Source organism: Lactuca virosa, chromosome 9, assembly GCF_052849685.1.
Source record: "Lactuca virosa cultivar CGN04683 chromosome 9, Lactuca_virosa_CGN04683_v6, whole genome shotgun sequence".
NCBI classification, from domain to species: domain Eukaryota; kingdom Viridiplantae; phylum Streptophyta; class Magnoliopsida; order Asterales; family Asteraceae; genus Lactuca; species Lactuca virosa.
The window spans coordinates 109,013,430-109,085,518 of record NC_136434.1 but is presented as its reverse complement, the minus strand read 5'-3'; the positions used below and the strand labels follow the sequence as shown (position 1 = coordinate 109,085,518).

The window sequence follows — 72,089 nt, the reverse complement described above, 5'->3', positions numbered from 1 at the left end:
TGGGTCAGGCTTGGGAGCCTGGTGAGCACATACGGTTTTCAACCCACAATAATTAAGTTTATTAATTTCATCGAATTAAACAACCTGATTCCCCTTCTCGTTATCCTCACTTTCTGTCCCTAGAGCATCTAAAGTATGGGATCCACCCTAAGGATTTTCATCGGGATGGAAACTACTGCTAAGGGGGTTCCTCAACCATATATGTCTGTTAGGCAACCATGAGGGGGATGGAGTACACCGGTGAACAAATCGTTCACAAACACCTACAGGTTTTGAGCCTGCCAGCATTCCACTAGACTGTCTAGAAAAGTTTGTGGTCGTCATCTATACTACGCTAGATGACTGGATCATCATCAACATTGAGGCCTCTCATCATTTTATTTCATCAAAGCCCAACTATTTCATCTACCCATGTTTTATCCCAACATATTAGTAGATATAAAATACATATACAGTTTAAATCATTTAAAACATGTATAAAACGTGCATCCAACATAGATATCAGGTAAACAGATAATATGAACACATAGCACATAATTTATATAAAATACTTCATATCTATGTGTAACATGACAGTAACTATGCACTCACTTTCTTAGCGTGATTTGATAGAATCTAACTCGTGATCATCGAGCTCGGAACGCGGAACTGTTGAAAAACTAAAAGTGACCCTCTTAAACTTAAAAGAAGATCTGAAGTTACTTCAGGAACGGTAATCAATCTCTCTCCGTAGTCATATCAGCAACCGCAGTCATCGTCATCAGTTCTTAGATTCAGTCTTATATCTGTCCTTTGTATAAGTACTTTCTTTTATCCAAAGTGCCCTACGTGGCAACTCTTAAACAGATTAGACTGTATGTAATCTTCGAGACTCTATAAATAGAGTTCTCCCCTTCTCAATGAAAATACCTCTCTTACGCATCTTGAATCTTATCACTCATCTTTTCACTATTATCTTATCATCTAAATATAATCGTAACTCCTTGTAATCTCTCTTCGGAGCAAGTCTTTCTAGACTTAATCACTAAGTTTGATCTCACTTACTAACTTCGCCTGATTGCATTCCTTGTTAAGAATCAACTTAAGTGTATACTTGATATATATATTTTCTTATATTTCCGCAACTAATCATCTAACTATCTAACTCTAACTTATATTATTGTTGAGCTTTATGATCCTTTGAGATTAACTTTAATTTCCGCAATATAAACTTGTTCTAATGTTTGTTCAAGTGTGTTTCTCAAGTTTTTCTCTCAACAACTGGTATCAGAGTCAAAGTGGTTGCTTTTTGAAGCAACCACTCCGATTTTCAAAAGGCCTTCTATACCACTAAAGCTCATTTCTTATTAAAAAAACTATTTTCAAAACAAGGAAATATGGCACAAGCATTATCTCTCAATGTTTCCAACAGTGTTGGTGGTTCTAATAGAGCCCTAATATTGGTGGCAAATGAATATCATCACTGGTCTCAGTGAATGGAAAGATACTTAAGGAGACTTGGTATAGATGTATGGTGATCTGTAGAAGAAGGACCACATGTCCCTGTTCTTACACCAGTTCAACTGACGGCGCCACAACTAGACTAGGAGGAGGTCAACCAGTCATGAATCTTCCCACCAAAGACGATCTCAATAAAATGGAAAATGATGATGTTGCCTTTTATGAAATCTCTTGTGGAGTTGCTCCTGACAACTTCGACATTATCATAAACTGCAAATCAGCAAAAGAGATATGGGATGTTCTCAAAAACTTGTATGAGGGTTCAGAACAAGCTCAAGATAAGAAGCTCACAACCGCACTCAATGAGTTCAACAATTTCAAAGCTCATACTGGCGAAAGTTTGGAAGAGTCCTTCAAAAGGTTCAACCTGATAGTCACTATGTTATCTAATGCTGGCACCATCCGCAGTAACCATGAAACAAATCTTCAGTTTCTCAATGGTTTGGGAAGACACTGGACTACTGCTAAGATGATAGTCCAAGGAGATAGAAAGATTCACTCTTTATCTCTCTACAAGCTCTACGGGGAACTGCAAGCACAAGAATCCACTGTACTCAAAGATTGTGCTGGCTTCGGAGGACCACTTGCTCTTATAGCACAAGCTCCACATACTCAATCTTACTCTCCCTCGTATGACAATCCTCCGCAGTCATACGAAGCTGGCTCAGAGTATGATGATGAAGAAGAATTTCAAAATGCTATTGCTCTTGTTAGCCAACAGTTCAACCAGCTACCACCTTCTTCTTTTCGTAAGAATCAGCAGTTCAACAAACCTCCATTCAACCGCAACTTCAACCCTCATAATAATCACTCTCGATATCCCAAAAGTTCTCACCCACCACCGCAACCTCAGACTACTCAACCCAAAGAGGCACCAAAGCCCATCAACCCAACTGACTCTGGTACCTCTTCAGAAGATAAAAGTGATGTTGTAATTTGTCACAAGTGCAACAAGGAGAATCATTTTGCAAAAGACTGCAAGGCTAACATAGTGAAAGATAGAGCATTCTACCTTAGAATGGCTCAAGAATTGGAGGAAAAGGAAAAGGCAAGGGCATACGTAGCCCATGTAAAAAGAGACCATCAAGTTTGGTCATCCGGAGATGAAGATGAAGACATCAGCAACATCAAAGGAAAAGGCAAGATTTGCATGATTGCAACTGCGGATGACGATGGGTCTACAAAGCTGGAAAAGAACTACTGCTACATGGCAAAGGATAAAACTCTAAGCATCGTCGAACAGGTAAAACTCATCATTCAAACTCTAAACTATAGCATGCATGACTGTCAACCCTTCATAGACAATATTAATGACACATGTGCTGCCGTCCTTACAGACTATAACAAAGCTCTAGATGAGAAGAACATAGCGTCCCAAGAGATGTTTCATGTAAGAGGACGAGTGGATAACAAAAGACTCAAAGTAGCTATGTTAGAAAAGGACTTAGAGTTAGAGAAATATGCAAGAATGTTGAGTGAAACACAACTAGAGATAGCTTTGAACCAAAGAGATTTAGCTCAGAGTGAGATTGTACGATTAAATCTATTAATAGAAAAACTGTTCAATGAAAGTGAGGCTATTGAAAATTTGGTGAACAATGGAACTGTAGATAATACCTATAATTGGGGTTGGTCCAATGGATATCCTACCGCACAGGATTCCTCACCCCTGTTTAACAAAGATCGAATTTATGTCCCTCCTGACTGAGAGTTCCATTTCCCAGTCAATGACAAAACCTTTCCCGAAGACATCAGAACTCACTTCGGTAGACTTCATAATCTAAGTAACAACTGTGTCATTGAGGAATTCTGCCTGAATTTTCGGGTCACTCAAGTGATCAAATTCCCAATTCTCAGACTTCATCAGTGGTTGATGAGGAAATTGTCATAGAAAGTCCCGAAGTCTCAATGGACTTTCCATCTCTGCCCTCAGACCGCAGTGTCCCTCACTACAGTCATGGACCGCAGAAGTCCCACAGAAATCCCACAGAAGTCCCAACTCAATCTTATTCTACGGTAGTCAAATCATCCTTACCGCAGTCCTCAGTCAAAAGCTCTATGACTCTTTAGTGAATTCATCATGAATTACCCATAGAAAACTTTGAAGTGGGTCAATGCTCTCAAAATCTTGAATCTTCTAGTTCGGATGAATCTAGCCCTCGTTTTCAAAAACTTTCAAAGGTTTCCAGGAAACCGCAGCTGAACACCAACGACTGCGGTTCTCCAAAAACCATAGCCAAAAAGGCTTTCAAAGAGGAAATTCGATCCAGAGGCAAAAATCGGGAAATCTTTTCAAAAAACAAAAAACATGTCAGATTTCCAAAATCTAAGAGTCCAGAAAAGTTTGTTTTCTCACATTATTTTTCAAAAAACTCTCCAATCAAGAAAACATACAAAAAGGAATGTACAGTTTCAACAGCCATTTCAAAAACATCTGGCACAACCCAAAAGAGAGTACAGTCTTTTTGAAGCAATGGTTTTCAAATCTATTCCTTAGATGACCCAAAATGGAAGGGGATTTTACCAACTCTAACACTTTTAATATCACATCAAAGTTTTCACAAATCACTCTCCAAGAAATCCTTTCGTGCTCTCACTTCTGCAAAACGTACTTTTTCAAGTACCAACACCACTACTGTCAGATCTCACCACTCTCAGACTGGTCACAAGCCTACCTCGTCATTTAGACCGCTGACCAAACAAAGTGTCAGGGTAAATGACAAAAGTTCTGCATGTTAGTGTAATTGTCAAAAAGGCTTATCTCATGTCAAATCTGGTTCTTTTCAAAAACCTCGTAACTTTTCTAAATCTCGCAACACTCCAAAAACTCACAAACACCCGGGACTAGGTCTAAAAGTTGACACGAAACCTGTCCCTGCAACCTCGGTTCATGAATCAATCAGAAATTCATCCTTTATCCTAGGCTCCAAACTAGTTTGGATGCCTAAACTAACCGTGTAATTCTCAGGCTATGTGCAAGGAGGAACAAGAAGAAGAATGGTTAATCGACAGTGCCTGCTCCTTGCACATGACCGGAAGGTTAGAATACCTTCGAGATTTCAGGCCAATTTGCAACGGTGGAAACGTCACATTCGGCAACAATGCAAATGGGATAATCTGAGGTTATGGTGTTCTCACTATGGGAAACTTCTCTATTCAAAAGGTTGCTTATGTAGAAAGCCTTAAACACAATCTCATCAGTGTAGGCCAACTATGTAAAGCATGCCACATGGTTGAATTTGACAATGAGTACTGCTATGTAATGACCAGCGATAGAAGCACTTGTTTCATAAAATCCAAGTCCGAAGGAACCATGTATCCTCAGGACGTCTCTCTGATCATTGGGAAACCACAGCTATGCTTTCTATCCAAAGCAGTATCTGAACTCAGCTGGCTATGGCACCGGAAGCTAGCTCATCTTAACTTCAGATACATCAACAATCTGGTCACCGGAGAACTCGTATGAGGTCTCCCAATTCTCAAGTTTAGCAATGATACACTCTGTCCTGCATGTGAATGTGGCAAGCAATCAAAACCAAGTCACCCAATGGTAATTGATTCCTCAATTTCTGAACCACTGGAACTCCTGCACATTGATCTCTGTTGTCCATCTACCATAGCCAGTCTTCATCACAAGAAATACATACTGGTTATAGTTGATGACTTCACTCGTTTCACCTGGGTCTTCTTCCTAAGACTAAAATCTAAAACTCAGCAGATACTGATCAATTTTATCAAAGAAATTGCACTTCATATCAAGTTACCTGTACGCCGCATCCGAAGTTATAATGGAACCGAGTTTACCAACCATCTATTAAACAGTTTCTTGGTTTCAAAGGTATCACTCACAATTTCTTAGCTCCCTACACACCGCAACAAAATGGAGTAGTAGAGCGAAGAAACCGAACTCTGGTAGAAGCGGCCAGATCTATGCTTAACTTCGCACATCTTCCTCTCTACTTCTGGGCCGAAGCAGTGGCCACAGCTTGCTTTATTCAAAACCGAAGCATCATCTGCAAGAGTCTCAGTAAAACTCCTTATGAGGGCCTTAACAACTGCAAACCAAATGTCCGATTCTTCCATATCTTTGGGTGTAGATGTTTTGTGATCAACAACAGAGATCATCTTAACAAGTTCGCACCGAAGTCTGGTGAAGGCATCTTTCTTGGCTACTCAACAAACAAAGTTGCTTATAGGGTTCTCATTAGACGCACAAGACTAATAGTCGAAAGCTTCGATGTTAAATTCGATGACTATTACGTCCGCAACACCGCTCCATCAACCGAAACCAAAGCAATCTTAGAAAGTGATATTCCTGCCTCTTCGGGTCCACTAAACATAGTTGAAGTAAACTATGACGATCTCTTCGACCCCGTAGAAACCGCCAAGTTATCCGAAGTCCTTGTGTCGCCAGAAGCTCAACAGCAGCATGCTGACGTATCTGGTCCATCTCTATTTGATGTAGTATCACTCAATACTTCCACCTTGCGGGTTGAGGAGGAAAGCTCCACTCCGGATCAAGTGACAACCATCGAGGTTCCAGTACTTGATGATGCAGTTCTAGTTTCTATCTGCAGAGAATCCTTACCATCGAATGTTTCTTCTGACTCAGATGATGAAGATATAGAGAACATTGACACAAGAACTGACCCAAGGATTATCACACTTCCAACAATCCAGGGGGAATCTTCTCAGCTTCAAGGGGAACTCCCGTCCGCAATCCAAGGGGAACCTCCATCATTTGCCCAAGAAAACTCCAATCCCACCTTTCCAATTCAAGACAATTCAGCAGGCTTCTCACATGTCGAGGGGAACTACCGTCCCCAACCGCAGAATCTTCAGATATTGTAGATATTCCTTCCACCGCAGCCGCTGACCATCTTCAGCCCCGTCTACACGTATGGACGAAGGACCACCCACCAGGTCAAATGATCGGAAACCCATCAGCAGGCATCCAAACTCGATCTTCACAAGACTTATCTGATCACTGTCACTATGAAGCATTCATGTCTTCGGTCGAACCCAGAACCATCAAAGAAGCATTAATTAAGCCTGATTGGATAGCAGCAATGAAAGAAGAACTGGAAGAGTTTAAAAGAAACAAAGTGTGGCAACTCGTTCCGAAGCCAAAAGGTCACACTATTGTTGGTACCAGATGGGTGTACAAGAACAAATTGGATGAATCTGGTGCGGTAGTTCGAAACAAAGCAAGATTAGTCGCTAAGGGGTATAGTCAACTTGAAGGTGTTGATTATGATGAAACATATGCCCCAGTAGCCAGAATGGAAGCCATACGCATCTTCTTAGCGTATGTTGCTCACAAGAATATCAAGGTACATCAAATGGATGTAAAAAGTGCCTTCCTGAATGGTGAATTGAAAGAGGAGGTTTATCTTCGGCAACCTCCGGGCTTCGAATGTCGTGAATTCCCAGATTACTGCTACAAGCTTGAAAAAGCAGTCTACGGTCTAAAACAAGCCCCAAGAACATGGTACGAGACTCACTCTGAATTTCTTGTCTCGTCTGGATACAAAAGAGGAGTGATTGATCCCACTTTATTTAGGAAGGCAAATGGTAATCACCTTATGCTTGTACAAATATATGTGGATGATATCATCTTCGGATCAACTGATCAGGGGATGGTGGATGAATTTGCAAAGCTTAAGACCAATAAATTCCAAATGAGCATGAATAGAGAGATCAAATTCTTTCTAAGACTTCAAATAAAACAAGTCCCTCAAGGGATTTTCATCCATCAGGAGAAATACACCTCTGAACTGGTGAAGAAATACTCAATGGACAACCGTTCCTCAGCCAAGGTCCCTATGGCCTTTGGATGTAAGATATCTACTGATCCTTCCGGCGAATCAGTAGATCACAAGACTTATAGAGGAATAATTGGCTCATTGATGTACCTCACTGCAAGTCGACCAGAAATTGTTTTTGCAACCGGAGTATGCGCAAGATACCAAGCCGATCTGAAAGTATCTCACATGACCGCAGCCAAGCAGATTCTTAGATACTTAAAGGGCAGCAAATCTCTAGGCCTCTGGTATCCCGCAGGGAACGACTTCAACTTACAAGCATTTACTGATGCGGATCATGCTGGATGTAGATTGGACAGAAAAAGCACTTCCGGTGGATGTCAATTTCTCGATGGAAGACTCGTTAGCTAGTCATCAAGGAAACAAAGTTGTGTCTCACTGTCTACCGCAGAAGCTGAATATGTGGCCGCAGCCAGCTGTTGTTCACAAGTCTTGTGGATGAAAACACAACTTATGGACTACGGATATAGGATGCTGCGGATACCGATTTACTGTGACTCAGAGAGTGCCATGGCGATTTCTCATAATCCTATCCATCACTCCAAAACAAAGCATATTGAACTACGGTACCACTTCATTAAAGACCACATCCTGAAAGGTAACATTGAACTAATTTTTGTCCATACTCATGAAGAGATTGCTGATGTATTCACAAAGGCACTTGACTCTTCAAAACTCAACAGTTTCTTACAAATGTTAGGAATGATGAATCCGGATCCGCAATTCTTCTTGAATTGATAGGTACCGCCGACCACTCTTGGTCACCATTGCGGTCCTAACTAAATATATCTATCTTACATGGTTATGGTATATCTTGTATACTGTAGAACATCTTTTGTACCGTAATATATCGTATATACCGCAACCATATATCATACTTATATTTCAGGGGTCCTTATTGATTATTATTTTTTATTGTGTTCAAGTGTTCTTCTCAGTTTCTCCTACTGCAGTTGTCTAACCACTCATCCGCAGTGAAGTCTTCATCCGCAATGAGGTCTCAATCCGCAATAAAGTTTCAAACTGCAATCTCAGTGATTGAATTTTCAACTACTTCATAAATTCTTGAAACATTGTGTGCTATTTAATGATCCTTCATTAAATAAGAAAAACATTCTAAAAAATATTCGTTTTGTCGCATATGATTGTTTCAGTTTCTCTTTTCAAATAAACCTTTTGTCAGACCTATTTTAGGTGTGATGCCAAAATAAATCCGTTTCCAATAAAAGAAATCCTTTTAGATAATCTTTTCCTTAAACTGTCTTTTCCACTTACCACCAAAACGTCAAATCCGTTACAAATTCCACCTTTATTCAACGGTTTATCACCCCTCACCACACGTTCAGCAGACATGGGGTGTTGAGCCTGACACTTCATTAAATTCTCTTTTTGAAAATGAACAAAAAAATAATAACCTTTCGTTAAAACGAATTTGTGGCTGGTAATGATTTTCATTTATTAAAAAAAAACAAAAACAATTTTTATCCTTAACCATTTTTTTAGGGTAAAAACAATAACTTTTTGGAATCCGCCACTATAAAAACATTTTTCTTCTCCAAGAAAGCTTTACGCTCTCTGATCTCTCAAGACGAACAACTTCATCTTCTTCCCCCTTGCAACTCAAGCTTTTTCTGCAAGTTCTTCAACCTTTTTCAAAATGGTGAAATCAGGAATCTCCAAGAAATAATCGAAAGCCTCAGCCTCTGTTCAACCCACTGGTTCCGATTCTGCTACTCGGAACCAATCGCCTACCATTGCATCTAGCAATTTTAGGGCAGTCTTCAATGATCACTCTTCATACAATGATTCGATTCGTCTCATGATCAAGTTCATCTCCAATCATCCACTATTTGGTTCATTCGACGCATTCACTGACGTGGTTCCCATCTCCACATTGTTCAAATGTGCCTTTTCTGCATATCGTCCCCTCAACAATCTGCAAGAAGTTCATCTGAACTTAGTAGATGATTCTTTGGTCATCTTGACCAAAGACAAGTTTCTTGCTTCAATCAACTTACTGGTACATCCCTCGACAAAGTTCTTCTCACCCAGTGTTACAGACATCACCTCCACACTATATCAAATGGGATACCAGAAGCAGATCAAGGGCATTGGAGAGTTCAAAAAAGAACCAACTGCCTGAGGTATGGCAATTTGTGTGCCATTTTGTGATCCACAGTTTGTCTGGACGAACCGGAGGCATCGACAACATGGGCCTCAAACTACTTGAGCTCGTATGGAGCATCTTCACTGGCCACGATGTTAACTACAGTCAAATTCTTTGGGATGACTTTCTTCGGTACATCCCTAAGGAGAATCCAAAGGAAAATCCAACCGAGCTAACCTTTGCAAGGTATTGGGCTCTCTGCATTTCAGACCTTCATTTAGACGCCAAGATCAGTATGGGCAATGACATCAACTTCTTCGTCACCCACAATCTCAAAAGGTACACTCCTTCTAAAGATCAGTCTATTTTTGGCCAACCAGACGCTTACCCATCCACATCTTGACTACGGTTGGACTTGAGACCCAAATAGTCACAGATCACATCGAGGCTACGGAAGGTATAGCCCCATACCTTTCTACCCCGCCTCTCCCAAGTCAAAACAAATTAGCCTCAGCCGCACCCAATCAACCAGAGCGATCCGCAGTTCCATCTTCTACTACTCTATCTAACGCCTCAAGGTTCAAACAGTTAGTTTCTCCCAAGAAAGGCCCCCACAGCAAAGGAAGAACACATACCACTGGTGAAATTCGCAGGAAACATAAAGCATCCAAGATAGCCAAAGCTCCCAAGGAAGCAGAACCCACAAAGAAGCGGAAAATCCAACAAGTTGTATCATCAGAAAATGACTCCCAATCCAATCAATCTTCCGACGATTATGATCCCGACAACTCTGATCCTATTGCTATTCTCAAGAAAAGGAAAACAATACGCTCTAGCCAAATGTGTGACCGGACCGATACCGAAGTCTCTCAAAAGGCTCCGGTAGTCCTTGGGGTTCCCGCAGACCCATTCGCTACTATCCTCTCCAGCCACTCAAACACAGCAAGTGTGCTCGTTTCATCTCGACGTGGAGACTCACCCCCAACTAGATCCCAAGAGGATCTAATTGGTTCTTCTCTCCCTAAGGTCTCCAGGGCTTGCAGACTACATTTCTTTCAAGAATCGGAGTTGCGCCCCATTTTAGACTCTGTAATCCAAACACTCCAAACACCTACCCAACCGCAGGGCGATTCTTCAGCCCATGCCAGAACGGAGCCGAGGCCAAACTTGACCACGGGTCAAGGAGACCGAGGAAGCTCCGGAAATCCTACTCTACTTACATCAAATCCAGGTGGTTTAGGCACAGTCAGCACAAATGTGCAAGGATTTGTGAACCCGAGGGACACCTCGGTGCGTTTTCAAGGATTTAACTGTGATGAATCTAATGATTCTTGGAGGCATTACATTCCAGTCTCTGAATGCGATGTTCAGAAGTATGCCGCTTTCCATAGGGCATTTCAAGCAAGAAAGGATCAACAAACTAAGCAACTTCAACAGAAGCAGCAGGAAATTCAAACCGTAGCCAAATACTGGGCCAACGCCATAAACAATGCCAATACGGTTCCCACAATTCTAAAGGTCCAGGACTAGATGGAAGAAATGGCTGAGACTATTCGCAAAACTCAGGCCAATCCAGTTAATGCAGGTTCATCCAAGCCCCCTCCTACCACTGCTGATAATAACTCTCAGGAGGACGGAACTGCAATCGAAGTCAGTTCAGCACCAACTTTTGGCTTCGATGACTTCGATCTAAATGAAGTCAATCAACCAGAGCAGTCAGAAGATGTTATGATGTTTTTCGATGAAGAAGAAGAGTCTAGCGGATCACAACACTCAACGTCTAAGCCCAAGGAGAAAAAGAAGAAAAAGAAGCAAGCAGTCTCCCGAAAAGAATTTCTGTCTCTACAAAATAAAGTAGATCAGATTCTTGCTGCAGTCAAATCTTCCCAACCGCAATCTGAGGACTTGCCTGGCCCGCAGTCTCTCATCGACCGCATCGAAAGACTGGAATCCAGAGAGCGTCTTGCTGCAGAACGCATCTCCCTTAAAGTGGAAATGGGGATCCGAGCCCTAGACAACAACCGCAAAGCTGATCATCAACACTTCATCTCCACTGCTGAAAAACTCATTTCTGAAGTATCCTCCATCAAATCGGATCTTCAGACCATCATTAAGGATCAGTCTGCTCAGTCTCAGAAAGTTGTTGAAGAAACGCACAATGCGTATGAATCTGCAATCTCTATTCTACAGTCAACAATCAACAATCTCCGCAGGTCAGTATCCTCTAACTTTCACGGTCCCAAAATCCTGCAACTCACCAAGGAAACTCAGCGATTGCTCTTCAACCCCACAACCCCAAACAATCAACAACTTGCTGATGCTCTAAAAGCTCAGTTTGATGAAGTTTGTGGAAAAATTGCCGGTCTTCGATAATGGCTTGAGGAAGTCCCTACTTCTCCTCCCTCACGAGGGGGAAGTGAAGACCAAAGCTCGGATCACATCTCTCATCAGCATTCCCATCCGCACCAACATATAATCTCTCCCGTCATAAATGAAAAAGTTCCTACTCCTCAACCTTCACTACAACCCTCTCCGCAAAAGAGTCCAACTCATCACATCTCACCGCAACAAACGCCTATTCAAGAACCTCATCATTCTACTGAGCGACCCGAGCTCCCCCTCATTTCAAGAACTTAGCTTCCCACATGTCATCAGATCACTCAAACGACTCTCCCGCAACCAAACAGAAGAAAGCTGACTGGAGATCAGCTAAATTCGTTGAGATTATCTGGAGGGAAAATGGAGTTGATATTACAATGGATGAATCCCTCATCAACTCATGGGTCAATCCACACAGAAGATTACAGGATGACGATTACAAGCCCTACCTCACATATGCAGAACCTCCTATTGACGGTTATTGGGACATTACTTCACTATGTTTGAACCTTTTGACCGTAGTATCCCCGATGATAAGAGGTTACCCTTAAAGTTTGAGAGACTCAACAGCTTTCATGCCAAACATGGGTCTTCTATAGAGAAAATCTGATCGAATGACAGACCCTCCGCAATCAAAAATTACAATCCTCGAAAATTCATGAAGGCAGAATTCATCCTGCACACGCTTGCCAGAAGAAGCTCAAATTATGTCCGAACCCAAGCTGACTTCCCTCGCATGAACCCCGAAGAAATCTTCCTGATTGCAAAGGTATTTCAGAATAAGTCTGAAAAGCGCCCGAGGATGAAGATTGCTTATGAGACGGCTTGTACCTTTCTCAAAGAGACTGTGTGTGACTTCACAAGGATCGATGCTGACATCCATCCAGCACTTGCTCAGAAATTCAACCTTCCTCCGCTTGAACCAGCTCCGGTCTTGACTGAAGGCTTTCAAGACAGATCTCTTGGAGCAATAAACTTTCCAGATGTTGGAGTCATCTTCAAACGATTAAATGATGAAACTAAATACTTCATCCTGATGACTACCATGAATCATATGACCCGTAAGTAGTTAGAGATTATTCAGGCTTCAGTCAACAAATCTAAACATATGACTGCTGAAGTAAAGCTTGAAATCTCTAGGAGGAGTGCATGGCTTAAGGAAGTCAGGAAGTTCTAGTGGATTCTTATCAAGTTCCTCAAGCTCAACACTTGAAAGAAAAGTTGAAGAGGTCACTTAGGGGGAAATTGTTGAAACACTAAAAGTGACCCTCTTAAACTTAAAAGAAGATCCGAAGTTACTTCAGGAACCGCAGTCAATCTCTCTTCGCAATCATACCAGCAACTTCAGTCATCGTCATCAGTTCTTAGATTCAGTCTTATAGCTGTCCTTTGTATAAGTACTTTCTTTTATCCAAAGGGCCCTACGTGTCAACTCTTAAACAGATTAGATTGTATGTAATCTTCGAGACTCTATAAATAGAGTTCTCCCCTTCTCAATGAAATACCTCTCTTACACATCTTGAATCTTATCACTCATCTTTCTCACTATTATATTATCATCTAAATATAATCGTAACTCCTTGTAATCTCTCTTCGGAGCAAGTCTTTCTAGACTTAATCACTAAGTTTGATCTCAGGTACTAACTTGGTCTGATTTCATTCCTTGTTAAGAATCAACTTAAGTGTATACTTGATATAATACTTGTTGTCTTTTATATTTCCTTATATTTCCGCAACTAATCATCTAACTATCTAACTCTAACTTATATTATTGTTGAGCTTTATGATCCTTTGAGATTAACTTTAATTTCCGCAATATAAACTTGTTCTAACGTTTGTTCAAGTGTGTTTCTCAAGTTTTTCTCTCAACAGGAACGCCTTCAGCAAACGAGAGAGAGAGAGAGAGAGAGAGAGAGAAAAAAGAATTTGGTGTAAGGAAGCTTAGGGTCGAACTTGCTATTTATAGGCTAATTTTTAGTCTCTCACGTCGTGAGCCACACATGCTCACATCGTGAGCCATGCCTGCTCACCTCGTAGACTTGCCATTTGCGTTTATAGCTCCAAAAGGTGTCCGGATGACTTCTCACGTCGTGAGAATGATATGCTCACGTCGTGAGCTTCCAAGAGTCATCTCGTAGCCTTCTCAGGTGTTTTCTAGACTCGATTAGTGTCTGTTTGACTCCTCACGTTGTGAGAAAACATGCTCACGTCATGAGCCCAGTCAGATTAGGGTTTCTGACACGTGTCATGCTCTCAGACAGCTGCATCTTCGGAAGGTCATAACTTTTGCATACAAGCTCCGTTTTTGACGTTCTATATATCCACGCTTAGGTGGAGACGTACTCTACAACTTTGATTTAGACCCCTAAGGCTAAAAAGTACTTTATTGTAAACTCACTTTTTACGATTTCTGGTGTCGTGCCGGTTTTGTCGCGAAACTTCGACAGGTAATAACTTCTTCGTTATAAATCGGATTTCAACGTTCTTTATATGTACGGAACCCTTGTGACATATAATATAACATAGTTAAGATTATTTATTATAAATAATCTTCAATAAAATGTCAATTTTGACGCTTATTCTCTCTAAATTGACTAGCCCGAATCTGCGGGCGCTACAATTATATCTGAAAGACCCAAACTTTCATACTAAAGAAATTATTATCACTCCAAGTTACTCCAAAACATGCTACATGCATATTCATAAAACAATATTTTACATTGAAAGTTTAATTACATAGACTGGATACAAACCGACTATTAAGATTTTTACAATGTTTTATATATTACATACTTTCCCAGGAATACAATACAAAAGCTATAATATTATCTATTCTACATCTTCTACCAGTACATGACTATATTGGATGCTTATCACCTGCAATAGTTAAACATTGAGAGGGATAAACGGGTGACGCTTAGTGAGTTCAATAACAGTTACAATATAACGCTATGCCATATACATATCAATATGACAGAAGCAAAGAGAGACAAAGAACAACAAATGCATATGTGTATCATATGACAGACTTTCCATATCAACCAACAATCAATTTCAACTTGATATACATCAATAAAGCTTCAGCCCAAATGGCACAGAAAATACAATTTTGGATTATCATTTTGCTAGAATATACAGGCTTTCAGCCCTACATAGCCCTATGCCAATACCAGAAGTTATATGAGTCATGCTCTACATGGCCAAAGGCACAAAGCCAATACCAGAAAATTATACGAGTCATGCTCTACATGGCCAAAGGCATAAATCCGATATAACACAACAAAATACATTGAATATATAACACATAACATACAATTGTTCCTATATTGAACTCACCGTGAAATAACCTGGGATTAAAGTATTAATTTGGGCAGCAATTCGACTTTAAATATGACTTTCTGTGATGAAACCGGGGATTTTAGTTGAAAACCGGGCCTTACTTGGCAGAGTTTCGACTTGAAAATATGATTTTCTCGGGAACTTCGGAACGTCGGGACTTGCTTCGGGTGTCGGGGATGATACCGGGACTTCGGGGGGTTAAAAGTGGGCTAAAGAAGGTTTTTAGAGTGAAAGGAAATAGATTTTGTAAACAAAATACGGGCAGCCTCGCATCCCTTTTATAGGGTCCGAAGCAGCTTACTACGAGGCTACGTGTCCGATTCTCGGAAGGGAGGGCACGTGGCTCGGACGTGTCTGTTACGTGGCCATCATGCGAAGACCGGCGACGTGGTCAATCTGAGGCCCTGCCATGCGAACGCTGGGCGTAAGCCTCTACGCGGGGCGTACCACCTCGGATAAGTCTCGAATTTTTATTTATTTTTATTTAAAATTTTCAAAAATTCATATCTTTTGCATACGAGCTCCGTTTTTGACGTTCTTTATATCCACGAGTAGGTGAAATTATGCTCTACAACTTTCGTTTAGACTTCGTCGGCTAATTTTGACTTTATTTTTAATATTATATTTTTAACAGGCCGGGACAGGAAAAGTTCGTTAAAAATTCATAACTTCTTCATCCGACGTCCGTTTTCGTCTGTCTTTTTACCGTTGTACTACATTTGACGAGACCTTCGATTCTCGTTTAGGTTGTGTCGGCTAAAAATCACTCGATCTTTATTTCGAGTTTTTAGATGTCTATTGCTATACTAAAACTTATAAAAATCATAACTTCCTCATACGAAGTCAGATTTGGACGTTTTTTTATGAAATGTCTCGGTTTAACGAATACTACGACTTTTGTTTAGATCACTAAAGCTAAAAAGTAGTTTATCGAAAACTCACTTTTTATGCTAAATAGTGTTTGTCGGTTTTGTCGCGGATTTTCGATTGGTCATAACTTCTTCGTTATAACTCGGATTTCGATGAGGTTTTCGCCTAAATGCTTCTAACGAAATTATCTACAATTTTCAATAATAAAATTTTACTTATTTCAAATTTTATATTTTCGTTAAATTTCAATATTTGACATTTGATTGGAATCTCATAAGACTTCCAATATTTTCCGAGTGATTCTAAACATAGTTTTACTTCATTTCTAGTAAAAACTATCTGTTAGAACTCAATGCTCAAATTCATATAATAGTTCATTATATTATTCACTTTTAAAATTACATAACACGATAACTGAACGTGTATGTTACAAATACCTCCTCCTTTTGAGGATTTCGTCCCCGAAATCACATCGATTTAAATAACTGGGGATATTTCGTTCTTATCTCATTCTTACTTTCCCAAGTATAATTTGGGCCTCAATGATGTTTCCACTTAATAAGCACTAACTCTAATTCTCTATTACGCAATTCAGTCGTTCTTTCGTTTACGATCTCTTCAGGTTCTTCTACATATCTTAATTTATTATCCAGTTTCACCTCGAATAACGAGACCGTTTTATCATATATACTTAAATATTTACGCAGATAACTCACATGAAATACATCATGAATACCTGCCAAATCTTCCGGCAATTCCAAGCGGTATGCTTGTTTAACAATTCTCTGATGATTTTGAAAGGTCCAACAAATCTAGGACTCAATCTTCCTTTCTTCCCAAATCACATAATGCCTTTCCATGGGGATATCTTTAGCATCACGAATTCATCCACCTGGAGTTCTATGGGTCGTCTTCTCTTTACTGCATAGGACTTCTGTCGATCCTGGGCCGCTTTTATTCTTTCTCGTACAATTTAAATCTTGTCAATGATGTCTTGAATCATTTCAGGACCACCAAGGACTTTCTGTCCTACAACATGCCAACATAATGAAGTATGACATTTACGCTCATATAGTGCTTCATATACCTTCAGTATATTTTCTACTGTTTAGATTGTTCTCTTCTTCTGACCATCTGTTTGGGGATAATAAGCTATGCTGAGATCAACACAAGATCTCAATTCATATTGCATATTTGCCCAAGAATGAGAAGTGAAGCTACTATCACGATCGGAAGTAATCTTTAGCGGTACACCATGTCTCGCAACAGTTTCATTTACTTGTGCGTATTTCTCCATTGGATCTATCCGGGGTAGTCTAGGCAAATCATCGGGAAAAGCGTCAGGATATTCGGGAATATCATTTATAGTTTTCTTCTCATCTTTTGAGGTATCAACTGTATAGGCTAGATAAGTAGAATACTCCGGCGATGTAAGTTTACGAGTTTTTAGGAAAGAGATTATTTTTAAGATTTTAAGTCTTTGTTTACCAAAGACATAAAATAGAATCCTTCCCTTCGATAAGGATGCGTACCATCTTTTCGTAACACAAGAGTTATGTGCGGTTCTTTGACAACAAATCCATGCCGAGAATAATATCAAAGTTGGGCAAGGAGATAGGAATCAAGTTAGCAAGAAAATTATAGCCTTCAATTTCTATGACACAATCCCTATAGACTTTGTCGGTTTTGTCGCGGATCTTCGATTGGTCATAACTTCTTCGTTATTACTCGGATTTCGATGAGGTTTTCGCCTAAATGTTTCTAACGAAATTATCTACAGTTTTCAATAATAAAATTTTACTTATTTCAAATTTTATATTTTCGTTAAATTTCAATATTTGACATTTGATTGGAATCTCATAAGACTTCCAATATTTTCCGAGTGATTCTAAACATAGTTTTACTTCATTTCTAGTAAAAACTATATGTAAGAATTCAACGCTCAAATTCATATAATATTTCATTATATTATTCACTTTTACATAACACGATAACTGATCGTGTATGTTACAATCTCCCCTTAGGATGATTACGTCCCGGAATCATCAATGAAACAGGGCTTGTATAATGACTCCATACGTTTTCTCTTCATCCTAGGTAATAACCGTAACTTCTATGTTCTTTCGAATGAGTATCTACCTCTTGGACTTTTTTTACTGCAGACGGTGCTCAATCTTGCACCCGCTCTCCATCTCGCGTTGGAGTTTCACTCGTAACCTTCAAGTTACATAATCAATCCTTATTGGAGACTCCTTCTTCTTCTTAAAAGACTTAAGATGAGTTCTTTCCTTCATTTATCGTAATAGACCGATGGGTCATGTTCTAATGACCTCTCATCGTATGATGCAACGCTTAGACTCAAGTCTTTTAGAGTTAAATTCCAGAATTGAAGACAACTTCCTTCCTTTTCTAATGTTATATAATCACATCCTAGCATGTAGCACTTCTAGCTACAAGCTCCTACAACGATCGCGATACTTATTGATCATTTCGATTATCTTTCACTTCATTCTTCTGGATTAAGTCGGATGCTAAATCGAACTTGGTTCTCTGAACCATGTAGAATACATATCTTAGTCGGACTTTATATGATATGACCACTAGGGTCGGAATAATAATCATCTTCTTAGTCATTACTGAAATTATGGTAACGACATACTTGAACAAAATGGAATCAATTACTAGCTTCTTGGTAACCTTGTGACTTTTCCTGATTCAAGTGCGAGTACTGTGCTTCTGGTAGTATAGGCCTCTACTACCTTTCACACCTACTCATACTCGTCCCAAGTATTGTCTCGCAGTCCCCAAGTTCTTATTTCCTAAAATCACAAAACAGTTTAACACATACGAATGTGTCCAAATAATCTTAAAATTTTCCCTAGACTCTACTAGGACTTCTTCCATGCATATTTTCAACATAATTGTGCTTCGACTCGGTTGGTGATGGAAACGCCAAACGATAGGACAACTTCAGGAATTACACTAACCGTTCTATTATCCCGCCAATCAAATGTGTACATTCGGATGTACCGTACTCCTCTATACGTACTGTTATTTTATTAGACGTATTCTAAAGGCAAGATACCACTCTTACGATAACTTATGATAGGTATCACTATCGTAAGCCTTCTCATTTCCTCCATTTACTTAGATCACTATGAGTCTTCACCATGAAGTTATGTTCACGGAAGCATGCGTTAATCATATCAGAACGAGAATATAGATAGAGGGAGGTTTTGATGTGTATTCCTCCTTATTACTCTGAAAAGTTACATGCCAGTTCTAATATCATAATTAAATGTTTATAAATTTGAACACATAAAATTTTCAGATCCGGTCGACAATAGACCATGGATCCGATCAAATAATAGCATCATAAAACATATAAGGCTATAACATAAATCATTTAGCACATAAAAGCAATTTAGGCATCTAATACTAAAGTAAGCTAGTGTTTGTGTCAATTCAGTTGTACTACCTAAAATATAATAGACACACTCCTCACGATCATCACTTATCATTCTAAGTTTAAGTCTAGAAATCCTACAGATTCCTAGTTCGCTTAAACTAATGCTCTGATACCAACTGTGACATCTCCAATTTTACAATCAGAAAAGACCGATTTGTTTATGCTTTATTTGAAAATCAGAGTATATTTTTAACGAAATATATTGCGGAATTTGTTCCCAAAAAAAATATGATAAAGAATTTATCAAAGCATTTCCGAAGAAATGTATTATATTAAAAACCTCAGGATGTCATTGTTAATACAGATCAAAAGCATAAACATAAACAACATAGGCCTTATAATATCTATTTATTCTAGTGGCCTATAATCCATTGATCTCTCATAAGATCATCACTCCTGTGCTCTCTTGCCACTACCTGTATACGAGAAAACTGAGTGGGTCAGGCTTGGGAGTCTGGTGAGCGCATAGGGTTTTCAACCCACAATAATTAAGTTTATTAATTTCATCAAATCAAACAACCCGATTACCCCTTCCCGTTATCCTCACTTTCTGTCCCTAGAGCATCTAAACTAAGGGACCTACCCTAAGGATTTTCATCGGGATGGACACTACTGCTAAGGGGGTTCCTCAACCATATATGTCCGTAAGGCAACCATGAGGGGGATGGAGTACACCGGTGAACACATCATTCACAAACACCTACTGGTTGCGAGCATGCCAGCGTTCCACTAGACTGTTTAGAAAAGTCTGTGGTCGTCATCTATACTACGCTAGATGACTGGATCATCATCAACATCGAGGCCTCTCATCATTTTATTTCATCACACCCCAACTATTTCATCTACCCATGTTTTACCCCAACATATTTGTAGATATAAAATACATAAACAGTTTAAATCATTTAAAACATGTATAAAACGTTCATCCAACATAGATATCAGGTAAACAGATAATATACACATAACACGTAATTTATATAAAATATTTCATATCTATGTGTAAAATTAAAGTAACTATGCACTCACTTTAGTAGCGTGATTTGATAGAATCTAACTAGAAACGGTCAGCGGTTCGTGATCATCGGGCTCGGAACGCGGAACGCCTTCAGCAAACGAGAGAGGGAGAGAAAAGAATTTGGTGTAAGGAATCTTAGGGTAGAACTTGTTATTTACAGGCTAATTTTTGGTCTCTCACGTCGTGAGCTACACACACGCTCACGTCGTGAGCCATGCCTGCTCACCTCGTAGATTTGCCATTTGCATTTATAACTCCGAAAGGTGTCCGAATGACTTCTCACGTCGTGGGAATGATATGCTCACGTCGTGAGCTTCCAAGAGTCATCCCGTAGCCTTCCCAGGTGTTTTCTAGCCTCGATTAGTGTCCATTTGACTCCTCACGTCGTGAGACAACATGCTCACGTCGTGAGCCCAGTCAGATTAGGGTTTCTGACACGTGTCATGCTCTCAGACAGCTGCATCTTCGGAAGGTCATAACTTTTGCATACGAGCTCCATTTTTGACGTTCTTTATATCCACGTGTAGGTGGAGACGTACTCTACAACTTTCATTTAGACCCCTAAGGGTAAAAAGTACTTTATTGTAAACTCACTTTTTACGATTTACGGTGTCGTGCCGATTTTGTCACGAAACTTTGACATGTCATAACTTCTTCGATATAACTCGGATTTCAGCGTTCTTTATATATACGGAATCCTTCTGACATATACTATAACTTAGTGAAGATTATTTATTATAAATAATCTTCCATCAAAAGTCATTTTTGACGCTTATTGTCTCTAAATTTACTTGCCCGAATCTGCGGGCGCTACAACTAGGGGTTAACTCGTCAACGGAAAAGCCATAGCGATGCAAAATCATGTCAAAAAAATCAGATGTCGGCAGGGGCAACCCCGCTTCGAATAGAGGGATCGGAACCCCCAATTTCCCTTGAGGACAGTCATAGATCGATAACCCCTTTGCCGGAATCATCACGTCGTGCTCCGGTAAAAAAACCAAAACGATCTTGCAGAAATTGGAATTCCTATATATTAGGGACTCTACCATAACGGTCCATTGTCAATAATAGATGAGTGATAGAAAAGAAAAAATCATAAGATGCTTGAGTTGATACAATGAAAGCAAAGAAAGGAGGTAAGGATGAAAGGTCTTGGGAAAAAGGGGGATTTTAAAAGCAAAACTAGCGTCACGAACCGTCTTGCGATGGATCTGACACACATTGACGACGCTACCTAAATCCTGTCAAATATTAGAGATAATCCTAGACATACACGTGTTGTAATATAGGCTCGAACGGCGACGCTATCAAGCCGACGCATACTCCTACAAGCCTAAGGGACTTGTTAACGTATCTCTCAGAGAGAACGTCAAAAAGGACAAGTCAAACTAATGCCAAGCTTGGCCAGGACAGTGTCAGGGTAAACCCAACCCGAGGCCAAGGTCGGGCCTTCGCCAACGCGAAATCGATGGTATGGCGGTTAAGGTGCAGAACCGCGCCTTAACCTCTTCTCCTAGGAATAACACCCCGACAAACGTGGGACCAATCAAAGAGTCCCACTTGCCTATCTGACAATAGTCACGGTCATCATAATATCAAAGATTCCCCACTAGCCAATGAGGGGACGAGGAAAAAAGACGTGACGGAGGATCCTCCAATATGGGACTGCCACGTCGCACCTCACGAGGGAATGCTCAACATAATCAGTTGAGGGGCACACGCCTCTCCAACAGGTATAAAATGATCCTTCTTCCACACAAAGAAGTGGACGTAACTCTTTTTCCTGTGATTTACTCCTATTTCTCTCAGACCTCATACTAACTTGATCGTCGGAGCTTCGTCCCGGGAATTCCTCCGGGACGTCGACTAACAATCGTCTTTCTCTTTTGCACTGTGATATCTGGAGAAGAAACATGTACGGATCTCATCTACAATCTCAACCCCACCATCTCCGATATATCACAACATATATATATATATATATATATATATATATATATATATATATATATATATATATATATATATATATATATATATATGTGTGGTCATAACCCGTGGGAACCACGGTTAAAAAATTAGTTAAATTTTTACAGTAAAAAATCAGTATTATTAATCAGTATTTTAAATAAATTATTAATTAAGAAATTTATGTTTTCTTATTTGTATAAATTTATAAATCGTTGATATATAAGAATAAATGAATACGCTAATGCATGTACTTGTGTTTTTGAATCACTTGCAGAAGTTATCATCGATTGAAAAGAATACAACTTGAGATAAAGAATGACAGAAGAAATTCAGTTTTTGATGTTCTATATTATGGTAGAAATAATAATAATCTTATTTAACGGGAAAATAAATGGAACGGAAATCAAAATCTCCCGATTTACATGATATAGTTTCACAGAAAATAAGAGGGGTTATTTAAAAATGGAAGACATTTATGTCGTAAAAACATTTAATATTTTAAATTTGGTTTACATGGTATATATGATTTAATAATAAGAAAAAAAATAAGTATGTGACGTTCCTCTCTTGTTACATTGTCATGTCACATCCACTACATCATAGACAGTGAAGACACTCCCATCAGCCTAACAATTCATATCTACAAGGGTTAATGAGCTAGAAAGGTAACGAACTTTAGTCTTTGTTCATATTAAGGTAACCATGTTTTTTTTATATCTTTGACCATTGAACTTGTTTGACCTATTCAAAATAAGGTAATATGACTGATAATTAGCGGTAACATTACCCTATTATGAACAAGTAAAACAAATTTACTGGTCAAATGTGTACAAAAAAAAACATAGTTACCTAAATATGGATAATAACCAAAGTTCATTACCCGTTTTGATAATATTGGGTTCTTTATGTTAACTGCAAGTAATCATAAGTCCCATTGATGTGACATGAAATTGGGTTGTCTGGTCTTTGTGTATGAGGAGATGGTCAGGTATTGGGCCAACCCAATTTAGGCCCAACTAGTTAGGGGTTAGGTTGTATATGCTTAAGGGGCTAGACTGTATGTGCTTTAAAGACCTAGCAACACAACCTAGCCCATGACTTGTCAGGACTGAACTGGGTTAGACTAAGCCAAAGCTAATTGTTCATTGACTATCGGAGCCTGATCCCAGGGTACAGTCTCTGATACAGTTCTTGTCCAATATTAGCAAAACGGGTAAGAAACTTTGGTTTTGTCCATATTTAAGTAACCATGTTTTTTCGTACATATTTGACCATTAAACTTATTTGACCTGTTCATAATAGGGTAATATTATTGTAACTACCAGTCATATTACCTTATTTTGAAGAGGTCAAACAGGCTCAATGGTCAAATGTTAACGAAAAAAACATAATTACCTAAATATGGACAAAAACCAAAGTTAGTTACCTTTCTACATCAATAACCCTATCTACAAATGATGCACAACCTCAAGAAACCTCTTTCCCGTCGTTCCCTAGCTACCATGATTAGTGTTTTCATTACAAACAAAAAACTATTATTTATTAAAATTTGGCTTTTAGTGGTAGATATTTGTAATTGGTTCTTCAAAATAAAAATAATTGGTTGTTTGAAACAAATTTGAAGATGTTGGTTATTTAATATGTATGGCCCATCTTTTTCAAAGAATTAAGTTTTTTTTTTCTTTTGGAAAAATCTTTTAATAATAGAATATTCTTTTAAAATATCTAGTTTCCTACGTCCCTTTTTGAAGCGTTGAATTGCTGCCACTCTCGTTCTTGTATAATATTGTGTAAGAGAAGATGACATGTATAATATTGTTAATTAATTTTAATTTTTTATTTAAAGTTAAAATAACGTGTTTCTGTTTTCCCTTAACATTTGTTTCTCCTAAAAATCTAGAAAAAATGACACAAAGATAATAATTTTTCGATTTTGTTTGTATTTAATCATTTTTTATATATCATATAACACCCAACTTGATGAACCTATTGAGATATAGGTTATAAAGATAATATGTGAACTGTTTCAGCAAATTTAATGATATATTTACATTTATAGTTTTAATCATTTTTTCTTATTTCATAGTTTATAATTAAACGGTTCGTCTAACAAGTAAAACATAAAAACAAAGAAAAATAGAAAGAAAACACTCAAAAAAAATATATACCTCTCATTAAATTTATCATATATGAAAATAAATGAAAGAGGGTAACAAGTTAGGGGGGGGAGGGGGGGGGGGGTTCATTTTCTTGTTGTTAGACTATGTTATCATTTCATGTAGGGTTTTATTCATCAGTTTAATTGGTTATCTGTTTATTCGGTTCGGGTTAATCAGTTTTTTTACTTCTAAAATATTATATGAATCCAAACGAAATAAGGTTTGGGTAAATTGATTTTCAGATTTTGTTTTGTTCGCGGTTAAATCCGAATATAATAAACATTTCAAGTGTATTAAGAAGTATTGGTTTGTCAAAAATAACTTAACAAAAATCTATAATTCAAAACTCTGTATATCTTTTAGACCGAAATGAGTGGAATTATATTTGTCATACTATGTTTTTTCTTTCGTATATTTTTTTTCTTTTTCATTTGAAAAAGAATGTTAGTAATGTTAAAGTTTATATTTTAAACAACTTTATTTAAATAAACGCTAGAAGTTTCATACTAATAAAAAAGATAAAAAAAATTTGTATTATATTTCTTTTCTTAGTTAGATTTTCACCGCCAAAGTCAAAACGTGTTTTTTTTGTGGTGTATTGGCTCTTTAATTTCGAGATTTTTATTTATCTCTGACATCTCGTTTCTCATAGTTTGTAGATCGTCATAATTTAACGCGACAATGTTACTATTTCTTTTCAACTTGTCTCTTCGCATTGGTTGGGAGGTGGTGAAATTTTGACTGGGTCATCATCAATGTTGAGGTCGAACCCTATATGACCATCTGACAATGTGTGGGATGACTCGGATGTTTTGGTTCTTTTTGAACCTCCCTTATACTCTTTTGATTAGTATAAGGGCGGAGCTTCAACATTTGATTTGGAGGGGGGCGGAAATATAATATGTATAAAAATCGATGAACAGGGGGGCCATAGCCAAAGTTTTATATTTTTGGGCCAAATATGTATAAAATTAAAGTAAGCTATTTCTAACAAAAAAATCAAGGGGGGGTGGGAAGGGGGGGGGGGGGGGGCACAGCCCCCTTTGCCCCTATAAAGCTCCGCCCTTGGATGAGTAGTGTTCACGCCATTCTTTGCATTCTTTGAGAATGTTCCAACGCTTGACAAATTTGAAACCTTTCATGTGTTTTTTACGGAAAATTTCAAGTTCTTTATTCAATATGGTTGCATCGTTTTCACCACTACACCAATTCCACTTCAAATTGTTAAACATAGCGTTAAATTCTATAATAACTTTGTTCATATTCCGCACTTTGTGCAGAGTTGATTTTTTTTTCGATACTTTTTTCTTCTTTCCAAAAGGAAACCTTTTGTAACTTTTCGCCAAAAGTTTGCCCTTTTTGACGTCCATGGCCTCCAAGTCCTCCGAAACATCGATCCATGTCGAAGACAATGTTTTCTTTTTCCGACGGGGTCCAAGATATATTCGGGGCATTCCCATTTTGCGTCTTGGGTAGGGGCTCATGTTCATATTCAATTTAAGATCGGAATTATGTTTCTTCAACACCTTCAAACGTGTCAAATTTGGATTGGGATTGGAACTGGAATTGGGAGTCAGGTTGAGGTTGAGGTTGAGGTTGAGGTTATGATTTGAATTGGAATTGGGAGTCGAGTTGAGGTCTTCGTCAAGGACATATCCTCTTTATCTATTTATATTTATTTTGGTGATGGGGACTTTAACACACGTATTTTCAATGATAACTAACCAAGTATATTTTACGATGTTAGTTATCGATTATTAAATTTAGATCAGTCGGAAAATAGTATTATATATATATATATATATATATATATATATATATATATATATATATATATATATACACACACACACACACAAACACACACACGGTAATATTTTTTGTTCATATATAATGACATCTCGAAACTATTGACATATTTTACGAAAACGACATATAACATCTATTTAATAGAATTTGAGATCAATATATGAAAAATAAGTTGGAAAACAAAAAACCCTAAAAAAAACCCTAAAAATCATAAAAATGCATAAAAAAATACTTAGAGATCACGAAGCTTTTTTTTGAATTTTTTTATGAAAAAATCGCTGCTTTTAATACAAAATCGGTAAAAAAAAATTTGAAAAAAAACCAATTTTTTTATATATATATAAAAAAATAAAAAGAATTAAGTTTTTATTTTTTTTTCAGCGATTTTATTAAAAAAGTTGCGATTTTTTCATAAAAAAATTCAAAAAAAAGTTTTGTGATCTCTAAGTATTATTTTTATGCATTTTTATAATTTTTAGGGTTTTTTTAGGGTTTTTTTGTTTTCCAAATAACCCTTCCCTATATATATATATATATATATATATATATATATATATATATATATATATATATATATGGTTGAATTATTGTGATAACTAAAAAAAACATGTGAACTTGCGAACTCATAATCAACTCATTATTTTTCAACACCAAAAACACCAATTTTCTCTAAATGGTGCGTCTAAGCCAGATCTAGGCTAAAAAAACATTTGACAATTTTTTATTTATTTTCTAAATTTACATGTATACACAGTTATCAGTTGTACGGACTATTGATGAGCACAGTCAGCAGTCATATGAACTGCGAATGTGCAGAATCAGCAGCCATAAGACCACTGATGAGCAATCAGCAGTCCATATGACTGCTGATTGTGCTCATCAGCAGTCCGTACAACTGCTGATTGTGCTCATCAGCAGTCATACAAATATACAAAAAACAAATCGTCAAATCTTTTTCTTTTTAGTCTAGATATGGCCTAGATGCATCATTTGGAGAAGATTGGTGTTTTGGTGTTGAAAATTGATAAGTTGATTATGAGTTCGCAAGTTCTCACAAATCTTTTAGTTCTCAACAGAACCTCTCTCTCTCTCTCTCTCTCTCTCTCTTTCTCTCTTTGTGTGTGTGTGTGTGTGTGTGTGTATATATATATATATATATATATATATATATATATATATATATATAGAGAGAGAGAGAGAGAGAGAAAGTTCAATAGAGAACCTTAAATATTGGTTCTCCAAGGAACCATTTTTTTCAAGTTTTAGAGTTTATTGTTTATCGGAAAAAAAAAACTAAAAATTTCTAAATTAATAACTTCACATTGTGAATGCTAAAAAATAAATTATATTTTTCGAGTTTACCGTGTGAATTCAGATTCACACTGTGAATCTGCATAGATTCACAATGTGAATTTGACAATTTTTTTTATCGAATTTGATATCATTGGAAAAATGATTAAAAGTTATGAATTTCTATATTTTTAGTATTTTTTTTATAAAAAAAACAAGTTCTAAATGTTGAAAAAAAGATTGGTTCATTGGTTAATTATGGTTCTCTATTGAACCTCACCATATATATATATATATATATATATATATATATATATATATATATATATATATATATATAGTAGCCCTTTACCCGCGCCAAGCGACGGGTACAAATAGTTTGTTTCGGCAAATAGTTTACCGCGACTATTAGTTTCATTTAGGTGCGAAGTAGTTCTGTGCGGCTTTTTGGCAGACTATTTTATGTCGGATAGTTCATTTCAACGGGTAGTTTCTAGCTATGTGTCCGGATCATTTTATGTTGGAGAATGTGGTGGTTAGTAAGTTTATCTATATTTTGAATTATGTTAGCTTAATATATTTAAACTTGTTTTTAGCTTCATACCCAATGATTACTTTTGACTAATTAAGTCAAAAAATGTTTATATAACCCGTTAAACTGACAATAAATGGTCAAATAATATATAAAGGCAAAACATAATTATTGGTCCATATGGTTTGCAAACAATATAATGTTGATTACAACTATTCTTTTCGTCCTTATGGTTTCATTTTGTGGCATGGTTGGTCTTTCAAACATTAATTCTTTTTTAAATGACCAATATGCCCTTAGATTAAATCTATAAAATATGATATATCTCTAAAGACCATTTCTACAATACCCCTCATCTATTATAACTATTTTTAATGATGTGAAAATAATTCTCCTCAAGCAAAGTACAATAGATATTTTATTATAAACTAAAAAAATGGAAGATTACACAATATAGAAATTACACATTTTCTTACTTGTTTGCTGAAAATCATAGTTTTTGAAAAATAAATAGATTTTATCTAGAAGTTATTGTGGATTCATTTTGCAACGCTGTTAATTATATTTAACTACTTTTATGTTTATTTTAAAATCATATATTTTTTCAAAATTTGAACTACACTCACTCATACCGTCCCTAAATACCAACATAATGAAAATAAATTTTCAAATATATCAGGAATCATGATGTTACCAATATGTTTTTTAATAACACTTGTATTAAAGTTTCCTGCTATAAATTTTCCATTGTAAACTAAGGTTTGAGCTTTTTGCAGTAACACGATTCTTCGTTTAAACCTACAACTTTTTTTTCAATATTAATACATTGTTTTGAGCCCCTATAAAATGAAGTTTCAAGCCACCAGAACACAATTTCTTCTCTATCATTGGTTGCCTCTCTTCTTATTGACTCATTGCGATGGTTATCCCCTGTTGCATCGTTGCACAGAAAGAAGTAAGTTTTGGAAGGATGAACCGGAGGGTAAAATGGTCAAATAAGGGGAAAATTGAACTTACTTCACAATTACATCATTTAATCCTGTAATAGAGGGACCGTCGAGGATAAAATGGTCATAAATGACTGAACTTAATTGGTCATCAACAACTTGGAAAGTAAATGACACCCAAATTTAATCATTTTTATAGATTACTCAGTTTTAAATGCAGACTTGTACTGGAACAAGATTAGCATGCATGCGAGAGATAAATGGTAGAAAAAATGCACATAAAGTACCAAAAAGATACATCATTACCTTAGACCTTGGATCTGCAACTCATTTCAGCATACCCAGACCATGGATCTATATCTCAAAAAAATCCCCGGAAGTAGGTCAAAATTTCTTGCCAATCTGGAGGGTTCTAGAAGAATAATTAAAGCATTAATTAATATTAAAAGAAGGTAAACAAACATATCAGAGAGTATCAAGAGGTTTACATTGAATCGACCCATATTAGGTTTCAATTTTCATTCCAGAACTTTGAGGGCTGTAGACTTCCCAATTCCATTTGTGTCAACGATACCAAGAACTTGTCCAAGCCTTGGGACAGGCCACCTGCCATTAGGGGTTTATCAAGTCAGTGTCCAATGTAAATAACTACACAAGTGTAAAGAAGCAGAGTAGCTTGTTGACCTGTGTAATTTAAAGGTTTTGACCCCATAACAATGAGTTGTATATTTATCCATATCTTTTGGTAAATTAATGATCTCAATTCCATCAAATGGACATTTCTAAATAAACAAAGCAAAGGATATCAACTTCGAGCTGCAACTTCCTGTTGGTATGAAAAAAAGCCAAGCAAAGTGTGTCACAGTGTACACATACCTTAGCACATATACCACACCTTATGCAAAGCTCCTTGAAGATATATGTCATCTTGGATGTAGAAGTGGGTTCAATACATAACTTACCTGCCAAAAGGAAATGCATATTAAGTGCATAACCATTACAAGGTCCCTAGGCCGATAACAATTATATTTTTTTATTGTGATAAAACTGAAAAAAACACCATATTTCAGAAAGGTGAAAGAGTTAGAGAACAAAAAAATCAAAATTAAGAGTAAAACTCATGGTACACCGGTGATGGAGAGAATGGATTTACCTTTTAGATTGAACCTTAAATTTTTTTCTCCATTATACTCAACCCTGCACAAAGAAAAAAAAACCTTCAAAATCAATTGCAGGAAAAGAAGAGAGAGAGATAGAGAGAGAGAGAGAGAGAGAGAACCAAAGAAAGAAACAACGAATTCATGGTGAAGGCAGCCACAAACAAGCCCCTAAATCATTGATTAAAAAGTAAAATAAGAGAAATTTGAGGGTTAAACTTTATGGTTCAGAAAGGAGAGTACAGAGGAGGAGGGAGCAGGTGGTTGTTGTTCGATGGTGGTGAATGTTGTGGTGTCTTCCGTGGATATTGGTGACGACATCGTAGGAGTGATAGTGGTGTAGCGGTACTATTGGTCATGGCGGAACATGGTAGTGTGTGTGGTGGCGCTGGTGGTAAATTTTGTGCTCCGCTAATGCATCATTCTCTGATAATCTGAGAGAAAACGACAACAACAAAATTAAGAACCGAATAAAAAATCAACCAAGTCAAATAGGAAGAAAAAAAATCACTAAATTGAGGAATCTAATAGCATTATTTCAAGCATCTTCCAATATTGTCGATGCCAATGTTTAAACAATTAGAAACACAGGGGATAAATGGAAGAAGATAAATATATTTCAAAATAACTGAAATCCCTTTATCCTCAAATCATGGTTCAAGATTGAAGAATTCAAATTCAGAAAATGATTACGCCTTCAATTCCTCAAATCACGTAAGGGATTTTAGCGGGCTAGGTCAAAACCATTGATTATTAAACGAATTCGTCAAAGGAACAGAGATAAGGTTTAATTGTGCATTAACTGAGAATTTCCTAACTTTTTTTATTTGTGTTGAACCAAATAAGATTTCAATGCATAAATGTATTATACATATTGTTTTATGACGTGTACCTCTTAAAATTCAGCATTTAAGACTAAATGCTTATTAAAGTATATATATATATATATATATATATATATATATATATATATATATATATATATATATATATATATATATATAAGAAATGAAGATCAATTTTTCCATATGTCAATCTCTCATAAATTTTGACACTTGTCATTTTGTGATATTTTTAAAATAAAATAATATTGATTTTTCAATTTTTAAAATTAAAGTCACATAATACTTATACTTATATATGTAAAGTATTAAATGTAATAAATTTTGATAATAAATTGCAATTAATATGTTTTTCATTCCTTATATGAAAATTTTATTTTAATAAATATTTATTGTTTACACTTTGATATATAATCTTTTTTAATCAACCCGTGTATTACACGGGTTTTACACGTAGTATATATATATATATATATATATATATATATATATATATATATATATATATATATATATATATATATATATAGAAGTTAGTTCAATTGATAAAATAAAAAAGGTTGAGAATTGGGGAATCATTCTCAGCCAATCATACCCATTTATTTTTGCCGCAAAAGCCTTCGTCATACCAGCGGAAATGGGAAAGGAATACACATGTGTTTTCCAACAAAACATGTTTCCTTAAACTATGCTAATCATTACCTTAATATATACAAAAACATAGTTTTTTTTTCGTTTTTTTAATTTTCAAGAAGCTATTTTTATCGAAAAATGATTTTAAATATACCAAAATTCATGATTTTTTATTCTCTACAAATAGACATCTATATTGATATAGTTTTAAGATAAAATAATTTTTTTTTATATTTTCAGCTATCATTATTAATAGGTGAATAAAAATGTATCAGATTTTTCGTACATCACATTCGTTATTCACTTATGAATAAAAAATATTATTAATTTTTTTACAGATTAAATATCATTCACATGTAAATATAACATATAATCAACTCTCCTCACATGTTATATTCACATATGAATAAAACGTGTATTGACTTTCCCCACAAGTTATATTTATATACGAAGAACATATTTATAATAATTTTGTTATGGTTCATTTGTTATTCTTATATGAATATGTAGTTCAAAATTTCAAAACACTTCATTTTTTTAACATGCTACTTATTTATATATGAATAACAAATGAACTGTAACAAAAATCTTAGAAATGTTTTATTAATATATGAAAATAACATATGACGACAATTAATACACGTTTTATTCATATATAAATATAACATGTGACGAAAGATGATGTAAAAAAAATATTTTATGTATTTTATTAATATATGAAAACTTTATAACGTGTTATAATCACATATAAACGATACTTAAACTATAAAAAGTTAAGCATGTATTTTATTCATAAGTGAATAATGAATGTACCTTAATAAAAATCTGATGAGTTTTTATTCACTTATGAATAACGATACCTGAAACTCTAAAAAAATAGTTTTTTTTATTTTATCTTAAAACTATATCAATATGGATGTCTATTTGTAGAGAATAAAAAATTATGAATTTTGATATATTTAAAATAAATTTTCGATAAAAATAGCATTCTAAAAATAAAAAAAAACGAAAGAAAATATGTATTTGTTTGTTTTAAGGTAATGATTAGCATTCTTTAAGGAAACATGTTTGGTTGGAAAAAGATATGTGTATCCATTACTCATTCCGCCGGTACGCGTAAGTGTTTTGCGGCAAAATAAATGTGTGGCTGAGAATGATTCCCTCATTCTCAACCTTTTTTTTTCTCAATTGAACCCATATATATATATATATATATATATATATATATATATATATATATATATATATATATATATAGGTTTAGGTTCTATGGAAAACAAAAAACCCCAAAAATCAAAAAAATGCATAAAAAAATACTTAGAGATCACAAAACTTTTTTTTGAATTTTTTTTATGAAAAAATCGCAGCTTTCACTTTAAATTTGCTGAAATTTTTTTTTGAAAAAAAACCAATTTAAAAAAAAGAATTGATTTTTTATTTTTTGTTTTTCAGCGATTTTTATATAAAAAAATTAAAAAAAAAAGTTTTGTGATCTCTAAGTATTTTTTTTATGTATTTTTATGATTTTTAGGGTTTTTTTGTTTTCCAATAACCCTTCCATATATATATATATATATATATATATATATATATATATATATATATATATATAGGGAAAAGTTCAATAGAGAACCATTATTAATCAAGGAACCAAGGAACCAATCCAAAATGTCGGAATTTAAAGCGATCAACGGCAAAAGGAATGGTTGTAAACTTTTATAATGGACGCACATGTACCAGATTATAACAAAACCACTTCATTTTTTTTCATTTAAAATTTTTTTAGGCCAAGTTTTTCATCGAAAAAAAACCGAATATACCGTTGTTCACGATTTTTCGTCATCTTTCCATAGAGATCCATGATGATATATAAAAAACGAACTTTTTTTTTCGAAAAAAACCCACTTAAATTTCTTAGTTTTTTCAATATTTAAGTTTATTTTTATCAAAAAAAAACTAATTATACCAAAAATATTAATTTTTTGTACTCTATTAATAAACATCAACACCGATTAAAAAAAATAAAATAAAAAAACCCCGAATAATGTAGATTTACACTGTGAATCTAAACTGTAAATATTTCAATTTTTAAAATTCACAATATGAAAAATCTCGAACAGTTCAGATTCACATTGTGAATCTGAATTACTATTATGCACATTATGAATCTGAGAAGGTTCACAAAAAAAAACATCGATCAGTGTAGATTCACACTGTGAATCTGAACTGTAAATATTTCAAATTTTAACATTCACAATGTGAAAAAGCTCCGATCAGTTCAGATTCACACTGTGAATCTGACTTATTATTATGCACACTGTGAATCTGACTTATTATTATGCACACTGTGAATCTGAGGAGGTTCACAATGTGAATCTGAACAGGTTTACAATATGAATCTGAACAAGTTCACAATCTGAATCTGAACTGAAATATCGTTTTTTTTAACATAAATATGAATCTATGTTTAAAAAGTACAAAAATATGAATTTTGATATATTTATTAATTTTTTTTCTATAAAAAAATAGACCTTAACTTTTTTCATCAAATAAAATGAAGTGGGTTTTTTCGAAAAAAAAAAAGTTCGTTTTTTATATATCATAATGGATCTCTATGGAAAGAGGACGAAAAATCGTGAACAATGGTATATTCGGTTTTTTTTTTCGATAAAAAACATGGCCTAAAAAAAATTTTAAACGATAAAAAGTGGTGAGTTTTTTTGTAAATGGTGGATTTTTTGGTATAATCCGGTGTGCGTGCGTCCAATGTAAAAGTGTACATCTATTTCCTTGGCCGTTGATCGTTATGATTTCTGACGCTCACGATTGGTTTCTTGGTTCCTTGGTTAATTATAGTTTTCTATTGAACCTCACCTTTTTATATATATATATATATATATATATATATATATATATATATATATGGGGTTACGGAATATACATTACAGCCCATATAACCTTAGCTACAAAACCCTCAAACGACGTCGCTTTGGCTTAAAATTTTAAATCTCTGATTTGGGAAAACAACTGAACTCACACATCGATTGGTATTTGGGGTGTGTGTGGTCGTAAAATTCAGAACAGACGAGGAGATGGGAGCGGATTCGGAGCATGAAAAGGACGATTAAGAGCATTTGGCTGAAAGAATCGAGACACTAGGGCATAAATCGATCGCACATAGATTCTCGATTACCCTATGTTGATGTGTGGTCACGGGAACACAAAAAAGGAGGAAGGTAGTCGCTGATGGAGGTGGCGCTGACCACTAGAGAGGGTAGCTGCGACATCAAGCTGGAGGTTGCCGGAGAAAGGTTTCCCAATCAGGTAGGGTTTAAGATATTATGTATTGTCTTTGTGAATTCGACATTAAGCTCGATTGTAGTCCTTCTACTGACCTATTGTAGGTTAATGCGACAGTGCTGCAGTATCAAAATCAGAAACTTGTCCAGCAGTTAAACGTCCAGAAGCAGCAATTACATGATCTAGAAGATAAAATTAAAGAATTAAGATATGAGCAAACTTCTTATGATGACTTTTTTTTTTTATCAAAATCAACCAACTATGGCCACAGGTGAATTCTTATTTCAAATTTCCTTTATAATTTGCATTTTAGTTTTTACCTGAACACCTTTTTTTTCTAGTTGATCATCTTTTCATGAAAAATCATGTTTTGAAGGTTGGTTTTGCCCTTATTTTGGAGAATTCATATAAAACAAAATAACAGGGGATCAAATGGCATTATGAATTCATTTAAAATCATCTTTTGAAGGTTGGTTTTGCCGTTATTGAGTGTTATACCTTTTTTTGTTAGTCTATCAAGTATTTCAACAATGAGAAATTTGAGGCGTAAGTAGCTTGACAGCAACAATGGTACTGAGTTCAAATGGTATTATGAATGGTATAGACACAGGTGGTGATTTGGTAAACCATTTTTATAGTCTTTATTCACAAAAAGACATGATTTAATGATATATTGATATGACCATATAAGCTCTTTATGATATGATATACATAGGTTATGGTAAATGGGCTACTATTACAGCTGTCTTTGTCACTCAATTTTCTTGGGAGTGTCTACCGTGAATGTGGCAGAAACTCTAGAGTTTATCACTAATTGTTTTTGTATCTTCAAATGATCAGATCTACAGGTTGCCTGGGAAAGTTTGTGCTATGCCACCGCTACATTACACATACAAAAGGAAGGGTAAAAAGGGAAAAACAATCAATAGAAGATGATGATGCAAGTGAGGAGAAGTATCAACCGGATGTTAAAAGAAGTCTGTTGAATTGAACTCAGATTTGGGTTGAGGGAGACAACAAGAAAGTTAGATCAGTTGAGAGAAAGTTAGAACAGTTGAGAGAATTTGATTGTATTTACTTCTATTTAACATCATTATACTTTTATAAATGGTATGAATAGTCCAGTTTGATTCCTGCATAATACATCATTGTATTTTCATAATATTCATAAATGGTCTAATTGCATGTAAATGAGTGTGAGTTAACCAAATGATGAAAACGCCCACAGTCGCTAACCCTACGTAAATTCCAATCACCTGCACAGAAAAATACATGGTAAATTACAGTCCATTTAATTTTATTATTCTGACAGAATTCAAAGGAATTGGAATAGCGAATTCCATTCCATCGCATACACTTGGATACCAATTTTCAGTCAAATTAGCTTAAGACATGACTACACATCTTTGTAAATCTGGCATTAAAGATTATATAATGGCATCGTACTTTAACTTTTTACACATAATACCCCTGTACTTTCATTTTTAACATATAATAACATCAACCTTTTATTGTATACACATAATAGCATCGTACTTTCATTTTTTACTCATAATACCCCCGTACTTTCATTTTTAACACAAAATAGTATCGTACTTTCATTTTTTACATATAATACCCCCGTACTTTCATCTTTTATATCTAATGCCATCGTACTTTAACTTTTTACACATAATACCCCCTTACTTTCATTTTTAACATATAAGAACATTAACCTTTTATTGTATACACATAATAGCATAGTGTTTTCATTTTTTACACATAATACCCCCGTACTTTCATTATTAACACATAATAGCATCATACTTTCATTTTTTACACATAATACCCCCGTACTTTCGTCTTTTACATATAATGGCATCGTACTTTAATTTTTTACACATAATACCCCCGTACTTTCATTTTATACACATAGTACCCCCGTAATTTCATTTTTTACACATAATAGCAGTAACCATTCAAAATTTTCATTCCAAAACAGCAATGTACACGATTTATGTCCAAAACTGCAAAAAAGACAGTTAACCAAAACTAGAAAAAGGAGAATTAACCAAAAATTGGAAAGAGGACAATTAACCAAAACAAAATGTTGTGATATCTCATTGTTTCTCTTGCAATGATTCATCTACCTGTTACATGAAAATATAAATTGATTATTGTATACATATAAGAACTCTAAGATCATGAAAAACTAAGTTAATACTATAAGTACCTTTCTTTTAGAACAACTAGTAGCATAATGACCTAATCCTTGACAGTAAGAGCATGTTCTCTTTTTTGGCACTTCTAAAGAAGACTTGATTCTACTAGCAATTTTAGGACGCCATTTCGTGTTAGTTGGACCAAGAAGATCCCGGACAGATAACTAAGGCATCATATCGACTTGTGAAATTCTCACACTAGAACCTTGAGATACGTTATCAACTAGTAAAGGCTTTTTCTGTATTGCTTGATCTTGTAAGAGCTTTATCAATATGTTATTGACCTTTTCTATTTCTGAAGGGGAGTCTTTTGCTTGTTCAATTATTTTATTAAAATTTGAACGAACACACCATAACGTCAAATCACTAACCCCATTTCCGTTATTCGTTTCTTCGAGTCCAATGCTACGCTTACCCACCTTGTACCTAGCATTAAGGGTCCACCTAGGTAAAATGTAGTGACTCGGAAGTGTGTCAACATGCCTTTTCTTCATCACGTATAAGCTATGTTTGCATAAAATCCCACATGTCTCATACTTATCACAAGAACATGTGACATGCATATTATTTGACAAACAAAAGGTAACAATCCGCCAATATTTTTTGTCAACGTCTAGTTGCCCAACTCGATACTTGATTTCTTTTGTACTTTTGCTTAGAGTCTCATGCGTTAAATTGCTAGTAGCTTTTATCCATTCTTTTTTGAAAATCTCAAAAACCTTTCTAGTATAACACTCACCTGCTTTTGCTTCTATTGGATGTATTGAGGAAAGAACCGGCCTTGAGTTCATTGTCTTGAAATCTTCATCTTCTTCGGCGGCCCTTCGTGACGCAACTGCTTTGTCATATTGTACTAAAAATTCATTCAACATGGTACTCGCGTTAACAAAATCATCAAAAAAAGGAATTAATACTCTCACTTCGTCCACTTGTTGACATACCGGCCAAGAAAATATTCTTTAAGAAGGCTTCACCCCAATGTATTCGTTGGTTATACATATCAGTTATCCAACAATTGTTTTCAAGTTTATACTTATCACGTATAACTTCCCACCTAGTTTCAAATTCTTCAATTGTGTCACTCATTACCCATTCTTTATAGGATTCTTGAAAATCACTATAACGGGCAACGTACGCTCGAAGGTGCTCCAATTCATGCTTTTTTATATGCCATGCACAAAAGCGATGTCGAGCGTTTGGGAACACTTTTTTTATTGCATTTCCCATAGCTTTGTCTTGATCAGTAATAATAGCCTTCGGATACTTGCTAAACATACATTTTAGGAAATGCTCAAACAACCATACAAAAGTTTCTTCCTTTTCATTTTCTAGCAACGCTCCACCAAAAAGTATAGACTGTCCATGATGGTTCACCCCAGTAAACGGAGCAAAAGGCATCTTGAATTTATTTGTCATATAAGTGACATCAAACACAACAACATCTCCAAATTTAGTAAAATCGTCTCTTGATTTTCCATCGGCCCAAAAAATATTTCTAGGATACCCATCACTGCACAAATCCACAACATAATACTGATCATTATCCAATAATGCTTTATCTTGCAGATGTTTTATTAGTCCATAGAACTCCCTTCATCTGTTGTGTTTTCGTTGCTCAGATAATACACCAAAACATTGTTTTGAAGTTACATCAACTTCATTTGAGGTTTTAATTGCATTAATAGCTTTTTTAATTTGAGAAGGTTTCAACCCTGATTGATTAAGTTTCACCATGAGAGATTTACATTCTGCTGTACGGTGGAACTTCGCATGCGGCCGATGCTTCATCACCTTCGTTGGTGTGCTGCTCAATTCGTGATTGTGTGTGTCATCAAACAAGTCAACAAACCATTTCCCATCCTTATTTTTTGAAATTCGAAGCATTGCTTTGCATCCAATTCTAAATTCTCTACGACGTTTTTTTTATGTCCACTTGAAGTATCACCATCCTCCCGTTTAAAACCTTCTTTGTCGCATACAAGTATCTTTCGATAAGGTTCATTTGTCCCCTTATTTTTGAATGTAGTATGAATACGTATTCCAAATCCATGTACAAATGCATAATCATTATAAAAGTTATACGCATCATCAATCGTATCGAAAACCTTTACCACTATGCTTTCATCTTTTTCACATTTGAAGTTCACATCAACCCCGTCTATTTTTTCAGATTCATATGTGGCATTTGACAAATCATCTGCAGCAACATCTTCAACTATATGTGTTTCGATAGGGTGAACATTGACTTCAGTTTCAAACATCATGTACTGTACAAAAGGAAACAATGTATTATTTAACATTAAAATTATCATGATCAAGTAAGAATGGAACATTACATATAAAAATTGACATAAATATGAATAATCACGAATCATATAACTCGACACTAGGAAATAAACCAAATTCACCAAAAAAATTGACATTGAGAAATCAATCAAATTGACTATGTAGAACAAATTCAAGAGGTGGGGTTGTTATGTATCTTTTGAAAAATAATCAGAAGTGCTTATTAGCTTATAAGGTTAAGGATGATGCCCAAATTCAGGGATTATAAAAAAGGAATCAGATTTACCCAGCTTCAATATATAATTATAGTACCTAAGTTAATTAGTTAAAAAATGATATATGAAGTTGTATGACATTAAAAAGTAAATAAGATGAGGTATAGAGAGTTTGAATGTTAATGTATAAAGCTGTCTGGGCAGGAAAACTCGTTTATAAGTGCAAGAGAACTAATAAGTGCATACCACAAAGTACACCCCTACGTAAGTAAACTTTCTGAAAAAAAAAATTACAAATCTGAGTACAAAGATCTCACGAACTCAATCACAAACTTAATACAATGAGATTCAACCGTAGCAAGCAAGACCCATATGCAGTTCACGAACTCGACTTAATTGACGAAATAGAACAAAATCAATCAGAATCAATTTCTTAGAAGAAAATCACGTAACAAAAGATGAAAAAAAATCACAATCCTGATCAGAAGTAAATCACGCAGCAGAATGAGATTCACCAAGAATGGGACGAACCAGATGCAATTCACGAACACAACTTAATTGACGAAATACAACAAAATTAAACAATACGTGATTTCTTAAAAGAAATTCACGAAAAAAAATTGAAAAAAAATGACAAACCTGATTAGAAGAAAATCACGCAGCAGATAGAGATTCACCCAGACTGGGACGAACCAGATGCAATTCACGAACCAAAAAAAGAAGAAGGAACAATCGAGAAAATCTATTGAAAAAAAAATCACTTATTGTTATGGAAGGATGAGTTTTTTGTTCAGGAAATCACGCATCCATTATTTTTTGGAATATACTCTAGCAAAACGACGTAGTTTTGAGGGTTTAAGTAGCTAAGGTTATATATTCCCTTTTCCATATATATATATATATATATATATATATATATATATATATATATATATATATATATATATATATATATATATATATATATATATATATATAATTGTCAAATATGATTGAATTATGTATATAGGCGTGTAGGTTGGCTATTGGTGAAAACAAATATATACTTAGTTGGATAACACGTATTAATGCTTTTGAATTTATATTAAGTTAATCAATTGCTTGGACATATAGTAAAATAGTACATCAAATTCTATCTAAAAAGAGCGAGTCACACAAATTGTACAAATTTCAATACGTGTTAATATTAAGTGCATACTAATTAATTATAATGTACGGATCATTTATATCTATATTGAAAGATTTGAAGTATAAATAGGAGGATTGTATTACTTTTCAATATTTATTCCAATTAAAACTTTTAGATAGGACAAACGAAATCTCCCGGAAGCATACTTTCAAATATAAAAGGTATGATTTTTATAATCGAAAGCTCCTTTATAGTTATGAATTTAAGACATTAGATTATTTTTATAACTATGTAGTCTACGTTGATGTTATATTTTTAGCCGTATCGTTTTTACCCGTTTTTCAATATTAAACCAACGACCATGATATAGCTATAACTAAATTATATTTTTAAAGACCATTTTTATATTAGACCAACGAAGTTATATAAAATAACTAATTAAACGTTATTATATAACTAAAAGATTATTATTAATTATATTATAACTTACGTTTATTCGACTGGCAACCATATTAAACTTATGGGGCATAGAAAATATTTACGATACATTATTATATAACCAAAATATAATTAGTTATATTATAGTTTATGGTTATTTAGTTGGTAACGTTAGACACAATGTTTAATTTTGATCGATGAATCACATTGGAAACTATCCACGAGATGAGAGATACATCAATATATCGGGTCAGTCATGTTGTATTTTCCCAAATTAGGTGCACATTTAAAGTATAACTTTTATGAAATTTATATGTCTTTACAAGACTTGACATCATTGATATTATTTTGGCATAATTTATGACTTAAATAAAGTGTTCGTAATAAAATATTTATAATAATACACAGATTTATGTTTATAATCGTTATTATGAACTTATAAATAACATCTATTAGTAATACCAGTCGTTATACTGACCGATCTACTTACGGGAATGATGACAACTCCAGATTTGTGAGGTGTTTAAAGTGAATTTTCCAAACAATATATCTTTATATTCCAAAAGGATTCTATCTCTGATACGATCTTACCTGTTGGTTTCTTATCAGCTATACATCAGTGTTTCGTTTGAGATTATTGATACATTTGATAAAAACATTATAACGATTAAACTTGATAAATACGAACGAATACTAAAACTTAATAATATTCGTGTTTAGGTCGTTTTAAAAGGGAATCTGAAGTGTCAGTCAAGGATTTGACTTTCCCGCGAGTCTTCCACATATATCAGGTGAGTGTATAGTTACTTTCAAGAACATTATTTTAATTAAAAGTATTAATTATCTGTTAAATTTTATATGGGAATTATATGCTTATTGATTGGAATGTGTTAGATGTATATTTGATGACATACGATGTGCGAACCAATATGGTTCTATATACGTTATGATGTAAATATAATATTATTACATGATAATAATAATAGAAGTGTTATTACTAAAGAAGATAAATGGGTATTAATACCTAATACTCTCCTTTAAAAGAATATATTAAATTAAGATTGTATTGCCTAAATAGAGTTGTTATTAGAAGATGATGACATGGATTGTAGTTTAGTCTGGTTTCTTAACTAAGACATATAAAGGACGGTTAGATCCAAATAAGTTGAATAATAGAATAGTCATACTATATTGAGATGACATCGTGAATACTATATTTAGTCTGGTTTCTTAACTATATCGAGATAACATCGTGAATACTATATTGATGATGAATAGTAAATTGGTGTAGTACAAACTAAGGTTTGCAAAAGACATTTAACTTCAAGTTAAGTTGAAAGAGTGTTGCCTTGTCTTGTAAAAATATTACATAGACATGAAATCGTATTGATTACAAGCTTTGTAATCTTGTGTAGTTATACACTAGGACTTAAAGAGAGTGCATAGTTCAATTAAGTTTGGTTATTAAGTAGCATCATATCAAGGGTGTGTGTGAGATGGGAATGGAGAGTAGAACTTTGTTCGATGACATTGATGATTTGGTAAGGTACATTTTACATATAGGAGTACTACAATTAAGTATTTACCCTCCTACTTAGACAGACGGATAGGGTGTTTATGTACCAGACCACTGCTAGGTATGTCTAGGTCAGGCAGCCGATACGCGCCTAGATGACTGGTTTGTATCAAACCAAATGATAACCAGTTATCTACCAGAGTGAGATGAAGACCACCGACTAAACCTAGTCTTATGGAATACGCTAGCAGACTTATAGTATGTAGGTGTTAATGGAGTTGGTGTTCATTTGATGCACTCCATCCCGCTCATAGTTTCCTTTATTGATTAGTATTGTTGCCAAGGACACCTTGAGGCAATATAGTGAATTAGCTATTTACAATGATCAATTAGGATATATCCTATAAGGTCACTGTATTAGGATTAGTATGTGAGGATCGACATGATGGGTAGTTTCTTGGAATTTTTTTATAAATGATTATGATGTGTTGTTGGATGATAGTTGGTTTTGTAGGTTATTGACGAGCATAACATTGTGAGATTGAAAACCCTATGTCACTCAGTAGGTATCCCAACCTGAAACACTCATTTTTATGCATCAGAGGTAGTAGTGTTAAGACTGTTGAAGATTAAAATAAGATGCCGACTGATTGAAGAAATGACATGAAATAGAGTTTAGGACTGTAGGTCATTACGTTGTAACTATGTTGTGTATTGATTATGACATCCTTAGAGTTTTGTATTTTGAAACAACATCTTTATTCAAAGATATTTTTAATAAAACAAAATACTGTCCGCAAATAATTTTATTATACTGGGATTTTCCGTAAACAAAGATGTTATAATTTATCAAAGCGTAAAACATTTTTTTGTTCTGGAAATTAGGGGATGTCACAGTTGGTATCAGAGCATTAGTTTAAGTGAACTAGGAATAGTGACTATTTCTAGACTTAAACTTAGAGATTAAGTGATGATGATGAGAGTTGTGTCTATAATATTTTAGGTCATATACCTAAATTAATAATAAAGACACAAGCACTAGAATATTTTAGGTTAAATACCTTAATTAATATTATGTGCTAATGAAAAATTAATTTATATCATGCCTTAGGTTGTATACCTTACTTGCTATTAGGAGCACTAACATACTTACAGATTAATGCCTTATGTGCTAATATGTGCTAAATGACATGTGTTATAGCATGCTTAAGGTTGCCTACCATGATTGTTATTAATTGAAAAAATTTGAGGTCTATTGCCGACCTTGGTTTGAATGATAAAATTTTATGTGTTCAGGTTTCTAAACGTTTAATTAGTATATTAGATCTGGCATATAACTTTTTGAGAAGATAAGAAGAATTTTGAAGTTATCGAGCGATTTCATAAATAGTATATAAATACCAATAGAGCGGTATTGTACTTTTAGAGTGCGCTTGGCGAAATGATAGTACCTTAGGAAAGGTATCGTACGCTTGGAGTACATTAACAAGTGGCGGGATGATAAGACTTTGGTGTGATCCATAAAGTTGGAGTTATATGAGATGTAATGAAGAATTCAGATAGAAGCATTAACTGCTTATGGGTTTAGAAGTATTGAAGATGGTGATAAATACTTCCTAGGTATTGAAGTTGGAGTTATATGAGATGTTATGAAGAATTCAGAGAATTCGAGAAAGATGAAAGGACAGCGAGACAGAGTTTTCAGACTTATTAGGCCAAGACTTTGCCTATCGTTACGATGTAGTATGCAGTTCGAGTGGTGTGTTAAGAGCTGATTTGTACCATATAGAAGATGCTCTGACTTGGTATTTAATAATGTTTAGTGACAATTGACTTCTATCACATCCTTACGATAATTCCATAGTGTGTTAAGCCGGTTTTAACATAAGGGACTAGGATGGTGAAATTAGTCATTAGTTTGTGAAGTGCTAATGAACTTACTTGTTTAAGTAAAGTTAGAACATTTAGTTGAAGTCGCGATACACCCATATTATTGCACGAGTAGAGATGCCGATGTCAGGAGATAGCAAAGAACCAACTGGAAGGTAGTAAAACATGTTGAGATGCAGCTGAAATATAAACTTTTAGGATTAACTCCTATAAAGTAAAGGATGATGAAGAAAAGAGATATGATGATGTGCATGGTGACTTCCAAGTATCGAAAGGTGGTACAAATAAACTAAGGGCGTTTGTCTCCATACCACCAGAGTACATTCAATTATAATATACCATACAAACTAGGGACTATACTGAAAGGAATACGGAGAGTTTGGAAGTAGATTTCAAAGAGAACTAAGAAAAAGCATTTGAATATGCTAGATCGAGCATATGCGCGAGGAGAATCTTTGAAGAGGTGTGAAAATCCTAGTGGAGTCTAGGAAACTTTGTTGCATGTGTTCGACTGGATGGATACATATATGCTAAATTGTTTTGTGGTTATCATGTATAGTGACTTGGGGACTACGAGGCAATTATTGGGACGAGTATGCATATGTATGAACGGTAGTATAGGCCTGTACTACCTGAAGCACAGGATCCGTACTTGAATCAGGAAAATTCACAAGGTTACTAAGGAACTAGTGGTTGAGTCTATTTTTTCTGTTTCCTTTATTACCATCGATATGGTGATGACTAGGAAAGTAGTTTCTGATTCAGACTCTACTGGTCATGAAGAATCGTGTTTGAGTAATAAAAAATATATGACGTGAGTTAATTGGTTCAGAGAACCATGTTCCGCGCAATAAACGATTTTTGTCGGTAGATGTGTGATTAAAGAAGTAGATGATCAAAGTACTCAACAGAAGTAATGCAACCATTGTTAAGATTGAGCAGCCAGTAGCTAGAAATGATACCTACAATGATGTGATTGTACCACATTAGAACATGAAGGAAGGTTTCTTCCATGTTAATGTTTTGACTCGTAGAGCCAGGAGTGTAGTTCGTTACATATCTGTTGCAGTATGCAATGGAAGATCATTAGAGTGTAACCATTTGGTTTGTGCAGTAGCTGAAGTAAAGACTGTATTGGGACAAATTTATGAACTAATTTAAAGATAAATAGTAGTCTCCTATAAAATTCAAGAGTTAGGACACAAGGTCCATCGGTGGATAAAAGAAGAAGTGTAGGTTCAAGCATCACCGTCAATAAATAGGATCAAACCTATTCATTTTTGTTCACGAAGCCACGAGAGCTGCAACCATCGTAGCTAGTATATAATGATGGATGCAAGTGTCTTTTGTGTGTTTTACCCAAATGCTTCAAGAGATGATCAGAAGGATCATTACAAGAAGATCAACTGGAGCGCAACAAGGTTAATCCTACCAGAAAATGAGGGAAGAATAATATTGAGTTCAGAAACCGCCGTTGTTGCTAATATTTCCATTAAGTTAGTAATACTCTCTTATACCATTATTGTTGGATTAGTGTCTAAGTCCATAACTATTTTGGTATGTACTTGACCCGATGGTGCATGGTCCTTTTGGGTTGCCTTCACCAAAGCAACTTGATAGGATGAATTATGGAGAGAAAGGATTAATTATGATTTATTAATATATTATGAGAATAATATATTAAAGGAGAAATCATATTGTTTAATTAATATTAGTCAAGAATTAATTGATAATTAATTTTGTGGCTAAAAGAGATTAATTAAACTTAAGGGACTGGAACTGTAATTATAAGATAATTGCATTTGGGCTATGGATCACCTTGGAATAATAGGTTGGACGAATTCTATGGGGAAACCCATTAGAAATCGCCCAAGGGATATTCTAAAAGGGTCTATGGGCTGCTTAGGGCTTAAGCAGTCAGATTAGAGTTTCCTAGTTGAAAACCCTAATAGCCTACATGTATATATAGTACCCTTAAGCCCCAAAAACGTGGCTAAGAGTTCCACTAGGGTTTCCACACGTTTTGGGCAGCCTCCTCTTTCCTTATTCTTCATCCTCTTGCTCTTGGTGTTTGTGAGCCATTAGAGGAGTGACACTTGTGACTCTAAGCTTTCTAAAGCCATTACAAGGAGGATTTGAGATTGTTATTGCTACATAACAATTAAGGTATGATCTAAACCCTAATTCATATGTTAATATTGATTATCACATGCTAGATCTAGGGTTTATAGTCTTGGATGAATGCATGTACAATAGAGAAACCTAGATCCAAGCATTAGGGTTTGCATGAGCACATAGGATGTTCTTATGGCCTAAACCCATCAGTGGTATCAGAGACTTGATTGGTTTCTATTGTATTGATGCCTTGGTTATTTGTTCAAGCTTCAAAATCGATTTTTTGGCTCCCTGACTGATGAACTCGACGAGTTCCAATGTGGACTCGGCGAGTTGCTCCAACTCGGCGAGTCCATAGAGGAACTCGGCGAGTTCGAGCGTCAGTAAGAGCAGATTTCGGGATTTCTTGCTATTTTGCTTGAGGATACTTGCCTTAATTGTTTTGGGTCTTTAATATTCGAATTTTATCTTATATTTGAGAATATCCTTGATTAAACAAAAGATAATTACCAATTGATTAGATAATAACTTCCTTATATGATTAAAGATTAATTATTTGTATTAATTGGGTAACTTATCTTGCAAGAAATTGAAATTAGGTCAAATTTAGATAATCATTAAATTAATTGTTTAATTTAAATTATTTGCTATTTGATCCTTGTGTTTTTGAAATGTTTCAAATACTTGCGCTCAAGTTTTGGAATTTAAATTTTGATTAAAAGTTTTGATTTGAAATATTTAAATTCTAAACCCTAATGTTTTGAAATGTTTCAAAACTTGCCCTCAAGTTTTGGAATTTAAAAGTTGATTAAAAGTTTAATTAAGAAATGTTAGATTCTAAAACCCTAGTATTGTTTTTGAAAAGTTCAAATCACACCCTTATGGTTTTATTAAATTAATTAAGTGTATAATTAAAAGAGAGTTAATAAATCCATAGTGATATGGTTTACATTTAATTAAATTAAAAGTATGTTTTATTAAATTAGACCACCTAGTATTTTAAAAGTGTAAAATACACCCTATACTATATATAACATTAAAAATCTAGTATTATATATATGTATGAATAAACAGTCAGTCTTACCGTTAGTAGGCCTCATTCACGAAGCTAGTCTATAAGGGGTGTTTAAGGAAATTGCCTATAAAATGGCGATTGAATGGGTATCCACTCTTACCCACCGCACTCTTGACTAGTGGAGGGTCGTTAGCCGAACGGGTAGGATAGGGCAAACCCTTTCCATTAAAAGTATAATGAAGTATTAAGTAACTAAATGTCTTATACAAAATTCCCAATCTTAGTTACTTTAGACAAAAGTGAATTGATGCAATTCCATGAAATTACACTTTGTGCCCTTGCGAAGACATTAATGGAGCGTGTGTGGCTAACCGGCACACTAAATGGTACTAAGCAAAGGTAGCAAAGGGTGACTCATTGTTTGTCATAGTTCGGTGGAGCGTGTGTGGTTAACCGGCACATCGAATAGGTGATTGTAACATTGGGGGCACCATGTAAGTTTGCATGGTTATTCACACCCTGTTTTGTGATCCTCGGCATCCCAGTCACAAATCGAGGGGCATATCGAGATTTAAACATGCCATTGAAATGTTCAATGAATCTCAAAAGATCTAGGAATTTTCAATAGATTTAAAACTTAAATTTCTTTTTCGTTTTTCATGGTGGAAATTAGTGAATCGTCATTCACTTACCTTCAAATGTTCTGCAATTTGGGTTACGACATCCCTCTCCCAAGTTGTAGAGTATTGTGTTGGGTCCTAGCCTTAATATCTCATTTGGGTGATTTATTAAGGACTCAATCAACTAACTTGAATTTTTCTCCCGTTTTGTAGATGTCAAAGTATGACAACTATGGTCTTCCCAAATCCCGTGGAACAAGCTTTTCACATGAAGATGATATTCCACGATTCGATAGAGGAACACGAGATCATGCTTCACTTCCTCCACCTCCTCCTATTGTTCTCCCTAACCCACAAGTTCAAAAGGTTGAAAAGTTCAAACTCACTCAAGCCCTTTTGGCAAGTAAACATGAAGAAGGAAAGTCAGTGTGTGCACACGTCCTAGAGATGAAGTCGCACATTGATAAGTTAAGAATGTTGGGGTCTGTTGTCTGTGAGGAGCTGGCTGTTGACTGGGTTCTTCAGTCACTTCCTGACTCATATAGTGAGTTCGTAAGAGAGTACTATATGATGAACCACGACGTAACCCTCATCGATCTCACCTATATGCTTATTGCTGCTGAATCAACAATGATTTGGCGCACTGGAAAAGCAAAGTTGATTGGTGGATCTGCCTTCCAGACCTCTATGGATATAGACAATGGCAACGAAAGGCATGCCATGATCGAAAAGTTTGATCATAAGAGAAAGGCAAAGTCAGAAGTAGTTCCGTGTGTTGTTCCAAAAGAGTCAATTTGCTTTTATTGCCAAGAGAAGGGGCATTGGAGACGAAGCTGCCCTATTTACCTAAGAGATCTAAGAGATGGGAGAGTCAAAACGTATGGCTCTACTTTAGGTAAAATCCATTAACTAACTCTTTTAAGTTCCTATTCTAGATTCTTAATACATAATGTGATAAGATTACATTTCGATGTTTTTTAGGATTGAAGAAAAGAGAGGAATCTTAAGGGAAGAAGTGAGCGGAATCTAATCGTGAAGAAATGGATTTCGATCACATTACTTGAAGATTAGAATCTTAAGCTACTACTTGGAGTTAGAATAGATTGCTTAGGAATATTTAACAACATAGTTTTTCAGTTGAATTGCATTGTAAGGACAAATTTTTCCGCAATAATATAAATTTTGATTTTATATTATTTATTTATCCTTGCAATGGCGTGTATGAAAAATTGATGTAAGTTTCTATTATTAGCAATAATGGATTTGATTCTTAATTATGTTATTTGTGGAAAGGTCAAGAATTTACCAAATAGGGAAAGTTTCTCATCGCCCAAGTTTCAATTGGACAGAAACTTGGAATCATACACTTAATCTCATAAGTACACAAGGTTGTGTGTTGATCAAGTCCACCACAAGAGTAACAAAGATATTCGTCATGATTTACTAAGGTTAAGTAAATATGATTATACTTATGAGATTAAGTGTAATTCTCAATTGATTGAAAGAGTTTCAATAAATAGCAGAACGAATAAGAAGAATCAAGTAGGCAGAAAGATAAAAGTTTCTCTATTCTAAGAAGAAGGGAGAGTACCTTTTTATTATGTTTTATGATAGGTCTTAATGATTAAGAACCATATCTCAATTGATCCTCTAAGTGAGTCTTAGTGCAATTGTATGTCTGAGAAGAGGAATCAAGAATTGAAGAAATGGTTAAATCAAGAAGTCAATCATACTTCGTTCCAAAACCAAGTCTTAGAGTTAAGATTGTGAATTGAGTGACAAGTCTTAAGAAGGTTTATAACATTCATCAAATGTGAAATTTGAAAATGTTTTCTTATTCTTGCACAATTGGAAAGTTGTGATGTCTTGGATAAGACAAAGACCAACTAGGGCCAATTTAGTGAAGTGTTTTGTCTTGATAAAAACTACACTAACTCTTGAATATTTGTTTGTCGAGAAATGTTTATTGACAAAAGAATCTTTTATGTCAAGGAGTCAGTGGGAGTCTTAATGGTCTTGAAAAGTTTCAAGAACTAATCGAGAATAAACCTTATCGATCATCACTAGCACACGACTTGAGGTTTACAACCTATCGTGTTGACATTATTTTGTTTCTGTGCCATTCCAATTAAGTTAATTATGCATGTGAGTTCTATGAGTTCTCATTTGAACGCATAAAAGGCAAGCACCGTGATCAATGAAAAGTACGTTGATATGAAAGGGTGAGCTGCTTAACTACTTGGAAGACATGGTGGGCACTCGTGTTACCATAAGGCAAGAAATCAAGATTGAGAAAGTTCAGTCCATATGAGTTTGGATTTGTCGCAAACTTTGGTTTTGACAAATTCGCATGGATAGGAACACATACACCATTAAAATCTAAGTGTCATAAGATTCCCTCCTTCATGAAAATGACTATGAGGAAATGCTTTCACTAAGAGAGATTTTAAGAAGATAGTGATTGTGAAATTGTATTCTCGAATTCTATTATGGTTACGACATCCCTTTCCATAATTCGATTGTGAGATTTGGCAATTAGTCTGGATTGTTTAGACACACATATGAGCTATCTAAGGCAAAGGTGTAAGAAGCTTAGATAAAGGATTATCAAAGCATTAGGTATTAGAAATATGAACTTCAGAAATTCAATAAGTATTGTTTTCTGGAAGTTCAGTTGTTTTCTAAAACATGTCAAAGCTAGTGGGAGCATAAGTGTTATGTTTATATGATAATAATCATCATGATAGTGGGAGCATAAATGTTGTGCTTGTATGATTATTAAGGCAAGTATTGCAAGTTAGCAATATTAATTATAGAAAACAAGAGTCATACTTTGCAAAGTCGTAAGGATTGAATAGTTGTTTTGCTATAATTAAGGGAGAGAATATTGTACTTCGTTTCAAAATCTAAATCTTAGATTGAGAAATTTTAATAAATTTAGTCAAAGGATACATAGTGTGTTCTTAAATTTCGATTATGATTACGGCATCCCTCTTCATAGTTCGAATTGTAAGAACGAGACACATAAAATATTATGGCAGAAGATGGATAAAGCATCATATCTTTATGTAAGACATTATGCATCGTGTTCCATACGCTTCGGGTATAGGATCGATTGCAAGTGCTATAATATTTGACCATTCTAAAATTTTCAAAATGTCTAGCGCATTTAGAGGGAAAAAGGACTAGAATCGGTTTTGACTAAAATAATTAAACAACTATCAAAGGACGATCCAAAGCTCGCTGAGGATTGGTCGCTTGTGAGTAGTTGGAAGTATGGTATTGGATGACATTATTATGAATAGATAAGATTCTATTAAGAATGAATTGTCATATGCCAAATATGGAAATGTTTCCATATTGGGAGTTAGATATTAAGAATCTATGTCTAGATTAGAAACTTTTATGCAAGAAGGATGTTCAAAGGAATGTACTTTGAGTGAGAGACATCATATCTATAGAATTGTTTCTGATAGAGATTGGCCGAGTCTTGATGATTTTGAGCTGTGACTTTACGAAAGAATCATTGCATAAAATGTTAGAATCTAGCATAAGTAACAAGAATTTGATATTCTTATACTTGTGATAAGGATTGGGAGTTGTGAAATGAATATGATTAGAAATGTGTTCATTTGATCTATTTCACAAAGAAAGGACCATAGGTAAACATTGTGTGCATGCTGAGAGCATAGGACAAGTGTAGTAATAATTCAAGTAAGAAGTTGATTACCCGAAATAACAAATAATGAGTAATCAATATGGTGATTAAATAAAATGTTTTATTTATACCCAGAGTTTGGGGCCATATGGGATTAGTATTATTCTTGTGTTTCACTTTGCATGTTTTAACTTCCTGAATAATTAAATTATTTCAGAATAATCAAATTATTCGAATGGTCCACAGTCGTTCATATGTTGGAAGTAGGTATGAATGAAGACTGTCATGAATTGGTTTGTAGATTGTCTAAAGTGTATTAGACATAAGCAAATGTTTGCTGCAACGTTCATGAGTGCTTATGAATATGATTTGAGCATTGGATTAAACCCACGCTCACTTGGATCACTTCATGGATTTTATCACGAGTGACTGGTGAGACGATAATATCTTATATTCTTGAAACCGAGATGTGTGAGTTGCATCTTGTGAGTCGGTTACACATTGATAATATGTAAACGCACCAGTAACTTGGTGTCATAAAACATATTGTTGTGTGTGATTCGGTAAGTGAGTGCAAGCAAGCATTGAATCAAAGTTTATCCGTTCCTTTTATCCAAAGTAGGATGAAAGCGATATCTGTGGGCCCCTCGATGATTTAGTGATGACAACTAAGCGCTTGGCCAAGCCGGGACTAATTTGATGTGTTCAATTGTAGTCTGTTGTCAGTCATCATAAATCGGAAATCGGGAAACAACACATAGACAGAGAGAATGATTTAAATCCATGTCTCAGTCTATACGATATCTAGAATGGAGGAATATATGATCCCTTATCTAAAGGACACGCTTCTGATAGGATCAGAGTTGACAGCGGTTTTTGAAAGCTACGATTGCAGAACAGGATCTGAAGTCATACGCAGAATAGTTATTAGACTTATCCAAGTGGGAGACTGTTGGATTAGTGTCTAAGTCCATAACTATTTTGGTATGTACTTGACCCGATGGTGCATGGTCCTTTTGGGTTGCCTTCACCAAAGCAACTTGATAGGATGAATTATGGAGAGAAAGGATTAATTATGATTTATTAATATATTATGAGAATAATATATTAAAGGAGAAATCATATTGTTTAATTAATATTAGTCAAGAATTAATTGATAATTAATTTTGTGGCTAAAAGAGATTAATTAAACTTAAGGGACTGGAACTGTAGTTATAAGATAATTGCATTTGGGCTATGGATCACCTTGGAATAATAGGTTGGACGAATTCTATGGGGAAACCCATTAGAAATCGCCCAAGGGATATTCTAAAAGGGTCCATGGGCTGCTTAGGGCTTAAGCAGTCAGATTAGGGTTTCCTAGTTGAAAACCCTAATAGCCTACATGTATATATAGTACCCTTAAGCCCCAAAAACGTGGCTAAGAGTTCCACTAGGGTTTCCACACGTTTTGGGCAGCCTCCTCTTTCCTTATTCTTTATCCTCTTGCTCTTGGTGTTTGTGAGCCATTAGAGGAGTGACACTTGTGACTCTAAGCTTTCTAAAGCCATTACAAGGAGGATTTGAGATTGTTATTGCTACATAACAATTAAGGTATGATCTAAACCCTAATTCATATGTTAATATTGATTATCACATGCTAGATCTAGGGTTTATAGTCTTGGATGAATGCATGTACAATAGAGAAACCTAGATCCAAGCATTAGGGTTTGCATGAGCACATAGGATGTTCTTATGGCCTAAACCCATCAATTATTGCATTCATGTGCATTAGTGGATGGTTTTGTTCTTGCCAAAATCTTGATCGGTTTATGCTCATGTTATGTGAGAAGAGAACTCGTTGTAGAAGCAAGCAGTGATACTACGTTGAGGATGTTAAAGTCATTAATATGACATTCAGGAGTTTCTTCCAGTAAGAAAAGAAGCTACGAATCACATAAGCTGATCTAGTTAGGATTCAATCAATTGTGAGTGCCAGTAGGTAAAGGTTTAAACCCAAGTAGGGGAGAACCAACCCTTTAGGCAAGTGCAAAGGACAACTTGACTTTAGATTCGACCTCAAGATCCAAGAGAGTTGCATCACAAGACGCTAGGAGAAGAGTTATTAGATTCTATTGTTGTTATTTAGATAATAGAATGGATGTTTTGGTCGGAAAGTAAGAAAAGGAAATCAGATACCGTGAGGGAACTTGAGACCTTTACCTATGCCTATCGGTAAATGGAATGATCTGACCTTAAATCTCATCATCAAGTGTCCCAAGATGATGTAGAATTACGATATGTTATGAGTCAGAATTGACCAAGCGATAAAAGTATACCTTCCTAGGTATCACATATATAGTGAATTGGTCCGTAGATAATGTTCACATAGATTCATTATCGGGAATATGTAAAGATTTTGGTCTAAAAGCTTTCTTTGACCTTATTAAGAATACTTATGATGGTGATAATATGAAAACTATTATAGTATGACAAAGTCAAAACCTAAAAGAGGCACGAAACAGTTAGGTTCGTGAACTTTGTCAATTTTTTGGATAATGAGAAATGGTTGTCTAAAGAACTAGATAAAAGGTCTCTTGAATGAAGCCTTAATTAATAGAGTTAACATTATGTAATTAGGTCGGCAGACAGGAAAGCTATCATAAAGGAACATAAAATATTCTATCGTGAGATAGTACTATGTGGGGACAAGTACTGAGGTAAATTTTTACCAGAGGATGGAGAGGTTCTTCTAGACTACTAAACCCTTAGTAGACCTGAATTATACCTTCGATATAACAAGAAAACAAAGAATATTATAACAACTCAAAAATCATAAGTAAAAATTTCTTTTTTAATCAGCCAAAATTGTCAAATATGTTGGGTTTTCTACGCATCAAATACACTCTAAAACTAGGCAACAGAAAAATCGAAACAACGATATACCTAAGTGTACATGCAACCTATGGATCTATGGCTTCATTCCAATTACATAAACCCTAGAAAGCACTAGAAACAAAGAAGAAAACATACCTCTTATGTAGCCCTTGATCTCCATGCTTGAGATCCTGATCCTCAATGAAGTTGCTTGGATGAAAGGACCCAAACCAGAATCCCTCTAATGGTATCACACCCAATGACACCAAAGAGTAGAATAAAAATAACTAGGAGAAGGGTCAATTTCACAAACCCAAAGGGGTTAGAAATCGTCCCTAAGGGAGGAGGAAGAAGGGTTGGCGAATACTTCAAGTCAAGGTGCAAGGAGGAATGAAATCCCTAAGGCCCTATTTATAGCCTTGGATGCCTCCTAGGGTTTAGTACTCCTTCCCATGTGGGATGAAGGCATAACCACGAAATTTCACTACTTTCCCATGTGGGATGGAGTGATTTTCATCCAACCCTTAAGGTTCTGGAACATTCCTGATTAACCAACTATCGATTAATGAACATTCAACCCTTTAATTAATTAAACTGTTAATTAATTCCCAAAATATATTCCCAAAACATATTTCCAATTAGTTTCTAATTAATTATTAACCATAATAATTAATAAACCAATTTCTCCTTTATTTATTCTACTTAATTTGGGTCTTGAGGGCAACCCAAAAGGACCCTGCTATTATTAGAAATATGACCAATAGTTAATGACCTTGGTGTAACGACCCAAAAATCAGAGGTAAAAATTTCATTTTTATTATTGCTAAAACATTGATACCATTTATTCCAAACATGTCAAATCCTCATTAAATAAAACATTTATCAGAGTTCGTCCCAAAATCATTCGTTGCGGAATCATAGGTGTGTGCATTGCGATCAATCCGAGCCCTTCCTTTCCAAAATGATGATACCTGAAACCATAAACAAAACCTGTAAGCACGAAGCTTAGTGAGTTTCCCAGAGCATACCATACACACAAACCACATATCACATATCCTGTTGCTATAAAAGCTACATGTATCACAATTCCTGCTAGCTATAGAAGCTACATATAACACATAAGCCATGCATACAAAAACCTGTAAGGATGCTGTGGGCTCCCCCCAGGGTCTTACACCATTGTGCCATGGGCTACCCTACATGGTCTTATCTAGGAATGCCATGGGCTACCCCACATGGTCTTATATCTAATGCCACGGGCTCCCCCCGGGGTCTTCCATGCAAGTATCACAAAGACAACTAGCATACCACATATCACATAAACATATCATATATCACACAAATATCTACACATAACACAAATAACCTGTAAGGATGTCGTGGGCTCCCCCCAGGGTCTTACACCATTGTGCATGGGCTACCCCACATGGTCTTTACCTAGGAATGCCATGGGCTACCCCACATGGTCTTATATCCAATGCCACGGGCTCCCCCCGGAATCTTCCATGCAATAACACATAATCACATAGCATATCAAATCACAGATGACTAACACATGAACCGTAATCACATAATGGGTCGGACTTGGTGCCTTAGATCCATTGGTATGGTGAGAAGACTCACCTCGAATGCAGAAGCTTCCTGAAGACATCCTTAGCTGCTGCCCTGCCAGCTTCCCGAGCTGCCACTACCAATTAATATACCCAAGTTAGCAATTGGGCCCCATACCATAATCCTTGATCCACGCATGGGGGTAAAATGACCATTTACCCCTGGCCCAATTCCAAAACAAAAGCCCAACACTAGGTAGGCTTTCCAAGCCCACTAGTGGCCCATTAATGGCCCAATTTGCCAAATTGGGCCCAAATCCTCCAATGGGTTTTATCCTAAGCCCGAACATCTCCTTGGCACACATTACCTGGCTTCTGATGACCCACTATAGAATAAAGGCCCAAAGTCCAAAGCACAGCCCAAACCGAGGCCTATTACGCAAAGCCCAAACTGCCAGCGTACGCGAGGCCTATGTCTACGTACACTAAGCGTACAGGCAAGATGGTGAGTACGCTGGGCGCACCTGCACGTACGCTCAACGTAATTCCCCTGTTAGGTCCTTTTCCCATTAAGCACTTATTACTCCACTCCAGAGGCTACAAACTCAGATCCAGGTCCTTTTCCATGTCTTATTCCATAAAGTCACTGACTTGGTGACTTTACTTGGCCCACACAACCCAATCTCTAAAAATAATCTTCTACTTCCATAAAGAGGGCTAGATCTCATGCATGATTATGAATGTACCATCAAGTTCGAAACTTTATTGCTTATGAAACACTTTTAGCCTTGAGGGTGGCAACCCCAAGCTCAAAAACGAGATTTCATCATAAAGGTCCAATCTTGGGACCCAAAATGACTCTAAAACTCCACTATACTAGATCTATGCATCCTTAAGTAAAGTTATGAACTTTATACCTCCACAAAGTCCCAAATGATGATGCTATTCCAGATCTATGAGCTCCAACTTCGAAAGTTCTCCCTTGTCAACTTCTTCTTTTCCTCTTCCAAGTTACACCACCAAAATGAGCTTCTTAAGGAGAAAATCACTCAAGAATGAAGGGGATGAGACGTTCTAGGGTTTTCTGAGGGTAAGGGAACAGATAAGGAGGATAGGGCGTGAACCAATATGCTCTTTATATAGTGGCATGCCCTAAAATTAGGGTTTCTGGACATTGGGCGTACGCCAGAAGGCACCCGCGATCTTTTACCCTTATACGTTGGGGCGTACCCCAGCCTTACGCTGGGCGTACTCGCGCGTTTGCCACCTTGCATGCATGGTTCTTCTTGCCATTTATTTCCATTAGGGGCCATTTCTGTCAATAACTCAAAGTGTCATAACTCCTTTGTTCCAAGTCTGTTTCTGACGAACTTTATATCCACGAAAAGGTGGCGAGAAGCCCTACGCTTCTAACGACACACCCCGACCCAAAACCTCTCGAATAAAAACTCCAAAACCCATAAAAGACCGAAACGCCCCTAGCCTTGGCCTTTGAAACCCATAAACGTATATTTTCAGAACAGGGTGTTACAACTCTCCCCCACTTAAACTAGACTTCATCCTCGAAGTCCGCCACGACCAACTATCATGCAATCTGCTCACATCCGCTTCATCCGAAATCTGAAGTCTCGAGATGGTCTGTCTCTCTGAAAGACTGCCCACAACGAATCACCATCGAACTGATTTCCCAAGAAACCATTCTAGATAGAATACTTTCCACTCGCAATACCTTGATGCTTCCTAAAGAACATCATCACCGATCAACTGCGACTTCCGAATAACAAGCAATTCCATACACAGACCCCAAATCACTGAAGTCACTCCTACTCCTCTTGCTGCCACTTGACTGCTTCCCTGGAGAACACCCGGGAACCTCACACACACCCGATTGCTGAGCCAAAACACACTCAGAAGTCCCCCTGTGACCTCCGACGGAATATTTCGTCTAACAATAACTGCCCTGGCTCCTTCAACCTGTTGATCCATCCGATCGAGGTAGGCTGACAACCTGTCGCCACTGAGCCCGACACAAAAGGTGAATACCACCAGAATAGTTGCAGACTTACATCATACCCGGCCTCCGTCGACCCATCGTTTCCTGATTCCGACCTGTCATGGCTCTATTACAAATAGGGCCACTCGAGACACATCATAATGGCTTAAACTACCATCAAACCAGCCTGTACATCACCCTGGAATTCTGCCCTCGATGCCCTTGGCATATAAATGCCCCACACCCCATCTTACTGAAACAAAATCCTGCACGAATTCCGATTCAGATTCCAATCGAATCCAAATTGTTACCTTGCTCCTAACCAGAGATCCTCGAATCGGCACTTGCATAATGTACCATGACTCCCAGTCATCCTGTACTCGACCGATTAATACATACCCTTAGCCAATTCCCTGAGACCACCAGTCTCGTACCCAGTGCAACCACCAGGTTCTTCCAAGATCCAATATCAGGGTTACCCAGTCGTAACCCTACTGAGACATGCACTATCCATCCACACGATCCTATATCTCAAGTCCCGTCCCTCGGTTCAACGGTCTCTACCGGTTCCAACTTGGATTCCCATAACCACCCGAGCTCGCCCCCGGATAACTAATCGGTCTATCACCTCTGGTCCTGATCCTCACCACAACCTTGCGAACTAGCATGCCCTAGTCCAAATCACTCGAACTAGCCTTCCCTAGTCCAAATCACTCGAACTAGCCTGCCCTAGTCCAAATCACTCGAGAGAACCCGTGAACACTACGACACCCCCGCAGTCTTACAACACTCTCTCTACTGCTAGTGAATGCTACGGCTCCCCCGCAGTCTTACAACACTATACCCTACTGACCATACACATCTCAATGTTGAGCACCTACACAGTCTATCCTCCCAAACTGAACTCAAATACTGATTGGAACACTACCTGGTTCCCTCCCCGAAGCCTGCAATATGACGTCAGAAAGACGCGTTCCAAATGCTGGGGAGTTTCCCGAACTCCCATCTCACGATGTTCGATACTCAGTTGGCCCCTAAGGCCACCTTTCCTCCCCAAAAGGGGAATGTGAGACGCATCCTCGTCTCACACTCGCTTTTATCCTGGATATCTGAATGATTCTCCCCCACTTAGATTCGACTAAATCCGCTTGGCACATGAAAATTGAAGGATTCCCAAATCCTCTTTCGTTCCAATGATCAATCTACTGACGGGCGATGCCTAACAAATCTAGAACACCAAAAATAACCCTGCCCAAATAGCACACTACCTGAAATCCAGCTAACACTTCTTGTATCCCGACTACATCAATGAATCCAAACGCTTAAAAGCGATATCCCGCTCAGATCTCGGAGTCCAACAAACGGGTAGTCTAACCAAAACTTCAGCAACAACTCTCTCTGCCCCCGACAATCCCGATGGATCTTCCAAACATAAATACCAAGGCTACTGAAAACTAGTCATAACTCCCTCGTTCAAACCCTTGGACCAACCACGAAAATGACTGGAGTAGGTGCACTCGTTGCTCCTCCCTCATCGTCGGACAGTCGACCTCCTTGTCGTCCACCTGGACACCACGAAAATATAAAGGGCTTAGTCCCTATGGCCAATCCCTGATGACGTGGCCAAACCTGCTACACCTGTAGCAACCCAGATCACTAAACAGATTCTGACAATGACTCGAAGCAATCACGGTATACGCGGAATCCACTCCGCGAGGTACATTCGCCCGAAGATCCCTCAAAGATTCCTCGACCTGCTGAAAGGCATCTGTCAACCCTTGCTATCCCATACAATAGCAGAAATTCGACCCGAGATCCAACTCATCACAATTCCCCAAGCGATACAAATACCCGGTATCCACCGGAAATGGCCGAAGATAGCATAACCACAACATCAGAAGGGTTCCTGACCTCCTCCTCCTGTGGTACCCCGACCACCTTGAGAACATAATGTAGCACCTCATTCCGACCCCAATGACAGTCCACACCCTTGGAACGAAACTTCATCGTGCAGTTTCTGCAAGCGTCGCACTGGATCCAACCCTGCTGGCCTCTCAAAACTGATCCAAACTCTTGGGTCTCCGCTCGGGACCCTCCAATCAATTCTCCTGACTTGAACCTCTCTCACGAGGTACTCCTAATCAGTCTTCCGTCCTTGACTCTGAGATCCATATCATTCAGGGTCTCGTACCCTGATCCACTTACTAGCTCAATCGTCACGACTATACTGCAATAGCTGGAGCAATCTCCGCTCTAAACCGGACTACAAAATATCCCTGAGACTCGGTCTCCAAACCCGAATGTGGAATAGATCGCATAATCAATCCTTTCCGCCTGATACAAGAGATCCACGACAAACTCAAAATCCTGGCAGTCCTTCCACAATCTGGCTCACTACCGGAGTCGGGACCAACCATGGTCCTTCCCCTTGCGTGCTCATCCGCATTCTGCATCGCAACTATTCCCACATTCCAAACATAATCAAGGATTCCCCTTTCCAGGCTTCTTAGGTTCTCCAAGAATCTCACTGATTCGAGTATGGATCCTGTGCTTTCAGTAGTACGGGCCCATACTACTTTCCACACCTATCCATACTTTCCTCAGCAATCCTCCCGAATCCTCTAAGTCACCTACCCCATTGATGCACCGTACATCCTCACAACAACACAATATCCACCGAAGCACCTCCTAGGCTCCCCACAGGCTCCCAACCTCACTAAACCGCCCCACTAACACACTGGAGCACATCCTATGCTTTCCTAGGTTCCCAACCTCGCCCTGCCATCAGCTGCTGAAGAACTCCCCATGATGCCAGCCATCTACCGCCTGGATATCGTCACATCCACTTAGTAGCTGACTCCCATCACTTAAGAGTTTCACAAAGCACAAAGCAAGCAGTATTCGTGCAGTTGCACTCCGACCTAAAGAACTGCCATAAAACATTCAGTCCACATAGCGCAACTTGCGCTATCCACATCCATCAATCCTCACTGTCGGCTGCCTTAGGCATGCAAATTATACACAGGACAGGATCTAATAGACTGTCGAATAATAGACTCTACCCTAGGACCACAACCAAACAAGGAATAGGAAATAACGCCAAATCAATTATTCTAAGGCTATAAGATCCTAACCGTATACAATTTTAAAGGCATACACATAGCAGTTATAATTACCAATTATCATTCTCATTCTAGCATGGCATCAAGTATTCCCAAGGCTACAAGCACCACATATCAGGCCAATCTATTGCTGACTACTCAGCACTAGCATACAAGTCTACCAGCTCATACAACATATACAATCATCTCCCCTAGCCCTAACTAGCATGCGATTCACAGATTCATAAATCAATTCATAACAGATAACATATATGGGTATTCTGGGGGAACCTTACTTGAGCTTGGCTGATTGCATGCACCACACCCTTTCTTGTCTTAGAAATTCTTTACTTAAAACATTTTTCTTTCGAAAACTTTACAGATCCTCAGTTTGAGTTCAGACTCACCCGAAAGTATGTCCGAATCCCTCAAACCAAGGCTCTGATACCAACTTGTAACGACCCAAAAATCAGAGGTAAAAATTTCATTTTTATTATAGCTAAAACATTGATACCATTTATTCCAAACATGTCAAATCCTCATTAAATAAAACATTTATCAGAGTTCGTCCCAAAATCATTCGCTGCGGAATCATAGGTGTGTGCATTGCGATCAATCCGAGCCCTTCCTTTCCAAAATGATGATACCTGAAACCATAAACAAAACCTGTAAGCACGAAGCTTAGTGAGTTTCCCAGAGCATACCATACACACAAACCACATATCACATATCCTGTTGCTATAAAAGCTACATGTATCACAATTCCTGCTAGCTATAGAAGCTACATATAACACATAAGCCATGCATACAAAAACCTGTAAGGATGCTGTGGGCTCCCCCCAGGGTCTTACACCATTGTGCCATGGGCTACCCCACATGGTCTTATCTAGGAATGCCATGGGCTACCCCACATGGTCTTATATCTAATGCCACGGGCTCCCCCCGGGGTCTTCCATGCAAGTATCACAAAGACAACTAGCATACCACATATCACATAAACATATCATATATCACACAAATATCTACACATAACACAAATAACCTGTAAGGATGCCGTGGGCTCCCCCCCAGGGTCTTACACTATTGTGCCATGGGCTACCCCACATGGTCTTTACCTAGGAATGCCATGGGCTACCCCACATGGTCTTATATCCAATGCCACGGGCTCCCCCCGGGGTCTTCCATGCAATAACACATAATCACATAGCATATCAAATCACAGATGACTAACACATGAACCATAATCACATAATGGGTCGGACTTGGTGCCTTAGATCCATTGGTATGGTGAGAAGACTCGCCTCGAATGCAGAAGCTTCCTGAAGAAATCCTTAGCTGCTACCCCGCCAGCTTCCCGAGCTGCCACTACCAATTAATATACCCAAGTTAGCAATTGGGCCCCATACCATAATCCTTGATCCACGCATGGGGGTAAAATGACCATTTTACCCCTGGCCCAATTCCAAAACAAAAGCCCAACACTAGGTAGGCTTTCCAAGCTCACTAGTGGCCCATTAATGGCCCAATTTGCCAAATTGGGCCCAAATCCTCCAATGGGATTTACCCTAAGCCCGAACATCTCCTTGGCACACATTACCTGACTTCTGATGACCCACTATAGAATAAAGGCCCAAAGTCCAAAGCACAGCTCAAACCGAGGCCTATTACGCAAAGCCCAAACTGCCAGAATACGCGGGGCGTACGTCTAGGTACGCTAAGCGTACATGCAAGATGGTGAGTACGTTGGGCGCACCTGCACGTACGCTGAGCGTAATTCCCCTGTTAGGTCCTTTTTCCATTAAGCGCTTATTACTCCACTCCAGAGGCTACAAACTCAGATCCAGGTCCTTTTCCATGTCTTATTCCATAAAGTCACTGACTTGGTGACTTTACTTGGCCCAAACAAACCCAACTCCAAAAATAATCTTCTACTTCCATAAAAAGGGCTAGATCTCATGCATGATTATGAATGGACCATCAAGTTCGAAACTTTATTGCTTATGAAACACTTTTAGCCTTGAGGGTGGCAACCCCAAGCTTAAAAACGAGATTTCATCATAAAGGTCCAATCTTGGGACCCAAAATGACTCCAAAACTCCACTACACTAGATCTATGCATCCTTAAGTAAAGTTATGAACTTTATACCTCCACAAAGTCCCAAATGATGATGCTATTCCAGATCTATGAGCTCCAACTTCGAAAGTTCTCCCTTGTCAACTTCTTCTTTTCCTCTTCCAAGTTACACCACCAAAATGAGCTTCTTAAGGAGAAAATCACTCAAGAATGAAGGGGATGAGACGTTCTAGGGTTTTCTGAGGCTAAGGGAACAGATAAGGAGGCTAGGGTTTGAACCAATATGCTCTTTATATAGTGGCATGCCCTAAAATTAGGGTTTCTGGACATTGGGCGTACGCCAGAAGGCACCCGCGATCTTTTACCCTTATACGCTCGGCGTACCCCAGCCTTACGCTGGGCGTACTCGTGCGTTTGCCACCTTGCATGCATGGTTCTTCTTGCCATTTATTTCCATTAGGGGTCATTTCTATCAATAACTCAAAGTGTCATAACTCCTTTGTTCCAAGTCCATTTCCGACGAACTTTATATCCACGAAAAGGTGGCGAGAAGACCTACGCTTCTAACGACACACCCCGGCCCAAAACCTCTCGATTAAAAACTCCAAAACCCATAAAAGACGGAAACGCCCCTAGCTTTGGCCTTTGAAACCCATAAACGTATATTTTCAGAACAAGGTGTTACACTTGGACATATTCCAACAGTCTCCCACTTGGACAAGTCATCAACTATACGAGGACTAATATTTCTCCAATAATCAACAGAGAGTTAGCCATCCAATGTAACTACCGAACTCTTGATCTAATTAAGATTCAACCCTTAGATAAGTGATCAACTATCCCTTCATTCTATGATATCTGTATGAATTCGAGACATGGATAATGGTCAATCTCAAGAATTCAAGATTATGTTTCCCGATATAGATTTGTGACGACTGCATCTGACTACTAAATTGAACACATCAATTCCAGTCAGGGCTCGGCCAAGCACTTTAGATGTCAGCACCAAATAATCGAGGGGCCCATAGATATCGCTTCTCCTATTAAGGCAGAAGGAACAAATAAACTTCGACTACATAGTTTTTGTCTATTTCATCATGTCACACATGGACATACCCTTTATAATTACCAGTTACGGTTAGCGTTGGAGAAGACCAATGCATAACAGAATCATAGAGCAAAACCCCACATGTATCTAGGTTTGAAGAATAGAAGATATTATCGTCTTCGAATTACTTGTGACTGAATCCATGAAGTAATCTCTAAGCGTGGGTTGGTCCAATACTTAAATCTCTATTAATCACTCATGAGTGTTAGCGCAATCTCTATGCTATGTCCAATCAATATGGACAATCCACTAATACCCATGACAGTCTTGAATCACTACTTACTTCAAAGAGTATGACCGACTGTGGACATTTGAGTAAATTAATACTCGAGAAGTGGGTTCCAAACATGAAAAAGTGAGAACATAGTGATAGGCTAATTGAAATGACCGAAATCCATCATATATTAAGATCACCACTTAATAATCGCCAAATCAAATTAAAACTCATACCGCTTAAAGTTCTCGGGTTTTAAAACAAACCAAACTAAGAGTTTTTAAGCCAATTCACTTGCAAATCTAGTGCCTCTCGACTTTTTCTGACTGTCAGACTTGGTCAATGACATCGGCTTAGGAATGGATCGACAAGATTATCTTTCGATATGACATATTGACTATGATGTCTTTACATTTGACTCACTATCAAATGTGTTGGTACTTACTGAGTATGTGTAATATGATCTTGTGTGACTTGGGATCCATACTCGAGGTAAGTTCACCCAAAGTCACAAGAAACTTCATAAGGACCATCAATGATTGAATTTCAACAAAGATGTCACTAATGAATATCTTTCAGTCACATTGTCTTCTTTGCAATTTAACCAACTGCAACATACTCTAAGTATGTTAAATCTACTATGGTGTATTATCTGGTACTCTTCCAAGCTAATATATCACCATTTAGTAAAAGCACGAATTCCGACTGCAAACGGAATTGCCTTTATTAGTATGGAACTTAGCATCAATGTAACTCTTACATTGATCTCTTCCATATTATCAAGATCATTTCTTCTGTCCTCCAAGGACACTTAAGAATTTTCTTGATTTTGATTCATTGATTCTTGCCAAATTGATCTAATCTAACTTGTCATGCACAAGGCATACGAGTCATCAGATTTGGTACATGTTATGGCATATATGATCGATCCCATAGCAGAAGCATGTGGGACACGACTCATAACCTCTAGTAGAACTAAGACATTAGCATCGCTCAATGTCATGCCATATTAAGCACAAACCTTTCCAAGTTCTGCATGTCAACTTTCATCAACATATCATGTACTTTAGCTTAATCCAACGAATCACTTAGATCTATCTCCATAGATCCTTATTATGTACGTGTGTTGTATCTCCCATGTATATCATAGAGAAACAATTCTCATACCAAGACAAGCTTTTACACTTGGTAAGTTAGAATATAATTTCCTATGAATCGTACATTATCTATGTACAATACAAGGATGAATACAGTGCTCCCACTAGGACTGACATATACATGGCTTATCTATGTTTCTCGAAATTCAAACTCCTCGAATATTCTCATTGAAACAAAGAATCCAATTACTCCCACTAGCTTTGACATATATATGGCTTATCTTTATTTCTCGAAATTCAAACTCTTTGAACTTTCTCATTGAAATAATGATCCATCCTGCGAGATGCTTATTTCGGTCCATAAATGAACTTGTTAAGCTTAGACATCCTTCAAAACCTATCTTGGTTTAATTATGTGTTTGTTCCTATCCATGATTGTCTCTACTTGAAGATCCACTTGCACTTAAGGGATAAGGTCAAGTGCTTGATCTACCAAATTACAACATACATGGATTGAATCTCGCTTTTCCAATTCCTCCTTCTATGTTGTAGCCTTTAGGGCCTACCATAGCTTCCGATAGCTGGTACACTCTACCAGTGACTCACATGCCTTAGTAATATAAACTATTATATAACTCGTATATGATGTCATCTATCAGATCTATAAGGAAGAGGTGGAGGTATGTCAGTTCCCTTAATAGCTCTTTTCAATTCCAAATTGAATGCTATCTCCAAATTTAGGCTCTTTGTTGGTTGACTCTCGAATCTTATCAAGAGCAATATGGCTCCCACTATCCCTTTTGGAAATCAGCTCCCTCTCTTGGAAGACTGCCCTTCGAGCAACATACATTTTGTTCTCAGAAGGATTCTTAAACAATTATCCAAAATGCTTGATGGATTCTCCAACGAGATAACACATCTCTATTCAATGTCCCAGATTGTCGAGCGCTTCAACGACGAGCGTAAGCCTCATAATCGTAGACTTACATATATGGCAGTGAGGATAGAGTCCCACTTCACATATCATAGAGTGTTTCAAGAACCTACTTAGTTGGCACAAGACCAAAGGACTTCTTGTAACACTATTCATGGTACAATCCACGAACTGTTAGTGTGCATAATGCGACTCATCTAGTACAAAATCAATTAATGATTTGTTTCTCTATCCAACTAACACTTCCTAGCGGTAGTGTTATGGGTGGAGATAGATCGTGAAACTCCTTCACAATTCCTTAGATGATTGGTAAAGTTTGGACTGAGATGCTCACTATGAGTGTCTTATCCTATTGCCCAATTGATTCTTAACTTCGCTATATGAGAGCTCTGAACACCTGAGAGGTTCCAGACTCACATTCATACGAAGTTGGTCTCACTATGTATCGTTGTTAATTTGAACGGTCCATTAGTGCGAACTAATTCCAACAGATGCTCACATCACCCAGTGACGCATTCATCATTTATCTTGATAAACAAGATTTGCATTTATCATAAGATTCGAGGTCAAATGATATCTAAAATTTGATCCAACTGGATACTTGGTAATGCATTTCTCATTTATGTATCCAAGACTATGATTCCACAAATACATTTCGCTTAAACCTTTGGATGTATTTGAATAAGTACATATTGTGATTAATCTGAACGATCCACTCACAATAATACACCTTATTCAAATATTTGAATCAACTTTGAACTATTGTTACTATACTAGTTTCATAGTATAAACAATTTCAAATTATAACACCATAGACTACACATTTTGAAAAGAGTTGTCTTTTGATCCTATGAATGTAGCAAGGGCTTGGCATTCATGATCAAATTATCTTCTCCATGTTTTAGTCTTCTTACTTCATTTTAGTAACTGCACATTCTTGCAAATGTCATTACTAGTCCTTAGTAAAATACTCAAGGTTTAGAAGTAATGTTTTGATGGAATTATAAATCCACATATTTGATTGAATACCAAACATGGAAGAACTAGTTATCTTTTGATCCTATGCAAAGTAGCACAGGCTCGTGATCCATGATCAAATTTACCTTCTTCATGTTTCAGTCCTTTCACCTCAAATATACATTTGGGAAATTTTGCTTTCTTAGTCCTTTTCTTGTTATGGAAACTAGTAACTATCAGAACATGTCTTACAATAAGCCTTTCTTTGTCCTAGGTATTAGGTCCTAGATTAGGTATACTAATCGCCTTTTAAACCATGGGCAATTAGCTTTCTTCTTGACACTTCTATTCATGATAGTAAAATATGGGAGTGTTTTGAAGTATGAGTTTCTATGATTTGGCCATGTTAGTTCCAAAAGGAAACCTCAGCATGCTACACAACTCCTTAATGGACAGTCCAAGTTGTTCATATCAAAATCAGAATGAACTGATCATATGTACATGTTAGCTAGTCAACTAACCATAGTCAACTCCTAACTCAAGAAAATTCCATTTTACTTCAATATGTCAACGTACATTTGATAATTGCTCTTACTAACAATTTAGAATGCAATGTTTGAAGTAACCTAGGAAGAGCTTTAACAAAGGCATGATCTTTCCTTTCGTTTATGAGAACTATTCCCAAACTACGAAATTGACAAGATTGATCATCCTCATAGCTAATCCTTTCAAAGGTTTTATAGCAGTAGATTTTAGTAGATAAGGTTTTGACATCATTCAATAAAATTCCATTATAGTTTGTTTTACTTATCCTTAGAAAATAATCACCCGAAATTATTTTAGAAGGCTAAGATCCATATTTGGCTCCATGATGTGTAAAGGGATGCCTTAAACACACCATAAAGTTATTTAGGTAGACAAATCCCTTTGCCAATTTCGATCACCACGAAATTCCTAGATCTTTGAGATTCATTGACTATCAATGGCATGTTAATCTCGGATTATGTTCATCTCAAATTCAATGACGGGGTCGCCGCGGATCATTGAACAGATGGTGAATCGACCATACAAAATTGCGCGGTCCCCGGCTCAAGTTACGCTTGAGATTCGCGAGTTCCACATCATTCTCAACCTATACTCTCAAATTGACGTGTCGGTTAACCATACGAGCTCCATCAACAAGTTATAAAGAGAATGTGCAACTTTTATGGATAACATAAGATCCACATTAAATAGATTGAGAATTAACCTTGCAAAATCGCATGGTCCCCGACTCAAGTTACGCTTGAGATTCGCGAGTTCCATATCATTCTCAACTATATTCTAGATTGATGTGCCAGTTAACCACACGAGCTCCATGAACAGAATATAAAGAGAATGTGCAATTTTCATGGATAATATAAACTCACATTCTATTAATAAAACGGGATTTTGTTTTATATTTGTATTTAGAATACTTTTAGATTGACCATTATCACTATTAAACCCTTTCGGTAACACCATTCTAAAAATGAAAAATAGGGCGGTGAGGGTGGTAAGCGCGAAACATATTAAAAACCGACCTCATTATGAATCAAAGAGACCTCCTTAAACCCCTACATTAGAATGGATGAGCCTAGTCGAGGTAAGACTGAAAATGTCAATATTTAAACACGCGAGGGCGCATGATGTAACATTCTTATACATATAATAGACACAATTCTAATATATATAAATACAAGGGATAACGTTAAAACTCTTCAAATTTAGTTGTCTATTATTAATTCTAATTAATTGCGAGGACGTAGTGTAACAATTAATAAATCATGAGGGTGTAATATTCAAATTTATAAATCTCTATTATAAATAATATTAAATATTTAAATTCACTATTTAAATAATAAATAAATATTCAAATTCAAATAAACACATTTAAATAATATACATATCAATTAATAAATATTCAAATTCAAATAAACATATTTAAATAATATATATCAATTAATAAATATTCAAATTCAAATAAACATATTTAAATAATATTTATCCATTATCAAATAAATATTCAAATTCAAGTAAACACATTTAAATAATATTTATCAACTTTCCAGATTCAAAAACAATTTAAGTTAGGTATTTATCCATATTTTATAAAGCTTCATATTCGAAAAATGGCAAAAATCTGAAACCCTAATTTCTGCCAAGCTCACGTCGTGACCTCCTTATTCACGTCGTGAGCTACGTCTAGGGTTTCTATCAATTACGAATTTTTCATCTAATCTTCTTCCATTCAGTTTCAAACAAGTTTTACAGAAAATATGGATCTAGGGTGAAAGTAACCATGAACCAATGGCTCTGATACCACTGTTGGGTTTTCTACGCATCAAATACACTCTAAAACTAGGCAGCGGAAAAATCGAAACAACGATATACCTAAGTGTACATGCAACTTATGGATCTATGGCTTCATGCTAATTACATCAACCCTAGAAAACACTAGAAACAAAGAAGAAAACATACCTCTTATGTAGCCCTTGATCTCCATGCTTGAGATCTTGATCCTCCATGAAGTTGCTTGGATGAAAGGACCCAAACCAGAATCCCTCTAATGGTATCACACCCAATGACACCAAAGAGTAGAATAAAAATAACTAGGAGAAGGGTCAATTTCACAAACTCAAAGGGGTTAGAAATCGTCCCTAAGGGAGGAGGAAGAAGGGTTGGCGAATACTTCAAGCCAAGATGGAAGGAGGAATGAAATCCTTAAGGCCCTATTTATAGCCTTGGATGCCTCCTAGGGCTTAGTACTCCTTCCCATGTGGGATGGAGGCATAACCACGAAATTTCACTCCTTTCCCATGTAGGATGGAGTGATTTTCATCCAACCCTAATTCCATGAGGTTCTGGAACATTCCTGATTAACCAACTATCGATTAATGAACATTTAACCCTTTAATTAATTAAACTGTTAATTAATTCCCAAAATATATTTCCAAAATATATTTCCAAAATATATTTCCAATTAGTTTCTAATTAATTATTAAGCATAATAATTAATAAACCAGTTTCTCATTTATTTATTCTACTCAATTTGGGTCTTGAGGGCAATCCAAAAGGACCCTGCTATTATTAGAAATATGACCAATAGTCAATGACCTTGGACACTATTCCAACAAAATATTCATATCAAACCATCATAAGTATGTCAATGTGTAAATAGTTATCAAAGTACAATCTCAAAATCATAAAATACTGGACACGAGTAGATACGCTGCGATCAGGCCGAACCCTTCCTTTTCGAACTGGAAGTACCTGAAACATAAACTTAAATCATAAGCACAAAGCTTAGTGAGTTCCCCAAAATACCACATACCATACAAGCAACGGGCCCCAACTAATGAGTATAACATGCCTCGCCCTAACTCGTATAACGGGCCCCACCCAATGAGTATAACGGGCCTCGTCCTAACTCGCATAACGGGCCCCGCCCAATGAGTATAACGGGCTTCGCCCTAACTCGCATAACGGCCCTCGCCCAACATACAAAACATGCAAGTACCACAGAGAAAACTAGCATCAAACAACATAATCCAGTTGGCCAGCATTGCTGCCTTTGATCCATGTGTATAGTGAAGAGACTCACCTATCAGAAAATGATCACGTGCTACTGCTCCTACTGCCGAGAGTACATATGGTATACATCACCTATACGACCATACAAAGTATACTCTTAGATTACCCTACAAAACTAGGGTTTTGTCCAAAAGTCAACGCAAGTTAAAGTCCACATTTAAAGTCAAAGTCAGCCTTAGTCAACCTCGACGTCGTGGCCATCCTTTGGCCACGTCGTGGCTAACATGTTCAACCCGACCATGACTCAGTCTCGAATAAACCCGGATACATACCAAAATACATAGCCACACCGTGGCCCCAATGCACCACGTCGTGGCAGAGACATCCTCAAAACAGTCACGGGAAACCCCATCGCCACGTTGTGGC

General features: G+C 36.5%; 1 protein-coding gene and 1 long non-coding RNA gene across 3 annotated transcripts; one reads left to right on the top strand and one right to left on the bottom strand.

Moving 5' to 3' along the window:
- The first annotated feature begins 34,822 nt into the window (after positions 1–34,822).
- LOC145136320 (uncharacterized) lies at positions 34,823–36,285 on the top strand. Of its 2 annotated transcripts, none has more exons than XR_013720389.1 (3): positions 34,823–35,168; positions 35,262–35,415; positions 35,985–36,285. XR_013720389.1 is itself a non-coding variant. In XM_079070457.1 (3 exons), exons 1-3 carry the CDS (start codon positions 35,091–35,093, stop codon positions 36,133–36,135), a joined length of 396 nt encoding a protein of 131 aa, XP_078926583.1. In that variant the 5' UTR covers positions 34,824–35,090; the 3' UTR covers positions 36,136–36,285. The 2 variants fall into 2 exon arrangements, 1 of the variants encoding a protein (XP_078926583.1); XM_079070457.1 differs by having other exon boundaries at positions 34,824–35,168; positions 35,249–35,415.
- A 754-nt stretch (positions 36,286–37,039) lies between these two features.
- On the bottom strand, positions 37,040–40,539 carry LOC145138718 (uncharacterized). The gene is made up of 3 exons (XR_013721673.1): positions 40,486–40,539; positions 37,357–39,612; positions 37,040–37,273 (listed from the first exon to the last, which is right to left on the bottom strand). It is a non-coding gene; the product is annotated as an uncharacterized LOC145138718 (long non-coding RNA).
- Positions 40,540–72,089: the final 31,550 nt, after the last annotated feature.

Bases quoted from the DNA above. Each gene is read 5' to 3' on its own strand.
- LOC145136320 (XM_079070457.1), top strand. From the start codon at position 35,091: ATGGAGGTGGCGCTGACCACTAGAGAGGGTAGCTGCGACATCAAGCTG. The intron at 35,169-35,248 runs GTAGGGTTTAAG...GACCTATTGTAG, and splicing joins GAGAAAGGTTTCCCAATCAG to GTTAATGCGACAGTGCTGCA. The intron at 35,416-35,984 runs GTGAATTCTTAT...TCAAATGATCAG, and splicing joins TCAACCAACTATGGCCACAG to ATCTACAGGTTGCCTGGGAA.